Source organism: Mus caroli, unplaced genomic scaffold, assembly GCF_978045245.1.
Source record: "Mus caroli unplaced genomic scaffold, Mus_caroli_1 scaffold_10, whole genome shotgun sequence".
NCBI classification, from domain to species: Eukaryota; Metazoa; Chordata; class Mammalia; order Rodentia; family Muridae; genus Mus; species Mus caroli.
This window is the reverse complement of record NW_028227265.1, coordinates 18,125,439-18,196,510: the sequence shown is the minus strand read 5'-3', so window position 1 is coordinate 18,196,510 and position 71,072 is coordinate 18,125,439. Positions and strand designations below refer to the sequence as shown.

The 71,072-nt window shown below is 43.9% G+C and overlaps 2 protein-coding genes and 1 long non-coding RNA gene across 3 annotated transcripts in view; 1 reads left to right on the top strand and 2 right to left on the bottom strand.

Moving 5' to 3' along the window:
* The window catches only part of LOC147002339 (uncharacterized), a 4,113-nt gene extending 3,886 nt beyond the window's left edge, over positions 1 to 227 (top strand). Inside the window, exon 3 of the long non-coding RNA XR_015048596.1 lies at positions 178 to 227. This is a non-coding gene — a long non-coding RNA (uncharacterized LOC147002339). The remainder of the gene's footprint in view (positions 1 to 177) is intronic.
* The window catches only part of Rfwd3 (ring finger and WD repeat domain 3), a 30,085-nt gene extending 3,206 nt beyond the window's left edge, over positions 1 to 26,879 (bottom strand). Inside the window, exons 1-12 of the mRNA XM_021171128.2 lie at positions 26,755 to 26,879; positions 23,724 to 24,279; positions 20,677 to 20,861; positions 18,773 to 18,840; positions 16,153 to 16,335; positions 15,981 to 16,072; positions 9,954 to 10,068; positions 9,148 to 9,376; positions 6,903 to 7,053; positions 5,217 to 5,393; positions 3,258 to 3,472; positions 669 to 880 (exon numbers count right to left, since the gene is read on the bottom strand). Of these exons, the coding sequence (XP_021026787.2) occupies positions 669 to 880; positions 3,258 to 3,472; positions 5,217 to 5,393; positions 6,903 to 7,053; positions 9,148 to 9,376; positions 9,954 to 10,068; positions 15,981 to 16,072; positions 16,153 to 16,335; positions 18,773 to 18,840; positions 20,677 to 20,861; positions 23,724 to 24,277 (2,181 nt within the window). The 5' untranslated portion in view covers positions 24,278 to 24,279; positions 26,755 to 26,879. The remainder of the gene's footprint in view (positions 1 to 668; positions 881 to 3,257; positions 3,473 to 5,216; positions 5,394 to 6,902; positions 7,054 to 9,147; positions 9,377 to 9,953; positions 10,069 to 15,980; positions 16,073 to 16,152; positions 16,336 to 18,772; positions 18,841 to 20,676; positions 20,862 to 23,723; positions 24,280 to 26,754) is intronic.
* Positions 26,880 to 37,894: 11,015 nt separating this feature from the next.
* Mlkl (mixed lineage kinase domain like pseudokinase) lies at positions 37,895 to 66,129 on the bottom strand. The gene is made up of 11 exons (XM_085844262.1): positions 65,757 to 66,129; positions 61,142 to 61,574; positions 58,067 to 58,140; positions 54,023 to 54,206; positions 49,074 to 49,171; positions 46,339 to 46,474; positions 46,001 to 46,076; positions 42,566 to 42,717; positions 41,594 to 41,643; positions 41,011 to 41,151; positions 37,895 to 38,169 (listed from the first exon to the last, which is right to left on the bottom strand). Exons 2-11 carry the CDS (start codon positions 61,570 to 61,572, stop codon positions 38,117 to 38,119), a joined length of 1,395 nt encoding a protein of 464 aa, XP_085700388.1. The 5' UTR covers positions 61,573 to 61,574; positions 65,757 to 66,129; the 3' UTR covers positions 37,895 to 38,116.
* Between the last annotated feature and the right edge of the window lie 4,943 nt (positions 66,130 to 71,072).

Genomic DNA, 71,072 nt, shown 5'->3' with positions numbered 1-71,072 from the left:
ATATTTTCAAAGAGCAAAAAGGGCATGGATGAGGGAGGGGGCAAGAGGGAGGGACTGGGAGGAGACGGGAAGCTGCAATTGGGATGTAAAGTAAACAAATAGTTAAAAAGAAGAAACAGCAAAAATAAGCCATCACCAGACTCTCTTGTTTTTTGTTTTGTTTTGTTTTTGAGACAGGATCCAGAATGGAGCCCTGGATGAACTGAAACTCTGTAAACCAGGCTGGCTTTGAATTTAGAGATCTGTCTGACTCTGCCTCACCTCCCAAGTGCCGGGACTACAGGTAATGCGCTGCCATGATTGGATTTTATACATGCATACAAGGGATCTGAACTCAGGCCTTCACGCTAACTTGGCAAATACTTTGAGTCATATTCCCAGCCTCCATAAGTAAACTCTGATATATTGTAGTGATCCTGTTTTCTTCCCTTTACTTGCATTATTATTTCATATGTTTAACATCTATGGTGTAATAACTATATACCAGAGATAGTGATTGTGCGTACACATGTGTGTGTGTGTGTATAGTGTACTTTAGTCCAGTGTGGTGGAGCCTGTAACTGACTCCCTCATATATGCCATTATGCCTCATAGAGGCAAGTACCTTACAACTGGGCTAGGTCCTCAAACTCCAAACTATTTTAAAATATAAACAAAAACAGGCTCACCAGCGTAGACTGTGATGCTTCATCCCCAGTACATACTAGGACATTGCCATCATTCTCTGGGCTTTGGAAGATGGCACTTTTGGTCAACAGTTTGCAAGTGGGTCCCCCAAGGAATGTTTGTACAGGAAGACAGGAACAGACCGGCTCTCCAGCATCATCCAGTTTGTAAGACATCTCCAATAGCACAGTTCGTACAGTGTTATGGCTTTTATCTATGAGGCAGAGAATCAGTGTTACCTCATGGAGGTGAAGCAAAAGAAATTAAGTATCTGAACCTCAGATATTTTCAACCTACTTGGCTAGAAAAGCTAAATACATTAAACCCCAAGCTCTTTAAAGCAAATACAGCAATGCAGCACACACGAGACCCTAAAGCCTGGGCTAGGATGAAGGAATTACCTGCAGTAGGTTTTTCCTACTTGAGTAACAACTCCAAGAATGCACTGGTTTTATAAAATCACTGCACCCTCTGAGACCTGGGGAATTTATTGTTCAAGTGTCCTAATGGTATTTTCCCTTCTTCCATTGAGGACTCCATTAGCTAGTTATCAGAAAAGTAGAGTTATATCTGAGGTACATCTGAGAGACAGACAAGGACAGGAAAACAAAACGGGACCCCAAGCTTTCTATGTAAGTCACAGCATGATTTGGTGAGAGCCAAAAGGCCAGAAGCAGCAATTCAAACAGTTTCCCAGACAAAACAAACACACAATGGTAAGTCTGTCTACAAATGGGCACTCTGATGATCTGACCAACAAACTTGACAAATCTACCTGACTGTCATACATTTGATTACCAGAGTCGATTCCTTAGAACCCATTTTTAGGCCAGGTGTGGTGGCACACACCTTTAATCCCAGCACTCGGGAGGCAGAGGCAGGTGAATTTCTGAGTTCGAGGCCAGCCTGGTCTACAGAGTGAGTTCCAGGACAGCTAGGGCTACACAGAGAAACCCTGTCTCGAAAAAAAAAAAAAAAAAAAAAATCCCAACCCCCCCCCCCCCAAAACCCATTTTTAGTGCTGACTTAAATCAGTGGACACAGATGCTGCTCCACTAGCCAGGCATGGTGACACGCTATCAGGCTATCAGGCTGTTTCTAATCCCTTTTCTTAGGTGAAGTGAGGGGCAGACAAAAGAAGTCAGAAGTTGAAGAGATGGATTCTTTTCCCTGGAGCTTTAAACTTGCTTTTGTTATTTGTGAGTTGTTATGCTGCCTGTTACTCACCTGAACCTATCTTCTAATCTGGTTGGGGCTCTCTCAGACAATAACTGTCTAGGTACGAAAAAAACTGGACTCAGACCAGGTAAGAGTCACAAGGGGGTCTGCCAGAATAAACAAATGTCCTGGAAGAGAGGCACCTATCTACAGGTCAGAACTTAAGGGACAAGGTGCTTGATAAGACAAAGACATTTCTTGTGAACAGTCTACCAAAGCAACCATCACTAAATACCCAGGCAGGGCTACAGTTCATGCCATTTCGAAGACCTCAAGACCAAGTTAAAGGGGCAAACCCTCACCAAACTGACCACCAGGGATAGTTTCTTTTCTTTTTTTGTTTTTTCGAGACAGGGTTTCTCTGTGTAGCCCTGGCTGTCCTGGAACTCAATAATTAGACCAGGCTGGCCTCGAACTCAGAAATCTGCCTGCCAGCCGGGCGTGGTGGCGCACGCCTTTAATCCCAGCACTCGGGAGGCAGAGGCAGGTGGATTTCTGAGTTCGAGGCCAGCCTGGTCTACAAAGTGAGTGCCAGGATAGCCAGGGCTACACAGAGAAACCCTGTCTCGAAAAACCAAAAAAAAAAAAAAAAAGAAATCTGCCTGCCTCTGCCTCCCGAGTGCTGGGATTAAAGGTGTGCGCCACCACACCCAGCTTTTTTTTTTTTTAAAGATTTATTTATTTTATTTATATAAGTACACTGTAGCTGTCTTCAGACACACCAGAAAAAGGTGTCAGAACTCATTACGGCTGGTTGTGAGCCACCATGTGGTTGCTGGGAATTGAACTCGGGACTGGAAGAGCAGTCAGTCCTCTTATCCGCTGAGCCATCTCTCCAGCCCCGATTCTTTTCTTTAAGTGGGAACAAAACAAACCTGTAAATCAATAGCTGCTTGAGTTCTATCCACGGATCTGGAGACAGTAGAGTTGAGCTGCCTAGATAGTTCCACAAAACCATGCTGTCCATCTTAACTTTGTTGGACTCAAATATGGAGCAACTAAAACACTGATCTGGTATCAGGCTGTTTCCAGCTGGGGACTTTTCTCAGGTGAAGTGGACTGAGGTGATGAGAGGACTCAAGGGTAGACCACCTCATCCTATCACTGTTGTTAGAAACACCAGATTCTGGAGGGGTTAATTCACTTCCAGAAACACACGGCAGGAAAGCTTCCAAATATACAGGGTAGGGAGGCACTCTCTGTGAAAGAAATGGGAGCCACCATCTTCACTGTAGTACCAGGAATTGCAGCACAGCCTGTCAGCCTTATAGAGGCTGACCAAAGCCACCTGGTTTCTTCTTACCTGTACCTCTTCCCCACTCCCCACCCCCAACCACCAAAATAGCAGGCCCATAAGAACTTTCAGAACTCACCAGGTCTGTAAGTCACAAGACAGTGTCGGGTGCTACTCTCTGTCTGAAAGTCTACAAAGCCCCCTGGCTCCAAGGACAGCACATGAGGCTTATGAGAAAAGTCTGTTTTTAGTTCCCAGAAGGAGGCATTCTCCAATGTTCCAGCCAGCACCCCACCATAAGGAAATGCAGCCACTGCAGCTTTGGGTAAATATGACAGGGATACCAGAGGACATCTGAAGGCAAAAAAGGAAATCATGACATACATTCCAAATACAACACTTGGGCTGCTCCAGACCTCATGACCAGAGGACCTGGGCCACATTCCCAACTCAACAGAAGTCAAACAGAAGGATAAGTATCCTCCTGCACCCTCTAAAAAGCAATGAGCCAGGTCTGTAAGAGAAATAAAAAGGAAATACATATAATATTCTGCACCTACTTTCAACAGAGCTGGGATTCAAACCCAGGACACGTGGCTGAGTTGCACATTTAACACATCAAAGTAGACCTGGCCCCCAGGTTCTCCCAGCATCTGTCCCCACCCTCCACTCTGAACTTGCATCCCAGGGGCTTGCCTTCCCCTCTCCCAGAGGCTTTTTCCCACATAACATAGACGCTGTGGTCTCTTCCCAAGTCACTTCTCCCTTCTTTGTGTGTGTGCTTTCTTTCTTCCCACTTCCCTGTCTTTCCCCATGGTGACTTCACTGGCTTCGTTCCTTTGTTAACAGTGAACTCACCCAAAAGTGGTTTCCCAACAAATATGTCTTTATATATATTCTAATCTGGCTTGAACTGGCTCATTTCACTGAAATAACTTGTCCAATAGAATACATCAGATGGTCCCAAAGAAAAATCCTGTAACAGGCTGGAGAGGTGGCTCAGTGGTTAAGAGCAGTGGCTGTTCTTCCCAAGGACCAAGGACTCAATTCCCAATATCCACATGGCACACCTACAACTGTAAGTCCATCTAGTTCCAGAGGATCCAATACCCTCACAGACATACATATAGGCAAAAATACCAACGTATTTAAAATTAAAAAACAAAACCCTTTAACAAAAACATAGCCTAAAAGCAAACCATGCTTTAACAACAAAAAAAAGAATGATTTTTCTTTTTTTGTTCTTTTCTCTTTCTCTTTCTCTCTCTCTCTTTCCCTCCCTTCCTTCCTTGAGACAGGGTTTCTCTGTGTAGCCAGAATGATTTTTCTGGTTCTGTTGTTTTTTGAAATATAATTTCTCTATGTAGTTTTGGCTGTCCTGGAACTGGCTCTGTATACCAGATTGACCTCAAATTCAGAGATCTGCCTGCCTCTGCCTCCCTGGGATTAAAAGTGTGTGCTTCCATCATTGGCAGGCCAAAAAACAAACAAACAAAAAAAACCAAACCAAACCAACCTCTTTTTCTCCCCTTCAAGACGGGGCGCTTTCTCTGTGTAGCCCTGACCTGGCTATCCTGGACTTGCTAGCCTCCAATATTAGCTTGTCTCTGCCTCCTGAGCTTTGTGTGGGATTACAAGTGTACACCACAATGCCTAGCTTTGATTAGTTTTTACATTTCCTTAGTCTCTACCAGTTTATGATCACCACTATATGCTGACACTTTTCACAAACACCATCCTACAGACCACGTCCTATGAATTTGATTATGCACAGTTATCCAAGCAAAACCATTCTCTTCTTTTTTTCTTTTTCTTGTCTTTTTTTAATCTTATTTTTTTAGTGAGACAAGGTTTCTCTGTACAGCCCTGACTGTCCCAGAACTCACAGAGATCAGTGTGCCTCCCCACTGCTGGGAATAAAGGTCTGCACCACCATACCCAGCCTCAAAATTCTACTGACTCTGAAGTGAGAAAGTACCAGACTTGGTACTGTATCCACAGTTGCTGGTCAACTGTGGATAAGCTTTAAGGAAAGAACTAATACAGTAGAAATCTATTAAGAACGCTGTGACCTACATAAAGATAGAGTTCTACCTACCTGGCTTTCTGAGGAACTAATTCCTGAATATAGGTGTTTGTGTTCCGTAAGTCATAGATCAGAATTGAACCACTGGCTAGTCCAGCATAGACATAATTGTTTTCGTCAAGACACCAGCAGCAGCTCCAGACAGGACGCCCAGTGTTGTAAGTCTGCACCACAGTATTTGTTTCTAGGCTGTGAAGAGATCATTACCACTATACATTAAGAAAATCATGTACATAACGGTGATAATATTTAATAATAAAACATCTCACAAAGCTGTATTTACTTTCTCTGTAGTTAAATGTAGTTAATTGTCACAGAGAGCAATGCAAGATAGTAAAAACTGTAAGGAAAACCAAAACTCTAATCCAATCACCCAGATGTATCCATTAACAATGCATCCCCCACCCCACCCCAGACCTTCTAAGATGCTAGGCAGTGAACCTAGGGCTAATGGTGGGCAAGCATTTCATCACTGAGCAGCATCTCTAGCTTCTCCTTACCCCTACTGTTGTTTTGAGACAGGGTCTCACTGCTTAGCCCTGGCTGGCCTAGAACTCAATAAGTAGACCCGACTAGCTTTGATCTCCCCACTCTGCCATCCTAACATCTATACAACACTGCTCTCATTCAAATAGTTTAATATGTACTTTAAAATGAAGAGATGGGTTAGAGGTCAACAGCGCCTGTTGTTCTCGGAGAGGATGGGATTCAATTCCTAGCACTCACATGGGGACTATCAACTATCTGGAACTCCAGTTCAGTTCCGGAGGACCTGATGCCCCCTTCTTGCCTCTACAAGTACTGCCTGCAGGTGGTATGTACGCACGCACACACTCACTCAAGCACGCATGAACATGCACGCACATGCACACACACACACACACACACACACACACAATTCTAAATGGAATTTTAAAAAATTAGGATAGCCCAGCCTTTGTTGCAGGCCTACAATACCAGCTATTCAAAAGGAAGGACAATTACAAGGTCAAGGCCAGTCTAGGTAAATAAATTACTATGAGCCTCAGAGTAAAAAATGAAAATGACATGGACAGAGCTATGATAGAATGCTGATCATTTCAGAAGTACTATAAAAACCAACAAATACAATTCAGGTTACTTCACATTTACTTAGTGACCTGCTAAGTCGCCTTTTTAAATTTTTTTTTTCCTTTTTTTGTCCAGTTTCATGCATCTTGGGTTGACCTTAGTCCCAATCTTCATGTCTCTACCTTTCAGGGGCTGGAATTACAGGTACCTGCTACCACAACCCCCCAATTTATGTCTACTTTTCTGTCTTTGTTTTTAGACAGGGTCTAATTCTGTAGTTCAGGTTGTCCTGTAATTCAACAAGTAGCTCAGGCTAACCTCAAACACATGGCAACCCTCATGTCCGTCAGGATCCTGAGTGCTAGTCACTACACAGGGCTTAAAGACCTTGATTTTATTCATTTACTTACTTTGAGATGGTCTAGTTACATAGCTCTGATTGTTCTAGAACTCACTATAGGTCAGCCTAACATTTGTAACAGCTCTACCTGCCTATTGAGGCTGGGTTTAAAGGTATGTGTCTGGCTGCTTACGTACTTATAAAAGAAGACAATGCCTCAGTTCAATAAGAGAACTAAGTGCATCCTAACACTAAGACTAATTTGATGCACGGTGGCCCAGGCACCATCTTTCCCTTGACCCCCTTACCTGGTCAGTTTAATAGTGCAGTCAAGGGAGGCAGACAGGAGCAAGCCTTTGGACTGACTGCTGAAAGATAGTCCACGAATCTGCTTGTTGTGCATAGGAATATACTGACTGCTCTTCATGTTGGCAGTACTCAACATCTTAACACCAAAGCCTACCAAAGAAGAAAGTTAAAACAAGGACATAAAAGTAAATCACAGCAAATAGAATTGTCTTCAAAAGTAATTAGCACCTTTCAAAAGAAATTTGCTTACCTTTCTTGGAATCCAAGTCCCTAGGAAACAGCTCGTCATACAATCAATGAAAATGAGTATTTCCCTGTTATACTTTTTTTTTTTTTTTTTTTGGTTTTTAGAGACAGGATTTCTCTGTGTAGCTCTGGCTGTCCTGGAACTCACTCTGTAGATCAGGCTGTCCTCGAACTCAGAGGTCTGCCTGCCTCTGTCTCGAGTGCTGAGATCAAAGGCATGTGCCACCATGATAACAAGCACCTTAGGGCTAACTTTATACACCCAGCATAAACTTATCAGTTTACATAAAAATATGGATCGTAAAAACAAAATGAAGGCATAAGCTGTATGTCACCATTTATATAAGGTTCTAGAAGGTGCACTGACAAAAGGCAGATCAGGGGCTGCCTGTGAGTGAGTAAAAGGAGAAAAGATAGACAAGACATTACAAATTTATACGATTTAATTTTATGACACTTGTAATTTAGTAAAGCTATTGAGACAGGTGGGCATGGTAGGATATAACTACAGTTCAAGCATTACTAAAAGTTTGAGGCCAGCGAGGTCTATATAGTAAGACCTAGTCTCAAAGAGTCATTTGGACAAATATCAAGCATACTATCAACAAAAAGAGGTAATTCAAGATTCAAGGACAACAGCAATAAAGAACTGAGAGATAAGGGGGTGGAGAAATTCAGATGTCAAGTTTTACTTAAGATTCATTTATAGTTGCCAGGTGTAGTGGCGCATGCCTTTAATCCCAGCACTCGGGAGGCAGAGGCAGGCTTTTAACCATCTCTCCAGCCCTAGTTTTGGGGCGGGGGGGGGGGGGGGGATGCACATGAATGTGGGTGCCCATGGAAGCCAGAAGAGAGCATTGGATTCCCTGGAGCTAGAAGTGGCGTTATAGGTGGTTGTGAGCCACCTAACACGGGTGCTCAGCTTTAAACTATCAAACTTCAAAAGAGTACCACTTTCCTGTTTGAAAGAGCTCCGAACCACCAGGTTATCTCTTTAGCTCCCCATTAATAAAATGACTACTACAGTCTATAAATTCTCTTATTCACAATTAAAAATATTAAATTTTATTTAAATTTGAATTAATTCTTTGGGCAGCTTTTTTTAAACAAACAAACAAAAATCCCAGTGCAAATGAATCTGTTTGCTTTTTTGTTTTTTGGGTTTTTTTTGTTTGTTTGTTTGTTTTCGAGACAGGGTTTCTCTGTATAGCCCTAGCTGTCCTGGAACTCCCTGAACTCAGAAATTCGCCTGCCTCTGCCTCCAGAGTGCTGGGATTAAAGGCGTGCGCCACCAAGCCTGGCTTGCAAATCAATCTGTAATGCAAATGACACACAGGGTATATTTTTCTCCTTGGACTGCAACAGTGACAAAGGACACTTCCACCTACCTCCTCTCTCATGCTAACACTGCTACTGACTGGTATTGGTAATTTGCAAAATAAAAGCAATATTTATGGAAGAGTTATTTTTTAAAGAATGGTAGAGGGCTATGCAATGATTAAAGAACTACTTGTAGCTGAAAGAGATGTTTTTCTATTTGTTCGAAATAGGAACAGGATTCACTGTGTAGACCACAGTGGCCTAACTTATGCCTCACCTTCCTGAATGCTGCCGCTACAGATGTGACAGCAGACCCAGCTATTAAAGATATGGTCTTTTGTTTTGAGTCAGGGTCTCTTTATGTAGCCCAACTTTCTTGGAACTTGCTACATAGAACAGGCTGGCTTGGCCTGGAACTCATAGAGATCGGTCTATGCCTGCCTCTTAGGTGCTGGGATTAAAGGCATGTGCCAACATGCCAAGCTATGAAAGGCATCTTTGTAGCATCTGAAGCACTTGCATTAAACTAACAGACAGACAGCAAACCGACAGAGAGACAAACAAAAGTGAGTTGGTAGCCTATTACCAGTATTTAATCACCACTGAGTCCAAGATCCTTCAGAAAGGGAAGAGAGTGAAGCAGTATGTAAGGATGATCTCAGACAGTGAGATGTTTACCTGGAAGAAAGGAGGCCTGAGGGGAGGGCTGGGAGGCCACCAGGCAGCTCAGACCATCACAATAGGCCAAGATTCTGCATTTTCCCGTCTGAGATATGGTGAAGGTCTTTTCTGAGCTGTATTTGCCTGGGCTCTGGCTGGAGGATAGGCATTTCCCACAAAGTGCTTTCGAGCGACTGCACTGCTGCATAGCTGAGTTCTGATGCCGCACAACAAACTTTTCCAAGTCCTACAACATAAAAGATGTTATAAGTGAATGCTTCCCCTCTTCTTTGGGTTTCTTTCTTCTTTTTTTTTTTTTGTTTTTGTCCCTCTCCCCACCCCTACCCCCTCAGCCCCACACCCCACCCCCGGCGCCCCCAAAACAGTTTCTCTGTGTAGCCCTGGCTATACTGGAATTTACTCCATTGACCAAGCTGGCCTCAAACTCAGAGCTCTGCCTACCTCTGCCTCCCAATTGCTATGATTAAAGGTGAGTGCCACCACCACCCAGCTATAGAATGATTTCTTGATAGGATAAAAGATTTCTTGCCAATCATGAAAACGACTCCACGACTCTCAACTGAATTTCAGAGTAACTGAAACTCAGTATCAAGTAACTGAACTAAAGAAAGTAAATATTAGGGTAAAGAAATCTTTAATGGTTGCTATGTGTCTGAAGCCCTCACAGAACGTATATAAGCATGGGTTGAGGGTAAATGTCCTATCATTGAGATAAACCTAAGTAATATTTAGGTTCTTCTTAAACTGCCCTTCTTTTGAATTCTGATTCCAGAAGTTTTCTGAATTAGGAAGGACAAACTCACCTGGACACGGCTATTGAGTTTAGTGCATTTATCAATAAGGACCTGAAGCTGGAGCCGGCACTGTGCAGACTCTAACTCAGCCTGCTTCCTGAGCATCTGCTCATTCAGTAAGTCACTAGAAGGGAAAAGCCAGGGACAGAGGAGGATTAGGAGAGCTACAGAAGATCCCAGCAAGCCAACACAGTAAGTTCATATTGTGATATACACACTTTACTGTAAGTATGTCATTGCAGTTTAATAAGGCACACCGGTTAAAAGCAAGCAATGGAAGCCAGAAATAGGACTTCTACTACAGAATGGAGACTAAAATAGCATAGGAAAATGAGGGAGAGAACCAATTCACTGCTTTGAGCTAAGACAAATTACAAAAGATTAAACTTGAAAGATAAAAAAAAACCAAGATTATCTATTGGAGTAAGAGAAAAATCAACTAATGTTGATTATCACAAAGTATGCAAACTAAACAGCAATCAAGTTAACAGCACTAAAAAGGCTAAAGCTTTCAAAGACAAGAAAGTTTACACTGAGCAAATGCTAACAAAAGGCCAATTAGAATAAACGCAAAATGCATGAATAGGTACAAAAAATAACATTACACAACCATAAATTTGCATACACTTAAAGATAATTTCAAAATAAGAAACACAAAAACAAGAACAATATTCCACTTGACTGAAACAGCAGAGAAAACGATATGAAAGCGGCAATGACAAGTCTCTCCTCATTTATTTATGAGAAATTCAAATGAGCCAGAAAATGGTGGCATATGCTTGTAATACTACTAACTAAGGAGAGCCTGAGGGAGGGGGAATCACATAAGCTTAGAAATTAAGAGTCATTCCTGGGCTACAGAGACTTTAGTTCAAAGCAAAGACAACAAAAGAAATACTATATTAAGAGGGCTGGCTGGAGAGATGGTTCAGCGGTTAAGAGCACCAACTGCTCTTCCAGAGGTTCTGAGTTCAATTCCCGGCAAACAACTGGGGGCTCACAACCATCTGTAATGGGATCTGATGCCCTCTTCTTGTGTGTCTAAAGACACCGATGTACTCACATAAAAATAAATACATGAGTAACTTTTTAAAAATAAAAAAAAAATAAGGCTGGAGAGATGGTTCAGCAATGAAAAGCATTTATTACTCTTACACAGGACCAGGGTTTAGTTTCCAGGACCTACATGGCAGCTCACACTTGTCTGAACTCCAGTTCCAGGGGTTCTGCTGCCCTCTCCTGTTCTTTGAGAATACCAGGCATACACTAGTACACACATACTCATGCTGACCAAATAGCCATCCTATGTATATTACATAAAAAATCGGGCTGGTGAGCTGGCTCAGTGGGTAAGAGCACCTGACTGCTCTTCCAAAGGTCCTGAGTTCAAATCCCAGCAACCACATGGTGGCTCACAACCATCCGTAATGAGATCTGACTCCCTCTTCTGGTGTGTCTGAAGACAGCTACAGTGTACTTTACATATAATAAAAATAAATAAATAAATAAATAAATAAAAAAGCCGGGCATGGTGGCGCACGCCTTTAATCCCAGCACTCGGGAGGCAGAGGCAGGCGGATTTCTGAGTTCGAGGCCAGCCTGGTCTACAAAGTGAGCTCCAGGACAGCCAGAGCTATAAAGAGAAACCCTGTCTCGAAAAACCAAAAAAAAAAAAAAAAAAAAATCATTAAGAGAGACAAGGTTGGGGGGGGGGGGATTTCAGAATTATCCTTGTCTACCAAGAGCAAGGCCAGCTGGACTCAGTAAGACCATGTCTCCAAACAACAAAGGAAAACAAAAAGCCAGGCCATGGAACAAAATGCTTGAGTTAGCATTAAAAAATTTGTGCAAAAAGAACACTGAGCCGGGCGTGGTGGTGCACACCTTTAATCCCAGCACTCAGGAGGCAGAGGCAGGCGAATTTCTGAGTTCGAGGCCAGCCTGTTCTACAAAGTGAGTTCCAGGACAGCCAGGGCTATACAGAGAAACCCTGTCTCGGAAAAACAAAACAAAACAAAACAACAACAACAACAACAACAAAAAAAAAAAAACCCAAACCAAACAAACAAAAAACCCCACCACAGTGTCTAGTAAATCACAGTATAGCAGTTGATAATCCATGATATTAAACCTCAGAGTTAAAAGCCACTTTGACAAATACAAATATAAGAGATCATTCAAGGCTACATCTTGATCATGGAAGCCAACTCAGGCTGAGCCTAATGGAGGCATGAGGGTCACCAATGAGTGGCTTCTTTCGTCTACAATGTGAGTTCAAGACCAGCCTAGACAATGCAGAGACCATCCCAAACAACAACAAAATGCCCCCAACAATACTTAAAAAGCAGACTTCTTGGCAGATTGCCCGAGTTGCTCTCCAAGAGAACACATGGGCTCTAGTCAGTGATCTAACCATCTTCAGAGCAGCTGTGACTTCAGAAAAGCACAACAATGCCTCTTTGCATGGACTGACTTTTTAGAAAGGCCTAAAACAAAAATGGCAAAAAGTTAGGATTCAATAGTACAAAGGTGCAGTGTGGGGTTCCAGGACAGCCAAGGAGGGCTACAGGGAGAAAACCTGACTTACAAAAATGTAGTCACAATGTTTTTATTGACATGTGTGCACTTTAACCACTTTTGCAATGTCTAATATTATGCTACAAAGGTATCAGTTTACTCAACTAGTTAATCTACTTGAGCTAGATTATTAGCAACATAAATCATTTTTAACTAAACCTTTGCAAATATACTTTTTAAAAGAACTGCTTTCGGGGAGCAGGATAACTACGTATTTGCACTCGACAGCTATAAACTAACCTTTTTCATTGCAGTGACCAGATCTCAACAAGGAACACCTTGAGGAAAGATTTGTTTTGGCTCACAGCATATGGCGACAGCATGAGGTGACACTGAGAGGGAAGGCAACAGGTGGCTCCCTGACAGCTCACTTACATCTCTGCCATTAGGAAGTAGAGGGGTCAAGCTAGGTTAACTTTTTAAAAAAATACTTCATTCAAACTTTACCAGTAAAATGTGAATAATCATATCCAAAACTTTCTCAATGGTGGATATTTTAAACTTTAGTCTTCCTTTTTTTTCCCTATATTTTTTTTATTGGGTATTTATTTCAATTACATTTCCAGTGCTATCCCAAAAGTCCCCCACATGCTCCCCCGAGTCTTCCTTTTCTTTAGAGGGCTGTGTGTGTGCTAGCCAAGTGCCACTGAGCTGGGTCTCCAGTGTTGGCCTCAAACTTGTGCTTCACCTGCTTCGTTGCCTATGAACATGTCACCATTTGGGAAAAAAAAATTGTATTATATGAGAATGTGGGTGATTGTGTGCCACACCACATACGTGTGGAAATCTTAGGGTAACTTTGCAAGTGGGTTTTCTCTCTACTAGGGGTTCTAGGGTTCTAACAATCAAATTCAGGTCATTATGCTTGTACAGCAAGGGCTTGGATCCACTGAGCCATGTCTCAGAAGACAGGGTTTTTCTTTATAGCCCTGGCTGTCTCCTTGCTCTGTAGACCAGGCTGGCCTTGAACTTAAGAGCTATATCTGCCTCTGCCTTACTTCCTGGCTATTAGCAACTATTCAGAGTAGAGTCTACAGTGGTTTTGTTCTTTTTTTTCCCCATGCACTCTATGTGCAAACTTCACTTAACAGATCTTCTGAAAGAAAGCTATTTTAAGGGGAAGAGTGACACACAATCAAAAGCAGAAACACAGAGAAACATGCCAAGCCGGACATAGTGGTGTACACTGGTAATTCTAGCCCTAGGGAGACGAAGGCAAGAGGATCACTGGCAGTTCCAGGTCAACCCCGGCTAAGTCTGACCGTCTCAAAATACAAACAAAACATGAAATACGGTGAATTTTTTTTCCCTTTGAGCTTCAGTCTCATGAATCTGACCATGAAGCTGACCTTGAACTCTTTATTCTCTGTGTAGCCCTGGCTGTCCTGGAACTCACTCTGTAGACCAGGCTGGCCTCGAACTCAGAAATCAGCATGCCTCTGCTTCCCAAGTGATGGGATTAAAGGCTCGTGCCACCACACCCTGCTTTAAAAAAAAAAAAAAAATCCCGGGCTCCTTAAATGTCAGGCAAGCACTCCACCAACTGAGCTACACGCTCAGCTTAGTTCATATTTGAGATAGGATTTTTTTTTTTTAAAGATTCACTTATTTTCCTTAGATGTTTCCTGAGTGTTTTGCCTAACTGAATCTACATGCACTGTGCTGACCTGAAGCCAGACGAGGGCATTGGACCCCTGGAACCAGAGTTACAGATGGTTCTAAGCCATCACAATCACCATGTATGTGCTGGGAGCTGAATCCAGGTCTTCTCTTTTTTTTTTTTTTTTTTTTAAAGATTTATTTATTATATGTAAGTACACTATAGCTGTCTTCAGACACTCCAGAAGAGGGCGCCAGATCTCGTTACGGATGGTTGTGAGCCACCATGTGGTTGCTGGGATTTGAACTCTGGACCTTTGGAAGAGCAGTCGGGTGCTCTTACCCACTGAGCCATCTCACCAGCCCCAGGTCTTCTCTAAAAGCAGTAAACGCTCGTAAGCACTGAGGTGAGCTCCTTTACAAAAGCCTGTATTTTTGTTTGTTTTTTTTGTTTTGTTTTTCGAGACAGGGTTTCTCTGTATAGCCCTAGCTTTCCTGGAACTCACTTTGTAGACCAGGCTGGCCTCGAACTCAGAAATCCGCCTGCCTCTGCCTCCCGAGTGCTGGGATTAAAGGTGTGCGCCACCACGCCCGGCATAAGCCTGTATTTTTAAATGTGCGAGCACGTGTGTGTACCCTCGTGTATCTGTATGCACCGTGCGTTTGCAGGGCTCATGCACGACAGGGAAGAGCATCACATCCCCTGGAACTGGAGGTAAAGAGGGTTGGGAGTTGTTCGGTTTGGGAGTTTGGGATGAACTTGTGTCCTCTGCAAGAGCAGCTAGTACTCTTAACCACAGTCAGAAATGAGGATCAGCCTATACAGTAGAGGCTGGCCCTCAACAGCTAGACTGCAGCAATTCTCTTGTCCGAGTTTATCCTCCCAAGTGGTGTAATTACAATACAGACAACCATGCCAGATCATCATTCAAAACTCTTTTATTCTTCAGTGTGAAGAAAAAACCCCGGAGGCCTTGCAAAGCAAAGCACGTGTTTTCCCACCAAGCTGCTATACTTCCAACCCTAGCCTCACATTTAAATTTTATTTTTGGAAACAGGGTCTATGTAGCTATGACTATCCTAGAACTCTATACAGACCAGACTGGCCTCAAACCCACAGAGATCTGCCTGGCTCTGCCTCCTGAGTGCTGGGATTAAAAGCATGAGACACCAGGCCTACCTCCTAGTTTTTTTGGGTTTTGCTTGCTTTGCTGTCTTAGAAATCACTGTAGACCAGGCTGGCCTCAAACTCAGAGATCCGCCTGCCTCTGCCTCCCAACTGCTGGGATTAAAGGCGTGTTCCACCCCACCACCCGGCTCTAGCCTCACATGTTTAATGTTGTATAAACAACAAATAATGCAGAATGTGATTATATAAGTAACTGTCTGAGACTTAATGTCACTGATTCTCACAGATCCCAAGCCAGAGGTAGGTAAAACCCCAGAGTCATAACAAAAGTAGACTGATAATTTCCTTATCAAACATGCTTAAAAAGAAGCAAAAGGAGTTGGGCAATGGTGGTACACATTTCTAACAGCACTCAGGAGGCTGAGGCAGAGGCAGTGGGCAGATCTCTGAGTTTGAGGCATCAGTCTGGTCTACATAATGAGTTCTAGGACAGCCAGGGCTACACAGTGAAACCCTGTCTAGGAAAAAAAAAAAAAAAGAAAAAAAGAAAAAAAGAAAAACCAAACAACAAAAGCAGCAGGAAAAAGACTCTAGCCAGGCAGCTTTTCATCTATTTGTAAGACTTTCTGTTCTGTCCTTCCACCATACAGGGCCTTTGGGTCTTTGATCTCCTCAGGAAGGCTTGGGAGTGCGTGCCTTCATCCACTGAGCTGTCACCAGCCCACACTTACCTTTTCATGCGCTCCTGTTCACTAGTGTCCAAAGCTCGCAGGGATCGGGCATAAAGGACAACGATGTCACTGTGCTTGGCTTTCTTGTTGCACTAAAAGAGTCCAATGAGACACAATCAATATGGTTCTAGGAATTCTGACTTAAGACACAGTCCTCCTTTAGGGTCCTTACCTGAGGACATTTTCGTGTTTGTCCTTTGAGCCATTTAGAAATGCATCTAAATCCAAAGAGGTGCCCACAGCGTAGTGCTGAGATCCGGTGGTCCCCAGCATTGGTCCACTGTTCCAAACATATTGTGCAAGTTTCACCTTCCTCATCTTCCACAGCAGATAGCATGCTGGGCTTCTGGGGAGACTGCCAGATGGAAGGTGAAATGAGTTCAAATAAGTACATAAGTATATAAACCTGAACAAAAAGCTGCACAAAGAATGTACAACACTTACCAAATACATGTCATTCTTATAAAATATAATCTGATAAAATTCACATTGTATACTATAGGTAACATCTGCTTCTAGGGGGTGGGGGTGGGATGGGGATGTTTGAGGTGGAGCCTTAAACATTCTCAGCATGTCTTCTACCACCAAGCTGCATGCCAGCAATACTGATTTTTCTTTGCTGTTGTTGAGAAAGGGCCTGAATACAGAACCACACCGGCTTCAAATCAGACTCTCTCACCTTGTGCACCCCACACCTGGCACACCTTCTGTTTTCTTTCTTTCTTCCTTTCTCCTCATTCATTCATTCAATGTGGAGTTAAAAAGACACCTTTTAGGGGTTGGTTCTCTGTTTACCAAGTACCCCCAAAGTGCCTTTACCAGTAGAAGGCTAAAGAAATCTACTAATTTTGACTTTACCAGTCTTTGATTTTCTTTTTTCCCCCAAAGCTATAGAAAGTGAAGCAAGCCGGGCAGTGGTGGCACACTCCTTTAATCCTAGCACTCGGGAGGCAGAGGTAGGAGGATTTCTGAGTTCAAGGCCAGCCTGGTCTACAGAAGAGTTCCAGGACAGCCAGGGCTATACAGAGAAACCCTGTCTCAAAAAACCAAGTTAAAAAAAAAGAAAAAAAAAAGAAAGAAAGTGAAGCAAAACCACTGTGGTAGGTACCGTGACAACCAATAACAGGTAGTAGGTGGGCTCTTTTTACTTTTTGGAAACAGGGTCTTGCTATACAGCCTAGTCTAGCACTGAACCATGTGCACCACCATGCCCCTCTTCAAACGTATGGCTTCTTTGTTGCCTGCCTGTGTGTCTGTGTGATGGTGTCAGATCCCCTGGAACTGGAGTTACAGATAACTGTGAGCTGCCATGTGGGTGCTGGAAAATGAACCCAGGTCCTCTGGAAGAACATCTCTCCAACCCACTTATTGCTCTTTGTCTAGGGTTGAAGCCTCATTCACTAGCATTCCCTCTTCCACATTAGCATGTCTATTAATGTCATCCTTGTTCAAGAGGTTCTTTATACGTGCAAAAACAAACTGATCACCAATTCATACAGCCATAAAATATTCAGCCCATTCCAGTCAAAGGAAGCTAAGAGACCATAAAAAACTTACAAAATATAAACACTGATCAATAAGCAATCATTTACAGATACTAATTGCAACTCAAGAAACTACTTTTTATTTATTGGACTGGCATAAATTGCTGATGTCCCTGATGATACCAAGTACTACTGGGAGGTAGGCGTGTTTACTATCCCTGGATGTATCAGCATTTGGGAGGCATCGCTACAAACTCAGAGACACCCGAGCTACTTCCTGAACCAGCCGGGAATCAAGAGGGAGACCTTGTCTCAAAGGGAAAAGAAAACCGGACATGCTTATTGGTGCTTCAATAGCTTGCATAAATTTCCAAAGGCACGTTCGTTGGTCACATCAATCAAAAGTAAAACATCTTTCCTTTTATATGGCAACCTCTGCTAGAAATAAATCTCATGACTATACTCACTACAATTTGTTAAGGTAACTATATCAAGTCTTGACTTATACCAGAAAATGTTTAAAAGGCGGGGAGGGGGACCCAACAGGAGTAGACTAAAATGTCCTGTGACAGGGAACAACAGACAGTAAAGCAAGGCCTGTCTGGGCTGCCTAGCAAAACTGTCTGAAAAAAATAACAGTGCAAGGTTGGGTGGTGCATGCCTTCAATGGGAGGCAAAGGCAGGGGGATTTCTGTGAATTCCAGACCAGCCAGGTCTATACAGTGAGGATCCAGGTAAAGCCAGGAACTCATAGTGAAACCGTGACTCCAACAACAGGCTTTTTTCTTTTTTTAAAATCACACTGTAATCACATTCTGCCTGAATATTAAAAACTTCGTTTATCTCACTTTTTAACTGGTATTTAACACCTAATTAGGTTACTCTCAACTATCCCTAATGTTTTTTTTTTTTTTTTCCCAAGACAGGGAGGAAACAATCATGGCTGGGCAGTGGTGGCCTTTAATCCCAGCAGTTGGGAGGCAGAGGGGGGCAGATCTCTGAGTCTGAAGGCAGCCTGGTCTACAGAGTGATTTCCAGGACAGCAGGGGAGCAATCACATGGTAAATGACTGAAATTGAAACCGTGTCTGCATCTTATCCACAGAGCCTGGAAAGCTTTCCAACTTTACCTGAAGCCTCCTGTAACATTGAAATCTTAACCTACATTTAAAAGGATGTTCACATTGGATGTGATGGCACATGCTTGCAACCCTTGCGCTTAGTAGGTCAAGAACAGAGGATCCCCAGTTAAAAGCCAAACTAACTTCAGGCAAGATCTTTTATCAGGACAACAGTGGTGTTAGGTTACCTCTTTAGGGCCTGCATCATCTCCTGTGACAGATGTAGCTTCTTGGTCTGTTGAGATAACTCCTTGTTCTATCAAGGTGTATGTATCCAGACACAGGAGCAGAGACCATATATAAAAGACACAAGTTAGCTATGAGAGACTAGCAGGAGAGAGAGCCTCACTGCAGCTATCCATCTGAAGACATAGTATTTATAGCATTCTTGAAAAATTTAACATTTGTTATTTATTATTACTATCTACTTATTTTGCATATTCCATAAGTAAACAAAATTCACAAATATCCAGCCCTCAATTTAAAAAGCAACTCAGGTGTTAAGAGAGACAGCTTAGTAGTTAGAGCCCTGGTTGCTTTTGCTCACAGCCATCCTAAATTCAGTTCCAGGGAACATGATACCCTCTTGGGTAGCAGGCATACACGTAATACACTCATATATAGATAACCCATTTATACAAATAAAATTAATCTAAAGAATATAAAAGCCTCACAAAGTTTAGCCCTGCCCCACTGTTTTTGTGTAGATTCAAATGCCAGACAAACCTTAAACTGTGAATACACTTGTAAAATTCTTTACAATACCACTAAGGACTTTTCCCCCCAATGTAAACAACTGTATTATTAACACTCCTTGAAAAATTAATAGTAATTTGTTACTTTCACCTAACAATAGGTAAGCTAGTTTATATTACAGTTGTTCTGTACAGCTTTAATTCTTGTCCTCTTCACTGTAGTCTTACATGTCTTCCAAGCTTCCCTCTTTGCTACGGACGTGGAGAGACCTGGCCTCTCACTTCCTGCAACGCCTGCTTCTTGGGTCTGGCAGATAATCTACTGCTTTACTTTCACATTAGTTTGACATAAAGAGCAACATGGCCACCATCACATTCTAGCTCAACACAGTTCTAGGACCTAGGCAGAGTGCCAAACATTTTTAATGCCCTGCCACTTAGGAAAACATGCAGGGTCACTTCAGCCCAAATCTGAAGCTGGCCTTGTCAACTGAGAAATAACTCATCTACAAATAAAACCTTCGTATTACTTCAGGAAGATTGCGTGCATTCACTCACTGTCATTTCCATTTTGACTTGCAGGCCTACCCAGCCTCTAAACAACTCTAAACAATCCTTTCTGGATACTTTATATAATGAATGGAATCACAGAAATTATTTATGCTAGCAATACACTGTTCTATTTTTAAGACACTGACATTTTTGTGTTTTGCTGTTTCTAGATGCCAAGGTTTCCTTACTTGAGCCTTGGTTTCATTAACTACGTTTTGCTCTAACAGCAGAATGGCTTCATCCTTTTTGGTATGCCTTTGTGTGCATACACGCCCAGCCTTGACACTGCTCCTAGAAGCCACCCACCTCCTTGTCTCTTCTGTCTGCCTTCTCTGGAGATAAGGTCTAACTATGAGACTGGTCTTGAACTTGAGCCTCCTGCCCATCCTCTTCAGCAAGTGACTACCAGCATGTGTGAACTACAACTAGTCCATTCAATATACTAATCTGATTCACTTGTAAACTATTCTCTTTCATTGTGTAAATAACAAATCCAACCAATTTCAATGTTTTTCAGCTCACTATCCAGTTGTAACCACAATATTACACAGGGACTGACTTGTTGGAACATAAAGCACAAAAAATTAAGTTTTTTTTTTTTTTTTTTTTTGGTTTTTCGAGACAGGGTTTCTCTGTGTAGCCCTGGCTGTCCTGGAACTCACTTTGTAGACCAGGCTGGCCTCGAACTCAGAAATCCGCCTGCCTCTGCCTCCCGAGTGCTGGGATTAAAGGCGTGCGCCACCACGCCCGGCAAAATTAAGTTTTTTTAACATCATCATAGCCAGTGAAATTTATCTATGCTTTATGGATTTTAGTTTTGTCAATACAAATCTAGAAAAACAGACCTGGAATGTTGGCTTCAGGTTCTTCTGCCTGGACAACAGCCTCTTCATCCTCTGCAGAGCCAACACTGTCAGAGTCAGTACCTGATGGTGGATTCCTGGTCTCTGAATCATGAGCAGCGGGTGGTGGGTAAGGCTGAGACCTGCTTACCTGAAAGTAGGCATATAGTGGTGTATGTGGCACATACCTGTATGTATATAGACACAAAAGAATCATGGCACAATGGGTCATCCATGCAAGAACAATCGATGACAGTGTCAAAGAAAATCCTAGTTACTTCAGTCTATTTCCAAGCCGTTAAATGCTTCCACTGAAAGCTGAGTGAATCCTAACAGATCACAGGACAGGAGAGACGGCTCAACAGGTAACAGCGCTTGTGCTTACAGAGGACCTGGGGTGGTTCCCAGCACCCACATAACAGCTCACAACTATCTGTAACTCCAGTTTAGATCTGATGTCCCTCCTGACTTTGATGGGAACTAGGCATACATGTAGTATATATACACACTCACAGGCAAACACTTGGGCACTCAGAAACAAATATAACTGGGCTAGAAAGATGGCTTAGTGGCTAAGAGTATTTAACTGGTCTTCCAGACCAGAGAAGAAGGGCTCAGTTCCCTGCCACCACGTGGGGGCTCACAATCATCTATAACTAGTTCTAGGGGATCCAATACCTCTGGCTTCCTTGGGTACCTGGACTCTCGTGTGCACACCTCCACACAGCCCTCCACATAGACACACAATTTAAAATAATAAAAATAAATTAAAATATATGTGTGCGTGTATATTATATATATATATTTTTTTTTTTTTTAAAAAAAGAAAAAGACCAGATTAGGCAAATAATGGTTATATATACTCCTTTTTCCACTCAATTACAGGGTCTTTAGGAGCCCAACCACCAAACAGATCACATAGAGAGGATTCTCTCAGAACAGGCTTTGTATTCCAACAGCACTGAGTTCCCCATGGTGGCTGTCCAACAGACTGTTTTTAAGGATACCATGGGCCTGGCCAAACGATCGAGAATAGGGAACACTACAAAAAGCACGGAGAATCACTTGCTATTCTTTACTAGTCACTCCCTATGTTACTATAGGCATTTGGCTAATTCTCAGTTATGAAAACTTGATTCGAATTTAATAACTCCTTTACTATTCTAAGGAGAAAATTTCCCACAGTCCTATTCTGCCTTTTGTTTTGTTTTGTACAATCCTGGCTGTCCTGGAACTTGCTAAACTGGCCTTGAATTCACAGAAGGATCCTTCAGGCCCTGCCTCCCAAGTGCTGCAAGTGCTGGGTGGCATGCGCCCCCCACAGCCTGGCATATTCTGCTATTTTTTGGTACAGTGTTAGCATGTGTAAGGTCCAGAGGTCCTAAGGTGGATCTCTGGCTCCAACCCTAAAGAATCTCATAAGAACATTTTGTGTCCTTCCATCCCCTTTCCTTTGAAAAAACTAAAAAACAAAACAGGGTCTCACTAAGCAGCCCCAAATAGGTTGGCCTTGAACTCTGAGGTCCACCTGCCTCTGCCTCCCAAGTGCTGGTATTAAAAGCAAGTATCACCATATCCAGGTTTTTTTTTCTTTCTTTTTTACATTGGCTAACATGCTATATAGCCAAGGATGACCTTGAATTTCTGACCCTCCTGATCTACTTTCCCAGAGTGAAGATTAAATGGTATGCACCACCATTCCTAATTCAGTGTTGCTGGAAATCAAATCCAGGACTTAGTGTGTAGCAGGCAAACTCTACCAAGTTGGCTACAGTTCCTTAGCTAGGGGTTTCTTAAAACTAAAGAAATCCTTTATATCTGTTCTTAGCTAAGCATAGTTCTTTTTGTTTATTTTTTGTTTTAAGACAAGGTAACCTCATTATGTAGACCAGGATGGCCTCCAACTCAGAGATCCTCCTGACTCCACCTTCCACGTGCTGGGATTAAAAGAATGCACCACACCTGGCTGACCCCTTCATTTTTTTTTTTTTTTTTTTTTTTTTAAAAAACTCGTGTGGCATTTTGCCTACATGTATATTTGTGCACCACCTGAATGCAGTACAAAGGCCAGAAGAGAGGCATCTGATCCTTTGGAACTGAGGATAGAGACAGTAGTTATCTGTCACGTGAGTACTAGGAATTATACCCTGGTTCTCTGGAAGAGCAGCCACTGGTCTTTTTTTGTTGTTTTTTCGAGACAGGGTTTCTCTGTATTGCCCTGGCTGTCCTGGAACTCACTTTGTAGACCAGGCTGGCCTTGAACTCAGAAATCCGCCTGCCTCTACCTCCCGAGTGCTGGGATTAAAGGCTTTCACCACCACTGCCCAGCTCAGAATCCACATTCTTTCAACATCGTACAACATTTATTCTATGGTCCACCAACCCAAGATTTAACTTAATTATTTGATTTTGATTTTTTGAGACAGGATTTATGTAGATCATGCTAACTTCAAACCCAGAGTTCTGCCTGCCAAGTGCTAGGATTAAAGGCATGCACCACCATGCATTTAAAAAAAAAAAAAAAAAAAAATCTTAAAAGCTGAGGGCGTACACCATGGCTGGGAAGCTCAGGGGTAAGTCACCTGCCATCCAAACTCAGGGACCAGAATTCAGATACTCAGAACATGTGTAAACACAAGGATGGCCACTTGTAACTCAGGAAGACAAGAGATTCCCTGAGCAAGCTAGCTAGCTAAACTAGCCATATGGGAGAGTTCTAGGTTCAACTGAGACCCTGCCTCAACACCCGTGCATACACAGGCGTGCACACAGCTCATATACACATTTGAAAACATCTTTAATTGAAAACTAAAAGAGGCCAGCTATTAATAGATACTGTTGCTGACAAACTTGCCTCTAATGTTCAAAGCACGCCATTGAGACCCAACTCAATACTAAATGAAATAAACAAAGCAAGCACTAATTTTATCTGACCTACCAGGATGTGGGAATTCTGAAAAGTTAACCTTGGTGGCACTGGGGATATGACCAGAATCTGAGCCTGAGAGTGGTACCTCAGAGTGGCATCAATCCCTTAACTCATATTTTACCTGCCATGGTCTTGCCTCTGAGACTCTCCAGCTCTGGCCCTCAAAATGGGTGCCATCCTCCTCCTTGTTCTTATTGGCCCCACACTGTGGTCTGCAGGTGGAGGTCTCAGCAACTCCAGCATGTTATGAAGCCTCTGCAGCCCACTGATGAAGTTGTTCATTGAAACGGATCTAGCAGCTCCGTCGGTACGGTTAGCACCAGATCCCTGACTAGGCTCCTCTGAAGTTCCAGGATCGACAACCTCCATATTTTCTTCTGAGGGCTGTACTTCCTCCGTCAAATCAATGGATGCTGGTGGCACAGGCTGTAGAGTGGGCAGTCCATCTTGGCTGCTGACCACTTCAGCAGGGGCAGGCTGAACATGTGCTTCACCTTGGCTATTGGCCAGTTCAGCAGGGGCAGGCTGAACATGTGCTCCACCTTGGCTATTGGCCAGTTCAGCAGGGGCAGGCTGGAGAGGTGCCCCATTGCTGACGACTTCAGTTGGAGTAGCTGGTTCTACAGTACCCTCTAACGGTACCTGAAGATCACAGTCCATCACTTCATGAGCCATCACTGGGGATACAGTATTTATAAAACATATTAGTAAAATAGGTTTAAAAAATGTTATGGAGTTGATATAAGTCTTTCAGAATTTCTGTTTAAGATCTTTTATTAGCAAAACAAGGGTTAAAAAAATCCCAATAGTAAGAAATGTTTTGGCAACCAACTGAACCGTAGAGGATCACCATGAACTCAGGGCCAGCCTGGGCTAAAGAATAAGCCTTTATACCCAAAACCAAACCAAACCATTTACGACCATTTTCCTATAAGCACATTTCCAAAATAAAAAGGCCAAAATAATAATGAGGCTTAATTATTGGATCCAAAAGTAATCCCCCAGAAACCTAGCAACAGTGTCTCCAACTGCATATAGACATTTACCAAAAACAAATATAACACTATATGTAATGGGTAATAGTTAACCTTTCATAGCATCGAAAGTGACAAAGGACAAACAGAAATGCCACTTTTTGGTCATGTGGTGCTGGGAGACCGAATGCAGGGCCCTGCACACACTAAGCATATGGCCTACCACCTGGCACCTATCTGCTCTCAGCCAGGCCACAGAAGACATTCTCACAAGCAGACATGTTTGTACTTATAAGATAACATTTAAATGTGAGGAAAAACCCAAAAGTGAGACTAGGGGTTGCAGCTTAGCACTAACCTAGCATACACAAGGCCTTTGGATTTATCCCAGCACATATGCAATTGCAGCAAAGCCTAGATGGCTGGACTTGGTGACATATTGTAATCCTAGCCCCTAGAGGGTGAAGTCAGAGGCAGGAGAATGGCAAACTGTACTCGCCCGAACTACAACACAGGTTTCCAAACAGCCTGAGCTATTTAGCAGGGTCTCATTTTAAGAAATAATTTTTAAAAAGATTTATTTATTTATTTTATGAACACTATTGCTGTCTTCAGACATACCAGAAGAAGGGCATCAGATCTCATTATGGATGGTTGTGAGCCACCATGTGGTTGCTGGGATTTGAACTCAGGACCTTTGGAAGAGCAGTTAGTGCTCTTAACCACTGAGCCATCTCTCCAGCCCTTAAGAAATAAATTTAACTAACTAAAAAATAAAGTCTAAGATTCATTAGACCTGAGTAATAAATGCAGGTTTTTTCTTATTCTAATTTTTAGCACTGTTCAGTATTTTAATATAAAACTTCCTCCCATGGCATGTCTAGAGAGCAACCAGTTCTGATTTCAACGGGAAGGTAACAGTAGTGAAGTCCACACAGCATCCATCGACTGTCACTGCTGGTGCTAAATAATACTGATCGTGTCTTCCATTTCTCAAAAACACAAGGAAAAAAGTCCAAAATGATAAACCAAAAGCTACAATCAAGAACATACCAGGAGCTGTTCACTACTAAAACTCTAGCAGACTTCTAGAAAAGAATCTTATCAATTTAAAATTTTTATGCAAAAAAGGTGATAGGCGTTAAAAATTTAGCTCTTCACTACTCAAAAATATGTGAACTGATGCTTTTAATATGGCTCTAAAGTTTAACGACATCCTCACAAGAATTATCTTTTAAAAATAGCTCCCCCCCCACACACACTCATTGCATATTTCCTCAAAACTGTAATTCCATCATTAGAGAGAGACAGGAGGATTGCCTCAAGTTTGAGAGCAGTCCGGATTCCAGAGGGGAACTGTCACAAATAAGCATGTCTAAGTTAGGTCTAGATGCACTTAACTGTCCACTCTGAACACTGCTTCTTACAGGCTGCTATTTAAAGTTTACAATTTAGTTCCTCAATCACACACACACACACAAACCCAAAAACCAAACACGTTCCCCAAATCCTCGTAAGAGCCCCTTCTTTAAGTGACAAACGCTAGTCCGATGGCCCCGAAAAGTCGGCAGCCCTCAGACTTCACTGAACTCCACCTCTGCCCCCCACCCTTGCTAAGCTTTGGTTTCGATAAACACAGAAGGCGGGAGCGACGGCTGCCCCAATAAACAGGTCGCCGGGAGCCCGCGGGGCTTCAGTCAGACCGGGGTTCGTATCCAGGCTCTCCCTGTTAGTAGCTGCGGAACCAAAGTTAAGTTTCCTAACCTGTCTGCCCACGCCCGCCTCCCCGCAGGAAGAGGAGAACGAAAATATCCTTCGGTCGCAGTTCCGCTGCTGTGGAAAAGTTAAAACAGCGAGCGACGAGAGTCAAAGAGTCAGTCACCGAGGCTCGACCCGCGCGGGGAGCACCCGGAGAACGACTCCGTGGAGGGTCCGCAATCGGGGCGAGCCGGGCCCCGTCTCAGCTCCTCCCGAGCTCTCCCCCAGCCACCATTCCTCAGGAAAGAAGGAGGAAGAAGGTAGAAGGTCGAGGTCCTCAGGCCGGACCGAAGGAGACCGCCGAGCTCCCAGCGCGCCCTCCGCCCACCTCGCCGGGCCCCGTGAGCAGCCGCAGAGCAAGGGACGACCACCCGCATCCAGAGGCCCCCAGGGCGGAGGAGAAGCAGGGAGCAGCCTCACCTGAGGGGACCAAGTCGGACGCCTGGCCGACCGCGACTTCGGCCGTCGTTACCGCGCATCCCCAACTGCGCACCCGCTCCGCCCGCGCCCAGCAGCTCTTCTGGCCCCTGAGGCGCCCCCGCTGGAGCCGCGGCTCGGCGAGCTCCTATTGGCCAGCCACTGCGGGCGGCGACCAATCGCTTCTCTTCTTCTTCCGTCGGTCGCCGCCAGCTGAAATAGTGGCGCCCTCATTGGTCAGCCTTTGATACATTTCTGGGCGAGAACCTCGGGCCAAGGCGCCTCCTGCAATTGGTAGACGTGCGGAGTCCGCCATCTCGCGCCCCTTCCTTTGAACTGTTCGGCGGGAAGAAGCCCTGAGAAGAGAGTTGGGTTTTTTTGTTTTTTTTTTTTGTTGTTTTTTCTTTTTTTTTCTTCCTCTTCTACTGAGAGTGAAAAATGTTAAAAGTGGCCGGGCGGTGGTGGTGCACGCCTTTAATCCCAGCACTCGGGAGGCAGAGGCAGGCGGTTTTCTGAGTTTGAGGCCAGCCTGGTCTACAGAGTGAGTTCCAGGACAGCCAGGGCTACACAGAGAAACCCTGTCTCGAAAAACCAAAAAAAGAAAGAAAATGTTAAAAGTGACTTCCCGGGATCTGGGGAGATGGCTCAGTGGTTAAGAGTACTGACTGCTCTTCCAGAGGTCCTGAGTTCAAATCCCAGCAACCACATGGTGGCTCACAACCATCTGTAATGGGATCAGATGCCCTCTTCTGGTGTGTCTGAAGACAGCAACAGTGTACTCATATACAGAAAATAAATAAATAAATCTTTAAAAGTGACTTCCCCTGCTTCTTCCTAAGGTTTTATTAAAGAGTTTATCGATGATTTTAAAAGTTTGTCCCCAGAGTTCCAGAGCCTGTAGAGTGATATATAGTCTCTCATTGGGTTCAGCAACTTGTCCGCAATGATCGAAAAAAAATTTTTTTTAAATCTTGCACAATGTCTTCAACTTGAAAACTATTATGATAAATGGCTTGGAAATATAAATTGTCACGTAAGATTTTCCAAACATGTTTCTGAAGAAGGAAATCTTACTTATAGGTCTTTAAACAAACAAACAACCCAAAAGCCCTCTGCACAGTGCTGGGGGAATGGCTCAGCGGTTAACATCACTGTAATGCTCTTCCAAAAGTCCTGAGTTCAATTCCCAGCAACATGGTGGCTCACAAACATCAGTGGGATCTGGTGCCCTCTACTGGTGTGTGTGAGGACAGCAACAGTGTACTCATATACAGAAAATAAATAAATGCTGGGAACGGAGCCTGGGTACTAGCGGCCAGTTTTTTACCTGTGAGCCACTTCTCCAATTCCCCGTGTACCAACAGTTATCCTTTCCCTTTTTTTTTTTTTTTTTTTTTTTTGCTATCAGAACAAGCTGCTGCTGGTGTCCGGAGTGGCTAAGATAAGGAGAAAGGATTTTTTATTTTTGTACATACACGGTTTTGAACGGTTCTCAATTTGGCTAATTACACAATGAAAGGAAGCAAACAGAAAAATTGACTCTAGCCATCAAAGTCTTTATTAGCTTTATGTAAAATATTCAAATATAGGACTGGAGAGATGGCTTAGCGGGTAAGAGCACTGACTGATCTTCCGAAGGTCCTGAGTTCAAATCCCAGCAACCACATGATGCCTCACAACTACCCGTAATGAGGTCTGCCCTCTTCTGGTGTGTCTGAAGTCAGTTACAGTGTACCTATGTATAATAAATAAATCTTTAAAAATATTTAAATATAGATAAGAAACTTAACTATATCTTGAATTCCTTTTCTTTTCTGAGACAGTCTCTTATAGCCCAGGTGGACCCAGCTGTCCTTGAACTCCCGATCTTCCTGAGTTTCTTCCTTGGTGCTGGGATTTATGAGTATCCTCTAGACTTTGGATTTTTATCATGTCTTTTAAATGTGCATTGGTGTTTTGTTTGCATGTATGCCTGTGTGAGGTCTTCGGATCTCTTGGAATTGGAGTTACAGACAGTTGTGAGCTGCCATTTGGATGTGTACAATTGAACCTGGGTCCTCTGGAAGGGCAGACAGTACTTGCAACTGCTGATCTCTCTAGTTCCGAACTACTTTTCACATGGCAGAATACATAGGCCCATGATCAAATACTGAACAATCTCCTGGAAATTATTTATTTATTTATTTATTTTTGCCCCACCCCCCAAAAATTTTTAATTAAGAAATTAATAAGTGTAGCACAATGGTAAAGCATTTGCCTAGCATCTCTGAGGCCCTGGGTTCAAGATCCAGTACTTCAACAACAACAATAATTGTAAGTACATTGGTACCATATCACATGGTAAAAGAAATTTGAACCATGCAAATTTCCAGCATTTAAGAGACTGAAGCAGTAGAATTGTTGTAAGTTTGAGCAAGCCTGGGCTAATAGGAAGTTCCAGGCCAGCCTGGGCTACAGAGTAAGATCCTGTCCTTAAAACAAGGGGTCGGAGAGAAGGTTCAATGGATAAGAACACTTGCGGCTCTTCAGTTTGTTTCCCAGAATCCACATAAGGCAGCTTCTAACCCTTTGTAACTCCAGCTCCAGGCGATCTGACACATCTAGTTTCTGAAGGCATCTGTAGTCTTATGTATGTATGTATGAATGTATGTATACTTTAAAATGCAATTTGGAGGCAGGGGATGTACTTCTATTGGTAGATTGCTTTCACAAGGCCATACATTCAATAACCAGCACTGTATTTTATTTTATTTTATTTCTCTAGATAGGGTTTCTCTGTATAGCCCTGGCTTCCTGGAACTCACTCTGTAGATCAAGCTAACCTCAGACTCAGAGATCTGCCTGCCTCTGCCTCCCGAGTGCTGGGATTAAAGGAACATGCTACTATTCATGGCTTGTATTTTAAGATGCAAAACCTAAAGAATTATTCAGGTAACTTTGTGAAAGATGCTGAAGAAAGTTTATGGTTGATTAGATTTTAAGACCCCTGAAGCTGGGCCTCCACTCAAGTCTGGGGATGAGCTGGCCAGCACCCCAGTGACCTGAGAGAAAACCACACCTGATGTAAACTGCAAGAGGTTTTATTATCAGCTAGCTGAGGACGAAGACCCTCTGCCGCGCAGGGCAGGGGAGTTTGACCCTGAGCGGTGAGAGTAGGGGGCTTTTAACAGCTAGCTGAGGAATTGGGAGGAGTTGGGAAGAGAGTTCTTCTCTTCCGGGTGTCCTTGGTGAAATTTACAAGGCAGGAGTGGGGAGTGAGTTCTTTCTGAATTTTTATCTCTGTGTCCTCGGCACAGGAAGGTTAGGCATCTCTGGTTGTAAAGTATAGAAACAAAAAGGCTTTTTGCTGGCTATAGAGAACAAAGAGCTTCTTTCTGGCTGTATTTTTAGAGATCATGGAAAACAAGCTTGGGGAACATCCAGGGGCTTTACCTTCCAGGGAGAAACACTCTAAGTCGGGGTCTCACAGATCACAGCTTTAGGCTTCAAGAAAGCCACTCATTTTGCCAACCGAAGACAATGGAAAGGAGTTACTGGCAGGCCCCAACTAGAGGGAGGGTTTGTAATGGAGAAAAAGGCATGACAGAAGAGAAGTAACCCGTGTTCTGTGGCATTTGTAACTGATAGTGAGTCCCACACAGCATCATCTGCGTGGCTAACCCTTGGAGAAAAACTTAGAATTTGATTGGAAGTCAGAGAGAAAAGAAAGAAAAAGGAAAACCAGAAGACAGAGCTTGGAATAGTTTGAGTACTTGGAATAGCAGCTGTAAGTATAGTGTGTGTGTGTGTGTGTGTGTGTGTGTGTGTGTGTGTGTTGGAGGAGGGTTGGGGTAAGAGGGACAATCCAGCAGAGGTCCCAGAGAATGCACTCTGTAGACTTAGGCACAATCTCTACTCAGGTCTTCACTTCTGAAACGGGTGTGCGGAAAGCAGGCTTCAAGTAGAGGAACACATTTCAAGAGAGAAAACAAGCGAGCTGGATACGTTATTATACGGCTGTCGTCCCAGTGCTCAGGAGGTAGAGGCAGGAGGGCCCGAAGCAGTGAAGGAACATCAACAATGGAAAGCTGTTGTTAATGTAATTGAGTAAAGGGGTCAAGTTCCAACCCCATTGTTGAGGCCTGCTCCTTTTAAAATAACTGCAGCCATTTTGTATTCGGTCTCCATTTTTGCTCATAATGTGAAATTAAGTTCAAGTTCTCAGACTCTGCTTCCCAGAAGTAATTATCCATAGCTGACACTGAAAAACTCTCCTAAAAGGTCATAACGCTATGGTTGTACCACCCAGGCTCTGGCATCTCAATGCTCTGAAACTCCCTTTCAACCACCCATCCACCACCCCGCCTACCTCCCTCAGGACCAATCAGCTTAAAGGTCAGCTAATGATACTTTGTCTAGTTAGCCAAAATGTAGTACTGCCTCTACTCTTGGCTTCTAACTTCTGAACTTGGTTTTTCCTATAAAAAGCCTGCCCTAAGCCGGGCGTGGTGGCGCACGCCTTTAATCCCAGCACTTGGGAGGCAGAGGCAGGCGGATTTCTGAGTTCGAGGCCAGCCTGGTCTACAAAGTGAGTGCCAGGACAGCCAGGGCTACACAGAGAAACCCTGTCTCGAAAAACCAAAAAAAAAAAAAAAAAAAAAAAAAAAGCCTGCCCTAGCCAGGCAGTAGTGGCGCATGCCTTTAATCCCAGCACTTGGGAAGCAGAGGCAGGCGGATTTCTGAGTTCGAGGCCAGCCTGGTCTACTACAGAGTGAGTTCCAGGACAGCCAGGGCTATACAGAGAAACCCTGTCTCGAAAAACCAAAAAAAAAAAAAAAAAAACCAAAAAAAGAAAGAAAGAAAGAAAGAACAAACAGAAAAAAAATCAAAACCGGTAACTCAGGGTTAAAGCCATTCTGGTAAACAACACAGGGCATGGGCCGAACAAAGAAACAGGTCTAAAGATTCTCTTAAATTGGGATATTATTTTTATGTAATTCTTGTCCTAAAAACCAGACTCATAAAAGATAGGATTTTAAAAATGTTTCTTGTGCTGAAGAGATTCCTTAGAGGTTAAGAGCACTGACTGCTCTTCCAGAGGTTATGAGTTCAATTCTCAGCAACCACATGGTGGCTCACAACCATCTGTAATGGGATCTGATGCCCTCTTCTGGTGTGTCTGAAGACAGTGACAGTGTACTCATATGTATAAAATACATCTTTAAAAATAATGTTTCTGGGCCGGGCGTGGTGGCGCACGCCTTTAATCCCAGCACTCGGGAGGCAGAGGCAGGCGGATTTCTGAGTTCGAGGCCAGCCTGGTCTACAAAGTGAGCTCCAGGACAGCCAGAGCTATAAAGAGAAACCCTGTCTCGAAAAATAATAATAATAATAATAATGTTTCTTTACTGAGGTATTAAAGCTGAACTTCCATGCATTCATATACAAGAATTCTTCTTGATGACAGCCAAACTTTGTAACATAAAAATAATGCTCTTGGTATTGATTTTAGAGACACTGGATTGTTGAAACTGTTAAAAAAAAAAACCCAAAAACCTTTGGTTTTGTCTTCTAAAAATTATGGTTACAACTCTATGACTTCACTCTTTTTTTTTTTTTTGATTTATTTATTTATTATATGTAAGTACACTGTAGCTGTCTTCAGACACTCCAGAAGAGGGGGCCAGATCTTGTTACGGATGGTTGTGAGCCACCATGTGGTTGCTGGGATTTGAACTCTGGACCTTCGGAAGAGCAGTCGGGTGCTCTTACCCACTGAGCCATCTCACCAGCCCCCGACTTCACTCTTTAAAAAGATACTTTGCTTTGATACTGCAAAAGCAACTTTTAAAAATATTTAAATATATAAAGTGATGAGACATTTTACAATTTATTCAATATTTTATGAGATGTCTATTAATATACGATGGTTACAATAAGGGAAGAAATTTTAATAAAACTAACTATAATGAGGCTGGTGAAAGACCCCCGGAGGGCAGACACTCACTCAAGCCTCGGGACAGCCGCGCACCCAAGAAGACACTGAGACCGAACTTAAGATGTAGAGAGTAAGATTTAATAAAGCGACAACAAGAAAGCACATAAAAAGCACATAAACCAGAGCTCTGGGGTCGAAACTCATACACCCAGCATGGTGTAGAGGAGAATCGACGACCGGCCCAAATTTTTCACAGGCTTTTATAGGAAAAAGCCAGGGGAAAAGTACAAGTTTTACGTCACCAAGGGGTCGTGTCCTATATTTTGGCAATGTACCCGATCTATTGGAACATTCTGGGGTAGTACCAGGAGGCCCTTGTCTCAAAAATGTTCTTGGAACAGTCTTCAGTTAGGAGGGGTAGGACTAGGTTTGTTCCAGGAGACCCTTATCTAAAAAATGTTCCTGGAGCAGTTTTCAATTGGGAGGGGGTCGGACTCTGGGGTGAAGAGTTCAGGAATGTACTCTGGGGTAAAAAGCTCAGGTGTGTTCCGGGAACAATCTCTAGATGGGAGGGGTAGGAGGATTCTGAGTTAAAGAGTTCAGGTGTCCAGTAATTTTCCTCTTTCACTGGAGAGATGGCTCAGCAGTTAAGAGCACTGACTGCTCTTCCAGAGGTACTGAGTTCAATTCCCAGCAACCACATGGTGGCTCACAACCATGTGTAATGGAACCTGTTGCCTTCTTCTGGTGTGTTTGAAGGCAGTGACAGTGTACCCACATACATGAAATAAATAAATCTTTTAAAAAGATAACTATAATGATGATGGAAACTACAACAACTTCAGAAATTATAACAGGCAACAGCAATCAAATTATGGACCCACAAAGAGGGGACAATTATGATAAAAAGCTCAGACAATCCCTATTATGAAAGCCATGAATCTGATGATGGAAATAATAAATATGATAACACAAGGTTTTCTTTTTAGAAAATGCAACTATTGATTAATGCAATATGTCAGTTAGATATACATTCCAGAGGGTTTTTTGTTTGTTTGTTCATCTGTTGTAGCTTTGTCTTTTTCATTTCATTACATCAGATAATTTGCTCTGTAAATCGGTGATAATACCAGAAATAAAAATTAAATGATTTTTTTTTTTCTGAGACAGGGTTTCTCTGTATAGCCCTGGCTGTCCTGGAACTCACTTTGTAGACCAGGCTGGCCTTGAACTCCAGAAATCCACCTGCTTCTGCCTCCCAAGTGCTGGGATTAAAGGCATGCACCACCACTGCCCGGCAAATTAAGTGATTTTTTTTAACTTCAAAACTATATTAAAGGATTAAAATGTTAAAAAGGTTAAGAATCACTGGCTTTTGAAATTCACTCCCCCGCCTCTTCCTTTCAATTTGCCTTAGCTCTGGCAAGACTCCAGCAGCTGCAGCTCCCCTCCTTTCAGGCTAATCAGCTCTGAAACTCCCCTGTTCACTTACATTTGAAATAGTGCAATGAGTCTCAGAAGTGTTGTCTTGTTTTCTGAGGCAGGGCTTCTCTGTGTAGCCCTGGCTGTTCTGGTACTCATTCTATAAACCAGGTTGGTGTAGAATTCACAGAGATCTGCCTGCCTCTGGCTCCCAAGTGTGCCACAACTGTGTAGCTGAACTTCTGACTTTTAAACAGGGTTGAGACTGTGGTCATCTATAGAACGTTTGAAGTTGGACTAAATACATTTTGAATGCTGGTATGGCTACAAGTCTTCGGGGGCCATGGAGTGGAGTGTGGTGGTTTGATAAAAATGACCCCTATAGGCTCATATATGTGAATACTTAGTCATCAGGGGGTGACACTACATGAAAGGATTAGAAGGATTAGAAAGTGTGGCCTAGTTGAAGGAAGTGCGTCATTGGTGGTGGGCTTTGAGGCCGATGCCAAGCCCACAGTCTCTCTAGGCCTGCCAATCAGGATGTAGCTCTTAGCTACTGCTCTAGCATCATGCCTGCTTGCCACCATACGCCCTGCCATGATGATAAAGGACTGACCTGTGAAAGTATAAGCAAGCGCCCTCAATTACATGTTTTCCTTTTATAAGAGTTGCTTTGATTGTCCAATAGAACACTACCTAAGACAATAACCTGTCCTTGTGAATTCTTCAACATTGTTTACTTACAGAAACATGGCCCAAATGTGCTCCAGATTGTATCATCTAGGGTTAAGTTATGGAGAATAAAAGCAACATGTAGAGGCAGCAGAAAAACTCAAATGTCACTTTGTTGTTGTTGTTTAGAGTTCATGGCAAAAACAACTGATCTTTGAGGTAGAACAGTACAGCTGAGCAATCTGCCTTTAGTTTCCCAATAGCTCTGCTGTAGCTAACAGCTCTGACCTGACCAGTTGGCTTATGCTAACAGCTGCTGAGGTTTTGTCTCATGAACCTGAAGGCCTCAGAGCCTTCAGATGTCAGATGGGAAATTCACACATGATGAGAGAGTCTGGCAGCTCTGCTGACATATCTTGTTGTGTTTTTTTTTAAAAAGAATTATTTGTTTATTTTATGTATTGTTCATTATAGCTGTCTTCAGACACACCAGTAGAGGGCATCCTATCCCATTACAGATGGTTGTGAGCCACCATGTGGTTGCTGGGAATTGAACTCAGGACCTCTGGAAGAGCAGTCAGTGCTCTTAACTGCTGAGCCATCTCTCCACTCCCACATATCTTGTCTTATTTGCTACCTTAACCCTCAGGTCCGATGTCTACTCAGTTCTGTATTGTACAGAATGGACGGCATCTGAAAATGTTCTACCTGGAATTATAAGGATGATTCCATATAAGCATATCTGATCTCTTCCTCTTCATGTCTAAAGACACAAAGGTAAAAGCAGCTAAAACAGCATCCAGCTTCACTGAGCGATACCTAGAGCTCTCTAATTCTCTCTGTCTCTCTGTCTCTGTCTCTCTCTCTTCTCTTCTCTTCTCTCTCTCTTCTCTCTCTCTCTTCCTGATCAGAACCCCTCTTCTCCTCCTTTCCTTCCATGAAAGGCCTTTTCACACAGTGCAGTCTCCTAAGAATACCTTTCTTGGTGAGAGCCTCCTATCTTCCGTGATTGCCTAGATTTCCAAATAATGTCCTTTCCTTTCCATCATAACTTGTTCTCAGGTCACTAGCCTTTTCCAGTGACAAGAAAATAAACTTCGGGTCAACATAATATCACCAATTCGTTTGGTTTGTCTTTTGAGACATGTAGCCCAGCACGACCTCAAACACACTGTGTAGCTGAGGACGACTGTACTTGGAATCTTTCTGCTTCTACCTATTTCCCACTAAGTGGATTGTCGAGTATCAAACACAGGGCTTTGTACAAGTACTCTTCCAACTACATCACTGGTCTCTGGATCACAGCAATTTAGAGATTTCTGGGACCTTTTGTCTGGGACCAAAGTCAGACATGGCCCTGAGCATATAAACAGCAAGTTTTGTACTTAGTTCCCTGGGCAAAGAGAAGGACTACAGTATTTTTACTATTACAACTGTTATTTAACTCAGTGGCTTAAAACAGGAATATATCTACTCAGTTCATGTTTTTGTGAATTGGCAGTGGGGTCATTTTTTTGGTCTTACGGGGGCTCATTCATGAAGCTGGATCAATTGCCAGCCTGGCTGGTCTAGTGTGAACTCAGATGAGTCGGAACGCCTCTGCTCTGTGTAGGTCCTCATCTTCCCCCACGCTGACAGACCCTGCTCATGGATGGATACTTTTTTGAGAGAGGGAGAGAACATTTTAAAGCCTCTGGAAACCTAGACTTGGAAGTGGTCCACTGTTATTTCTTTCACACTCTCTTGACCTAATCAAGCCATTATGCCAGCTCGGATCCAAATGCTGGGGCAATAGAAGGCCATTTCTTGATAGAAGCCATCAAAGCACAAATAGAGGTGCGGGCACAAAACCATTTGTCAACTTTTCCAATAATCTGCAGCTAGTATTAGAAATATATTTTTTAGAAATATTGGTAGTTCTTATGCCAGGCATGGTGGCACAGGCCTTTAATCCCAGCACTTGGGAGGCAGAGGCAGGCAGATCTCTATGAGTTCAAGGCCAGCCTGGTCTACAAATTGAGTTTCAGGACAGCCAGTACTGTTATGCAGAGAAACCCTGTCTTGAATGCCTACCCCCCCAAATTAATTAATTAAAAAAAGAAATATTAGTGGGCTGGTGAGATGGCTCAGTGAGTAAGAGCACCCGACTGCTCTTCCAGAGGTCCAGAGTTCAAATCCCAGCAACCACATGGTGGCTTACAACCATCCGTAACGAGATCTGGCGCCCTCTTCTGGAGTGTCTGAGGACAGCTACAGTGTACTTACATATAATAAATAAATAAATCTTTTAAAAAAAAAGAAATATTAGGAGTTTTTTATGGCTGTCAATTTTGTTTTGTTTTATTTTTTGTCTTGTTTTTTAGACAGGTCTCTATATAGTACAGAACTTGATCTGTAGACCTGGATAGCCTCAAACAGAAATCCACCTGCTTCTGTCTCCCAAGTGCTAGAATCAAAAGTGTGCACTGCCACACTGGGATGAAATTATTTAGTTTAAAAAAAAAAAACTTGGGGCTGGCGAGATGGCTCAACGGGTAAGAGCACTGACTGCTCTTCCAAAGGTCCTGAGTTCAAATCGCAGCAACCACATGGTGGCTCACAGCCATCTGTAATGAGATCTGATACCCTCTTCTGGAGTGTCTGAAGACAGCTACAGTGTACTTACATATAATAAAAAAAAACAAAACAAACAAACAAACAAAAAACTTGGGCCGGGCGTGGTGGCACACGCCTTTACTCCCAGCACTCAGGAGGCAGAGGCAGGCAGATTTCTGAGTTCGAGGCCAGCCTGGTCTACAAAGTGAGCTCCAGGACAGCCAGGGCTATACAGAGAAACCCTGTCTCGAAAAACAAAAAAAACAAAACAAAACAAAACAAAACAAAAAAAACTTGGGGGGAACAATTTATTTATTTTTATTTTATGTACATTGGCATTTTGCCTGCATGTAATGTCTGTATACAAGTGTTGAGTTCCCTGGAACAGGAGCTACAGGTGGTTGTAAGCTGCCATGTGGCTGCTGGGAATTGAACCAAGGTTCTCTGGAAGAGCAGCCAGTGTTCTTAACTTCTGAGCCATCTCTCCAGCCCCCATGGAATTGTTTTCTATTTGTAACTAATAAGAACTTTGACAAGTTTGGTGGTCTATGCCTTTAATTCCAGCATTCAGGAGGCAGAACTGGAAGATTTCTTTGAGCCAGCCTGTTCTACATAGTTTGCAGGGGCTACATGGTAAGATCCCATCTCAAGAAAAAGAAAGAAAAAAAGCAAGCAAGCAAGGGAGAAAGAAGCTATTTGCTCCCAGCAATAAGTTGATGCTGCTAACAGATATGAAGGACAAATGTCCAGTTTGTCCTCTTACACCTTCTTGTCCGTGGATTCTTCAACCGCAGACAGTCTCTCCAAGATTCCTATGAATGAATGAAAAGAAGGTGAGACAAGAGCGGGTTCCCAACAGCCAAGCTGGGAACACGAAGAAGCCTGCAGTAGATGAGGCACAGGAACAGTGTTTGCCAGGTCTGCCTGCTTCCTAAACCATCCTCACACATGACTCTAACTTGCCAATCTTTGAAAACCCAAATCTCAAATGAGGCATGGTGGTGCATGCCTATAACCCTGGCACACGTGTAAACCCAATTCTGAGGGGGTTCTGAGACAAAGGGGCTACCAGTCTAGCTGAGAAAATGAAGCCCTCAGGTTCAAGAACAGACCCTGCCTCAAAAAGAACAAGTGGATGACCTGGATCAGCAGCTTGTTCTTCAGTGACAGGGTCCTGAGAGAGAAGGACCAGGAGATCAGACAATAAAGAGATTAGAAAATAGAGAAGATATGAAAGTTTGGGGATGTGGGTGATCTTGCATAAGCTGTTTGTTTGTTTGTTTGTTTGTTTGTTTTTCGAAACAGGGTTTCTCTGTGTAGCCCTAGCTGTCCTGGAACTCACTCTGTAGACCAGGCTGGCCTCGGACTCAGAAATCCGCCTGCCTCTGCCTCCCAAGTGCTGGGATTAAAGGCATGCACCACCGCTGCCTGGCCCATAAGCTATTTCTTATGCCAAGTAAGCTTATTGAGTAACACAGCACCTTATTACTTCTGGGTGAGACATGGGGCAGAGTCAGCAGAAACTGTCACACAACGGGACAAAGTCAACAAGAAGCTAATTAATGTTGCACAGGGAAGCACAAGATATCTCAAAAACATTACAGACGAAGCACACAGCAGCTTGGGACTGATAACCAAAGCCCAGTGCAGTGGGGGAGGAGTTGGCTTTCAGTATCTGGAACTTGTCCCCCACAAGGCCTGGAACACAGGCCTTGCCCCACTCTACCAAACATATGCCTCGTTTTAGAGAAGTAACCTTGGCCACGGGCAAAGCCTGAAATCAGGAATCAGCCGAGGCCTCAACAAATGTCGAAAAACAGAGGAGGATGGCTGCCCCCTTCTGGACATAACACAGGCATGTACACATGGGAATACAAATACGTAAGTCAGGTATGGTAGTACACATCTTAATCCCAGCACTTGGGAGGCAGAGGCAGGTGGATCTCTATGAATTCAAGGATAGCCTTGTCTACAGAGGGAGTTCCATACCTGCTAGGACTGTACAACGAGATGCTGTCTCAAAAACAAACAAACAAACAAACAAACAACCCCAAACTTTAAAAAAGTCTAAGTCAAGGAAATAATCCCAAGGATGAAACAAGAAGGAATGAGAGAGAGGGAGGAAATCGGCATGGGATGGATAAAGGGGAGGGGAGGGGAGGGGGAGGGAGACATAGGCTGGAGAAAGTAACCCGTCTCTGAACTCCTGCACTCCTGACTTTTAGGCTTCCTCATTCTTAGTTAGGAGGGTGCCATGTGCATCGGGGGGCTCTGTGTTAAATTAGTTTGTAGTGCTAGGGGCTGAACCCAGGGGCTCTCTTATGCTAGGGAAGTGCTATACCCCTAAGCTACACCTCTAGCCCTGTCTTACAAACGGAATAGCACCCGACCTCTATCTACTCTGCCTTCCTGTCTCCTGAACTGCAACAACCAAAACTGTTTTGAGACATTGTCAAATGTTCCCTGTGGGACAGAGCTGCTGAGTTCACACTGCCCAGGGTGTGAACTACTTTACTGGAGATAGAAAAGAGAAGAGAAGAGGAGGGGAGGGGGGGAGGGGAGGGGAGGGGAGGGGAGGGGAGGGGAGGGGAGGACAGGAGAGGAGAGGAGAGGACAGGAGAAGAGAAGAGAAGAGAAGAGAAGAGAAGAGAAGAGAAGAGAAGAGAAGAGAAGAGAAGAGAAGAGAAGAGAAGAGAAGAGAAGAGAAGAGAGGAGAAGAGACCTTGAGAGCTTGTTTGGAGGTTCTAGCAGGGGAACACAGCTACTCCTGTACCCTTGTGTAAGGACAAGATGTGGCTGCTAGTGTCCCCGGGTTTCAATGGCGGATCTTCCAAGATTTGTCACTGGAGGATTTAGATTTAATGTGGTTTACAAGACTAGGATTCTAGTTGTTGCGCCCAGTGATTGAGTTACCATTGTTTCTGAACTAAGTTGGTGTGGTGGTCTCCTTCACACGGCGGTTCGACTGGGTTCCAGAGAGACAGGTACAGTAGCAAAGTGTGGGTTTGCCAGATGAGCACCACAAAAGGCTATGGGGTTTTGCAGCCTGGGGCTGGTGTGGTAGCGACCCCACCAGTGTAAACTTAGTGAGCTGGGTGGAGAGATTTGGAACTTTGAGTCAGAGAGTCTCCATGAGATAATGGCTGGCTGGCAAGACCATCGGGGCTGGGAGTAGATGGGTGTTGTGCGGGAACTTGCTGTGTTTTTGTTGTTGTTGTTTTTGTTTTGTTTGTTTGTTTGCTTGTGAGACAGGGTTTCTCTGTACAGCCCTGGCCATCCTGGAACTCACTCTGTAGACCAGGCTGGCCTCGAACTCAGAAATCTGCCTGCCTCTGCCTCCCAAGTGCTGGGATTAAAGGTGTGTGCCACCTCTGCCCGGTTTTTGTTTGTTTGTTTGTTTGTTTGTTTTGTTTTGTTTTGTTTTTGTAACACTTCCCACAACACCCTTGACTGAACAGCACTCTGGAAGCAGAGGCAGGAGGATCTCTGTGAGTTTGGTCTACAAAGCAAGTCCAGGATAGCCACAGCTATGACACAGAGAAACCCTGTCTCGAAAAACAAACCAAAGCCGAAACCAAAAATCAAACAAAAGAAACCTTTCACAATCGTGAAATCAACACGCGGCTTGCATTCTCTGTCAGAAAGACTCCTACCGTCCACAGAGGGCCGTTGGGAGGGCTCGTGGGCACGACACTCATTAATGATTTCCTGCAACAACTCAGGGCAATCCTGACCCACTGGTTCCTGCTTCTTGTCCTCAGCCACCAGCTCCCGGATCTTCTTAGAATCACAGCCTGGCATGGAAAAAATAGGATATGAGACTTAAATTTTTCATTTACGTACTTCTCTCTGGATATTGATAGCTAGGATTAGAATGAGGGACTTAGTATGGAAAAAAAGTAAGAGAGAAGCAAAAGACAGACAGCCTGGAAGAAAAAGAAAGAAAAGAAAAAAGGAAGGAAGGAAGGAAGGAAGGAAGGAAGGAAGGGAGGGAGGGAGGGAGGGAGGGAAGAGAGGGAGGGAGGGAGAGAGGGAGGGAGGAAGAGAGAGAGAGAGAGAGAGAGAGAGAGAGAGAGACAGACAGACAGACAGACCAGCTCTACTGACCAGTTCAAGTATATCCTACATTAGAGAACCAAGTGTCCAGGACAGCACAGATAGGAAATTCCTGTCCTCTCAGAAGAGGGCCTAACCCCAACCCCAGCAGAGCCAGCCGCCAGCCGTCATGTTCTTCACCTTCAAATGGGATCTTTCCAGTGGCAATTTCCCAGAGTACAATTCCAAAGCTAAAAGAAAACCAAGGGCTTGTCAGGTGGGTGACTTGGCAGGCAAAGAGCTTGCACTGTGCCACACTCTTTTAAATTTAATCTCCAGAATCACATAAAGGTGGAAGGAGAGAAATGGCCCTAAAAGGTTGATCTCTGGCATCCACACACATTCTGTGTTATGCACACCCCCCTCCCTCTCCCTCTCTCTCCTCTCCTCTCCTCTCCTCTCCTCTCCTCTCCTCTCCTCTCCTCTCCTCTCCTCTCCTCTCCTCTCCTCTCCTCTCCTCTCCTCTCCCTTTCCCTCCCCCCCTCCTCTCCCTTTCCCTCCCCCCTCTCTCACATACTCTCTCTCTCTCTCTCTCTCTCTCTCTCTCTCTCTCTCTCTCTCTCTCCCACACACACACACACACACACACACAGATACATTAAAAATTAAAAAAAAATGGGCTGGAGAGATGGCTCAATGGTTAAGAGCATTTGCTAACCTGGGTTCAGTTCCTAGCACCCACATGGCAATTCACAGCCATCTGTAATTCCAGTTCCAAGCAGATCAGATGCCCTCTTTTGGCCTCTGTTGACACCGCACATGGTGTATATACATGTTGACATAACACTCATACACATAAAATAAAAAATAAGTATATCTTTAAGGTTTCAAAATAAAACCAAGAAACCAGGCACTCAGCACATTTCTTTTCCCATGTCCCTGCAATGGTTTCAGGGAACTCTGAATCTCTGGTTTCTGCCCTACTCAAGTCAATACCCCACCACACCCAGTGCTAGGGAATGAAGCCTGAACCTACACACATCAGGCAAGTACTTCACCACCCACCTGAGCTCCTGTCCCTGTTCAGTAGAATCAAGATGGTCCTCAGAGGAGGGGTTTGCCCGGGACTGCCCTGTCCTTTCCACCCAAGTTAGAATCTGTACAGGAACATACCTATATATTTCAGCTTTTATGTCATAAATGCAAAATGGGTTTTTCAGTCTCTCAGGGGAGACATATATCGTCGAACTGGATCTCTCTGCTTTAGTGCTCTTTGCTGTCCGGCTGATGGAAGTCTGTGTTTTGCTTAACTCAAATCCTGTGAGCTAGACAGACAGATGCATTAGATGCAGACGTTGAAACGGCAAACTCTTGGGTGGAGGGGTAGAAGGGAGAGTTGGGGGAGGATGATACGCCCTTGGGGAGATATTTTCTTCTTTTCTTTTCTTTTCTTTTCTTTTCTTTTCTTTTCTTTTCTTTTCTTTTCTTTTCTTTCTTTCTTTCTTTCTTTCTTTCAAAAAAGATCTATTTATTTATTTTATGTGTGTGAGTGCATAATAGTTGTCTTCAGATGCACCAGAAGAGGGCATCAGATTCCATCACAGATGGTTGCTGGGAATTGAACTTGGGAACCTCTGGAAGAGCAGCCAGTGCTCTTAACCACTGAGCCACCTCTCCAGCCCTATTGGTGCCTGCAGACTTTGCTTTTGTTGACACTAGAGGTTCACTTCATCATATTGTACCAATCAGGAGAAACGGTAAGACAGCTCTTCTCAATAGAATGGGGATGGTGGAAGAAAAGAACATTTGAAGCATTGGTTCTAAGGGCCCTGTATGGTTGGGCAAGTTTACTTACTAAACTTACTTATTACTAATGCTAGTAACACACTATTAGTAATTTTACATTTGGATTTTAAATTCTTATATATATATTTTGTTGATTGAACAATTGAAATATTATACTACAACATGCTCAAACATTTGAGTTATTATGTAGATCACAAAACTGTTCAATTTTCAGTCGGGCGTGGTGGCGCACGCCTTTAATCCCAGCACTCGGGAGGCAGAGGCAGGTGGATTTCTGAGTTCGAGGCCAGCCTGGTCTACAAAGTGAGTTCCAGGACAGCCAGGGCTATACAGAGAAACCCTGTCTCGAAAAACCAAAAAAAAAAAAAAAAAAAAAAAAACTGTTCAATTTTTCATTGGGGAATTCATTACCACCCAAGAGAAAAGAGAAATATTTCACAAGCAGTATATCTGTGAGGCTTACTAGCAATAAAAAGGAGGAGCTAGGAATAATACAATTTCTCGGTTGTAAATAAATGTATAAATTTCACTGCAAAATCCACAGCTTTTATCATTTATAAAAACCAGAATTTCTTCTTCAGTATTTCAGGGTTTGCTGCTGTGAAGGGTGGGGTGGTAGATCCAGTATTCTGACTCTCAACATTTGACTGAAATTGCCATTTCTCTTGCCTCAGAGAAATTATTGTAAATGGTCTCCTTTGCCAATGGAGTCATGGTAACATCCCAGTGTTAGACATGGGAAACTTGCCTCAACTTACTCCCATGTGACTTGTGTTTCAACAGAATCCCTTAGTTAGTTCTCCCATTAACAGAGTTTATTTTATACTGTCAACCAGATGCAGGCATTGTGTTTTCCCAGGATGCCTAAGGAATGTCTTGCAAGAAGAGATGGGCTCACTTAGGCCATTTTGCTTTTTGTCTGTGTAACTGTGATTAGGTAGATTTTGTGTTTTCAAAAATTTACAATTAAGAACAATGGTGACAATGACTAAATAACTAACAGAGCCAATAACTAACTTGACAATGACCAAATAAACTAACATTAGGATTTACTTTCATGGTGAAAGACTCAGCTCCAATCAGTGAGGCTGGAGAAGGGTCATAGAGCTGCACCATGGCTTGATTTTGTCCAGACACAACAGTGACATGGGGGAAGACACTTAGAAGACACTTAGGCCAGGGAAAAGCTCCGTCTACATGAAACTTCTCCATGAAAGAACAGCATCTGTGCATCTGTCTGCTGGAAGCCTGTTAGTTGCTGTTGAAATGGGCAAGCTCAGAAAACTCAGCAAAGTGGTACTGCTGGCTGGATGCTAATCTGGATATAAAGCTGTCATAGCAAAGAATGCCAATGGTGGGACCTCAGCTCCGTGCACCCCTACCACCCCAACCCCCCACCTGCCCTCTACTCCTCCCTCCACCCCCCAGCCGTGGTGGCTGAGATTGACAGCTATCCCCGGCAGTGACAGTAGCCATGGGCAAGAAGAAAACCGCCAGGAGGTTAGATTGAGTGTGTTGTGATTACAATCATCATAAGTACTCTATGGATATCCCCTTGGACAACAGGGTCACCAACAAGGATGTCTTCCAGGACTCAGCTTTGACACTCAGAGCTACTTAAGATCCAAGGTCAAGCCTATGGAGCGATGTAAGAAAGGCAAGATCTTACGGTTCTTTCAAAAGCTTCAGTTTTAGGTGTGTTTTTTGTTCCCATCACCAAAAAGAAGAAAGAAAGAAGAAAAGAAAGTATCTATGGACAACAAAAACATTCTTTTATAGTTTTGGAAAGTTTTGGACAATGAGTTAAAAACTTCTTCCTCTGAGTGAATGAAACAAATTATGGTAGATTCTCAGCTAAACTTTGGCACTGTTCCCCTGAAAAATTGAGAAAGGTAGACTGCCAACCTATGCTCCTTAGTAACCTAATGATAAAAATGATCAATGATATATGAATTGCTTTAGGGTAGGGGTTAGAGGACCCTAAATACCCAACAGGATTGCTGTACAACTATTTTTTTATGGGAACTGGCTCATCCGTTTCAGAGTCATTGAGAGGTATGTCTGTAGAGTTCGAAGAGATGTTGACTCTTTTAAGTCATGAGACTTCAAAGTCTGGGTGGCCTCATACCAACCTAATGGGAGCCCCTATCTTTTTTTTTTTTTTTGGTTTTTTCGAGACAGGGTTTCTCTGTGTAGCCCTGGCTGTCCTGGCACTCACTTTGTAGACCAGGCTGGCCTCGAACTCAGAAATCTGCCTGCCTCTGCCTCCCGAGTGCTGGGACTAAAGGCGTGCGCCACCACGCCCGGCGGGAGCCCCTATCTTTAATAGCAACTGCTATGTGCAAAGCCACTATCTCCTGGATGAATGTGAGGACTTCCACTGGAGAGGACAGATTGATGCTGCTTGCAAGCTGTGCTCCCTGTGAGATCCTTGTAAGTGGCCCTGAATGAGAAGTGTGGCCGCACAAGAACCTTCTGAATCTGATTAACACAAGCAGGTCCCCTAGTAGGAATTGCAGTGATATAGAAGTGGAGTCTAGCGTCTAAGAGAAATAAATGGTTCTTAGTTCATCCCTGCTCTGGGGGTGTGTGGGTGGGTTGGGAGGCAGGTAGGTACATCAGAGTCGGGAGCAAAGGGTGGAATCTGTCCTGTGGTGGGCATCCAGAAAGCTGTACAAGCAGGAGAAGAGATGGACCCAGTTCTAAAACCTAGGTGAGAACTAAGAAGACACAGCAGTACTCTCTCCCAGCATCTCTGTAAAGCTCCGACCAACCCAGGGAGGTCCTGGAGGACGCGCTCACCTTTACTTGGTAGCCTCCGGCTACGAGGAAACTGGAGCTGCTGATGTTTCTGTGGAGTGTTTCCGATTGGTGTAGCCTGATTGCAATCAAAAGTAGGGTGTATTAATGACCTTTAATGGGATCGTGAGACATTCTAGTACCCTACCTTTTGCGTGGGTGGCAATCTGTGGACAACCTAGAAAACTGCACCTGCCCCGAATCAGTGTCAGCAGTGAAAGAGTGTAGGGAAGGGAAACCACTCGGGGGCTTCTGGCCTGACGTCCCATCATCTCTGAGATCATCAGTAGCACAGACAGACTCCTCCAGTTCTGTGTGGTGTCCGTTTGACCCTCCGATACCTGTACAAGCCTCTGGCTGCCCTCAGGACTAGGAGGCTGCGCACGCTCATTGTGAGGTCTTTTTCTCTATCCAGCAGTTCCCTCAGGGTTCCAAGTTCACAGTACTCCATGACAATGGAGAACTCAGGGGGGTTCACTAGCAGAAAAGAAGCAAGATATTGTAAAGATCCCAGCCCCACTCAGGATTCCCACAACCACAAATCACCCCTTAGCTTCTGGTGACTTGCTCACTTTGGACATGTGCGTTCTTTTGTTTCTAGCCTTGACTTCTAGTCAACTCTCTTCACCAGTCCCTTCCACCTAGACACAGATTATGTGGAACTTAGGCTGTGGAATGATTTCCAGAAGGGGAGATGGGAGACGTTGCTTCCTCTTTCTAGGCAACAGCAGCAATCATGAACACCAGGGAAAGCGTAGCCACATCAACACCGATTTAAGTAATTAAAGCTGCATTCTAAAAATAAAGGAGACTGGATGTGGAGTCCCACTGTATTGATCACAACACCTAGGAGGCAGAGCCAGAGCTACAGAGTGAGATTCTGTCTTAAGACAAAGCAAAATACCTAATAGCTGGTGGCAGTGGGAAACTCCTTTAATCCCAGCACTCAGGAGACAGAGGCAGGTGGATCTCGGAGTTTGAGGACAGCATAGTCTACAGAGTGAGTTCCAGGACAGCCAGGGCTACACAGAGAAACCCTGTCTCGAAAGGGTAGGTATGTCAGACAAATTCCCTGACAGGCAGACAGACAGAGAGAGCAAGGTATAACTAGGTAAAAGGTGACAAGTTTCTAAGATGGTGGCTTCTTCCTTACTCTCCTGACCTGACACAAAATTCTAGCTTAAAACAAAAGCTTGGCAGGGTTGGATTGGTTTTGGTTTTTTCTTTTTGTTTTCCCATCAGTAGGACACATGCACTAGCTCTATGCCACCCAAACCCTGGTTTATAGAACAGTTGTGGGCCAATCCTGTCTTTGTTCAAACTGACCAACCCAAAATTAGGGAACCTAATTCAGAGTCTTAAAAGACTTAAACCCCAGCCCTGGAGAAGGAGCTGGACTTCCAGATTCCCAAGTCTCTCTCTGTTCTCAGTCTCTCTCTCTCTCTCTCTCTCTCTCTCTCTCTCTCTCTCTCTCTCTCTCTCTCTCTCTCTCTCTCCCTCCCTCCCTCCCTCCCTCCCTCCGAGTGTGTGTGTGTGTGTGTGTGTGTGTGTGTGTGTTGCAAGGAAATAAAAGGAAAATCAGAAGTTCCAGGAGATCAGGCTGGAAAGGTGGCTCAGTGGTTGCTCTTCCAGAAGACCAGGGTTCAATCCCCAGCACCTACATGACACAACTTCTGTAACTCCAGTTCCAGAGACTCTGATAACCTCTTATGACCTCCTTGAACACCAGACATGCATGTGGTGCGAGCAGGCAGAAACTCATACACAAGTAAAAACCGGAGAGGAGGAAGAAGAGGAAGAGGAGGAGGAAGAGGAAGGGAAGGAGGAGGAGGAAGAGGAGGAGGAGGAGGTTCAAGAAGCAACCTGAGTTACATGAGACCTGATTTCAAAAAAATAAAATTACAAAACTCCCTAACCCAAACAAATAACCTACCCTTTCAAGACAGGGTTTCTCTGTATAGCCCTGGCTGTCCTGGAACTCACTCTGTAGACCCGGCTGGCCTCGAACTCAGAAATCTGCCTGCCTCTGCCTCCCAAGTGCTGGAATTAAAGGCGTGTGCCACCACACCTGGCTTATTTATTTATTTATTTATTTATTTATTTATTTATTTATTTTAGAGTGCGGCTTTAATTACTTAAATCGGCGTTGATGTGGCTACGCTCTCCCTGATGTTCATGATTGCTGTTGTTGCCTAGAAAGAGGAAGCAACGTCTCCCATCTCCCCTTTTTAGTTCCTCACCATTGCCCTGGGAATTACTCTTAAAAATTTAGCACATGGGCCATGCGTGGGCATGGTGTGTACAACTCTAAGCCCAGTATTTGGGAGCTAGAGGTAGGCAGTTCTCTGTGAGTTCAAGACCAGCTTGGTCTACATAATGAGTTCTAGGACAACCAGGACTACTTGATAGAGAAATCCTGTCTCAAAAAAGTGGGGGGAGGGAGGTTGGAGAGATGGCTCAGCAGTTAAGAGCACTGACTGCTCTTCCAGAGGTCCTGAGTTCAATTCCCAGCAACCACATGGTGACTCACAACCATCTGTAATGAGATCTGATGCCATCTTCTGCTGTGTCTGAAGATAGCTACAGTGTACTCACATACATAAAATAAATAAATAAATAAATAAATAAATAAATAAATAAATCTGAGAGAGAGAGAGAGAAATGCTATGTGCTACACAAGGCTCCATGACCTTTCTAAGGCCTGACTCATAGAGACATTATTTTTTCCTTCTCTTTTGTTTTTTTCTTCAAGATGCTGTCAAGAGCTTAAGTATGCTTCCTCTAGTAATTTAAGCTTTTCTACTTTCTTTAAAGTTCTCCTCCCCATCATGTGTCTGTTTGCACACCATGAGGCTATTTGTCCACCATGTGGCTGTTTGTCCTGTGGCTGTTTGTCCATCATGTGGCTGACTTCCATGCTTAAATCGAAAAGCACAGCTCTCTAACCTCTTAAGCTCTCACCTGCAGATCTAAAATAAACTTTTCTTTAAAACTCAGAAAAAGCAATGCATTAAAACTCGGACAGCATACTCTACACAAGCAGTCAAAGCTTGACCAATCCCAGGAGTGCCCTTACCTGTTTGATCGATGCAAATCCCAAATATACGCAAGATGTTGGGAGAATCAAATTTCTTCATGGTTTTGATCTCGTCATTGAAAGTGAGCCTCACTATTCTAGGTGGGTGAAAGGAAAAATTAGCATTTGGAATTTGATGATCCCTTAAAGAATATACTATACATTCAGCGTGCATATAAGCAGGTACTTGAGGCACCATCAGAGACTCTTGGTATAGGGAAAACCAGAGTGACAGGCTTGGCTGTAAATTTAACTTCCCAGATGAACTTGGAGGCAGAAGGAGTCCCTAAGAGTCTATGACAAGAATAATCGGATTTGTTCATCTCTTTCGGGTACTTGATAGAATTGTATTTTTGTGACTTATATGGCTGTACTGGCTAGTTTTGTGTCAACTTGACACAGCCGGAGTTATCACAGAGAAAGGAGCTTCAGTTGAGGAAATGCCTCCATGAGATACAACTGTAAGGCATTTTCTCAATTAGTGATCAAGGGGGAAAGGCCCCTTGTGGGTGGGACCATGTCTGGGCTGGTAGTCTTGGTTCTATAAGAGAGCAGGCTGAGCAAGCCAGTAAAGAACATCCCTCCATGGCCTCTGCATCAGCTCCTGCTTTCTGACCTGCTTGAGTTCTAGTCCTGACTTCCTTTGGTGATGAACAGCAGTATGGAAGTGTAAGCCAAATAAACCCTTTCCTCCCCAACTTGCTTCTTGGTCATGATATTTGTGCAGGAATAGAAACCCTGACTAAGACAATGGCAAACTAAGATGACAAACTTTTATTTCATACTAATATGTCATATTTTATTTTAGTAAATGTCCTGAAAAACTGTGGTATGTGTTCTTGATTAACAAAAATAAGATTAGAGATTATATACTAGGTGAAAATTTATAAACAAAATCCCTTCTATTGAATGGCCTTAGGAATATGGGTGTCACTTATTAGAGAGGGTCACAGCCCCCATCTATTCAGTCCAATTTGTTCATTCACATGAGTGTGGGGCTGAAAGAAAAAGTAATATTTGTGCGCAGTCTGTCGGGGAGGCAGATTGGGACCAAAGTATACAGAAATCAACTGTGTTTCAATATGCCAGCTATGAGAAATCTGAAAGTGAAATTAGATAATTTCATTATGATAGTATAAACAAGAACAAAAACTTACAAATAAACTTAACAGAGCCAGGCATGATGGTGCAGGCCACCAATCTAAGTACTCTGAAGGCAGAGGCAGGAGAATCTCTGTGAGTTCCAGGTAGGTCAGGACTATATAATGAGACACCGTCTCAAACAAACAAACAACAAACAAACAATAACAACAACAACAGATATCATCACCCCCCTAAAATCTCAATCAGTATGTTCCCTGATGCAAAGACTGATAAATTGACCCACAGGCCAGATCAGAGATACAGGAACTAGACTGATATTTATACAAAAACTTATATAGTGTGTGGTGCTGCTTCCCAGTGGAGGAAAGAATGGGCTATTTAATAAATAATAGAGAGAAGACTGACTTACTCTGTGGAAAGAAATAAAACTAGACCCTGCATAATATCACATATAAAGACCGACCCCAAGAGAATTAAAGCCTGAACTTAAAAAATAAAACTGGGGCTGGTGAGATGGCTCAGCGGTTAAGAACACTGACTGCTCTTCCAAAGGTCCTGAGTTCAATTCCCGACAACCACATGGTGACTCACAACCATCCATAACAAGATCTGACTCCCTCTTCTGGAGTGTCAGAAGACAGCTACAGTGTACTTACATATAATAAATAAATAAATAAATAAATAAATAAATACATCTTTAAAAAAATTAAAACTGGGGGGCTGGAGAGATGGGTCAGACAGAGGTCAAGAGCACCGACTGCTCTTCCAGAGACCCTGAGTTCAATTCTCAGCAACCACATGGTGGCTCACAACCATCCATAACTCTAGTTCCAGGGGATTCAATACCCTCTTCTGGCCTTTGCAATCACCAGGCATGCAAGTGGTGCAGACATACATGCAGGAAAATCAGCCATGCATATAAATAATAAAAATTTATTAAAATTTAAGTGTATTAAAGTTTAAAATAACAACAATAATAAGCAAGAATATGTTATTATCTAATCCTTTTAATCGAAGTACTGTTTAGGCCAAGGCAAGTGGAGGTCAATGAGAGTGAGGCCAGAGTTCCAGGTCTGCCAGAACTACATAGTGAGATCCTATCTAATAGAGAGAGAGAAAGAAAGAAAGAAAAAAAGAAAGGAAGGAAGAAAGAAAGAGAAAGAAATCTAGGCATAGGGAAGTGTATATTTTGAGAGCACAAATACTGAGGTGAAGTTTGGGTGTACCTAAATTAAAATTAAAGATGCATGTTTGATGATGGACATCAAAGCCAATGCTGATCATGTGATAATCGAAGATTTTTGCAATATCTACAGTTGACAAATAATTGATGTCCATATACAAGGTTCTTCTGCAAATGGGGAAAAAAATAGAAATTGCAAATGTGACAGAAGAGCAGGCAGAAGATAGGAAGAGGTCGGTCACAGAAAAGGAAAGCCGAATAGCTATCGTGAGCAGTGCAACTTTAACCATGGGTGTGCGCTCACCACTGTGGGAGAAGCAGGAAGACAAGAAAGTTAACATGTCCGTTATCTCGTGCAGATCCTAACTTCTAATGTTTGTGTCTGGCAAGGAAGGGGTTGTGAGGATGGATGTAGACTGTGAAACCAGAGAGGAGATCACAAGAAATGTTGAGAGAAGGAGGAGGGGCAAAAGGTCACATGTCACACAAAAATGGAAAGGGAAGTTACTGAGGGTTCAGGACAGGGGGTGAAGATAGGAAAAAACAAATTGTATTTGATGGCATAATGAACCGATGGAGAGGTCAGTTGCAAGCACAGGCATGCGACCCTTGCCAGGTGGGTTGAATAGTATGGCCCCCATAGACACATGTTTGAATGCTTGTCCCATGAGGAGTGCCATTATGAGGAGGTGTGGTCTTGGAGTAGGTGTGACCTTGTTGGAGGAAGGGTTTCCCTGTGTGAGTGGGCTTGGATGTATCTTCCTATGCACAGTGTGGAAGAGAGCCTCCTCCTAGCTGCCTACAGAAGATAGTCTCCTTCTGGCTGCCTTCAGTTCAGGATCTAGAACTCTCAGCTCCTCCAGCACCATGTCTACCTGCATGCTGACATGTTTCCCACCATGATGATAAATGATAATGGACTGAATTTCTGAAACTGTAAGCCAACCCCAATGAAATGTTTGTCTTGATAAGAGTTGCCTTGGTCATGGTATTTCTTCACAGCCATAGAAACCCTAAGACAGGACCCGAGTTTGATTCCCAGCACCCACCCAGTGGGTGGCTCACAACCACCAGTGACTACAGCATCAGGGAGATCTGATGCCTCTGGGCTTCATGGGCACCTTCACTCACACACACTCACTCACACATGTACATGTAATTTTTAAACATGTCACAATGAAACCTAATTCTTTGTAAGCAAATAAAAATTTAAAAGCAGAAATGGCCAAGCACATAAGATTAAATGTTCAAGCTGGGAGGTGACGGCTCTTATCTTTAATCCCAGCACTTGGGAGGTAGAGGCAAGTGGATCTCTTGTGAGTTCGAGACCCAGCCTGGTCTCCAGAGGAGCAAGTTCTAGGACATCCAAAGCTACACAAAGAAAACCTGTTTCGAAAAACAAAAAAGAAAAAAAAAGAAAGAAAATGATCAAATTTATTAGTAAATGAAATGCCTTCAGATCTGATAGCACTTTATAAGGATAAAACAAATTTAGAAACACCAAGGATCAGTGAGTATATGAAATATAAGTGTTCTCAGGCACTGCAGGGGGTATACAATATACTGTGGCTACACCTGCTCCACTCTAAGAGCTTCCTGGTAGTACTTAGCCAATTTAATATATGTGAAACCTGTGATTCAACATTTCCAATGGTGGAGTTACAGCCCAAAGAAATTCTTGTACACGTGTTGGGGGTATAGCTTAGTGGCAGTGTTTGCCTCCCTGTGTAAAGTCCAAGAGTGAATTCTCAGTACCTCAGAATTGTCATACAGATTCTGTAAGGGCTACATATAGTGGCATCACTGTTGGTGAGAGAGTTGGAAGCAGATGCTTTACATCCTGGGAAATAGTCAAAATGCACAGTGATACCGAATGGGTCACCAGATTTACTTAAAATGACTCAGCACATACCCGATGCTGAGTCAGGAAAGTGAGGAATGTAGCGGGTGGACAGACCACTCTCTCTCACCTATGAAAAACTAATGAAAGAGCATATATTACAAGAAAATACAGCGATACAACACAGAATTCCCAGCACCACACCAAAAAGAGGACAAATTGAGAAACAGGATTATAAGGTAAAAATTTGGTTGTTGTTTTGAGACAAGGTCTCTAGGTAGCCCTGGCCAGCCTGGAACTCTCTATATAGACTAGGCTGACCTTGAACTCAGAGAGAGCCTGTCTCTGCCTCATGGGTGCTGTGATTAAAAACACGCACTGCTGTGTCTGGAAAAGACTATAAAATTTGAAAGATACATGAAGCCATGAGTAAGAGAGACTTGGGGTAGAAAGAGAGTTGCCCAAGACTGGCCTATTTCTTTTTCTTTTGTGTGCATGAGTATTTTGCCTGCATGTTTGTCTGTGTACCATGTGTGTGCTTGGCACCGGTGAGCCAGAAAAGGGCGTCAGATTCTCTGGAACTGGAGTTCCAGGTGTGAACTTGATGCTTGTGCCAAAAATCGAACCTGGATCCTCTGTAAGAGCAAGAAGTGCCTCCCCACCCCAACTTCTCTGGTTCTGTAGGCTCTGTTTCTTAATAATACAGACTGAGTCATTTAACCCTTTAGAGCCTGACACCCTCACCCCCATTTAATAAAGGAGAAAATATACCTTTCTCTTTGGGAAGTTGGTATGTATGAAGAGTCATATCCTATAGCTTACCCAACACTTTCGGCCTGGGGGTTGTTGAATACTTTGATGGTAACTGGAGATCTGTGGTACTCTCCTCTATAAATGGTGCTCATTTTACTTGTCTTCAGTTTGGTCCACGGAGGTCCAAGATGTTCCTTTGGGATCTCCTTGATTTGGAGATCTTGTGGGATCTCCTGTGTGGGTTTTAGTGAGCCTGAGACAGAAGGAGATTTAAAAAGTCAGTGTGCTAGGAAAGTGTTGAAAGGGAGTGACCTCTTTGTGATGTGGGAGGGAAGTGCCACTCCGTGAACCAGACCTGGTCCTGGCTACAGCTTCTCAGGGGAGAAGGTCATCTGCTTCTAAGTTACAGCTAAAGTTGGCAGTGAAGCTTTGCGTACTTTCTTGTCCCCTTCTCCCAACCTATTTTTTTTTCCTTACAATGCATGGGATTGAATCAAGGAATTTGTTATGCTCTACTATTTAGAGAGTGTTTACTATTGAATTATGTCCCTAGCCTCCTTTTCCAATCTTGCCTATCTTTCCAGTCTTAACGCCAGCCTCTCTCATCTCAGAGCCAACTCTATTCCTGTTGCCACATGGCTTGGCACTAGATACCTGGCATCATATCTAGTTATTTCAGATAAAAAAGTTGTACATGGTACAAGTTCAGCAACTATACAGCTATCAGCTGTATGGATGTTTCCTCATGGATTGAAACATTTTCTTCCTCAGAATGCCACAAAGCTCATAGGAAACTTACAAGACTAAGGAAGTTCAAGAAAAATACAGGACTTACTCATAGAAATAGCTCCATAGTGAATGTTGCTAGGTGAGAGGAGACTCTTGTGTAGGAGACCAGTGATCCAGCTTTCCTAAGTTCTTGATCATGCTACTGTGGGAGGTTTTTAAGTAATTCAAGTGTCCAAGATCATCTAAATGCCCATAAAGAACTCTCACCCATGCTCCTGAAAGTAATGGTAATATTTGTGCCCTTCCTCCAGCCTTGAGTAGGTTAAACAAACCCCCTATGTTTTACAACCTAGTTGGAGTTGCCTGGCCTCACCACATTTGCAATTTCCTATGGGAGCTTTGAGGAGTTGACAGCCTGCTGAGTTTTCTTTGCAACTTAATCCAGCTGAAACAAAGGATGGGTCTGTGTGGGCTTTCCCACACAGTGGGAACATAAACACAGTGTTGAAAATTAAACTTTGAGCTTTGATCAAAAACTTTGTCTTGGCTTCATCCTTCTCTGCCCCCCTAAACCTTTTTCATTTCCAGCCCCCCTTTCAGGTATACCCAATTCTTCCATGGCTGTTGGACAGCTACAAATATTCACCAAGATGGATTTGGACAGAATGAATTGTGTGCCTGATAGTTTTATGCCAACTTGACACAGGCTATAGTCATTTTGGAAGAAGGAACCTCAATTGAGAAAATGCCCCCACCAGATTGTATGAGCATTTTCTTGATTGATTATTGATTATTGATTATTGTCCAGCTCACTGTGTGTAGTGCCACTCCCATTTTGAGTTCCTGCCTTGACTTCCCGTAGTGATGGAGTGTGACCTGAGAGTAGTAAGCTGAAATAAGTCACTTCCCCCAACCGATTTGTTTCTGGTCATGGCATTTTAGCACAGCAAGAGAAATTAAGACAGTCTATCTTTTCCATTTCTGTCTAGGGTATAGACAGAAATATATTTCCAAGAAGTCAGGGAGGATAGCTCAGCTGTAAAGTGTTGCCAAGTTTGGTGCTTTGAATGAAAATGGCCCTCAGAGACACATAGGCACTATTAGGAGGTGTGGCCTTGTCAGAGTAGAAAAGTTTGTTGTTGTTTTTTAAATGGTTTTTCGAGACAGGGTTTCTCTGTGTAGCCCTGGCTGTCCTGGAACTCACTCTGTAGACCAGGCTGGCCTTGAACTCGGAAATCCACCTGCCTCTGCCTCCCAAGTGCTGGGATTGAAGGCATGTGCCACCACTGCCTGGCTAGATATGGCTTTGTTGAGGAAGTGTGTCACTGAGGGTGAGCTTCAAGGTCTCTGATGCTCCAGCCAGGCCTAGGGTCTCAAAATCTTCCTGCTGCTTGCCAATCCAGATACAGAAGAATTCTCAGATACCTCTTCAGCTGCTTGCCAATCCAGATACAGAAGAATTCTCAGCTACCTCTTCTTCAGCTACCTCTTCATCGATGCCTGCATCCTGCCGTGCTTCCTGTCATGACAACAATGGACTAAACCTCTGAAGTGTAAACCGGTTTCAATGAAATCTTTTCCTTTATAAGAGTTGACTGTGATCGAAGGGCAGTGGTGGTGCACACCTTTAATCCCAGCACTTGGGAGGCAGAGGCAGGTGGATTTCTGAGTTCGAGGCCAGTCTGGTCTACAGAGTTAGTTCCAGGATAGCCAGAGCTACACAGAGAAACTCTGTCTTGAAAAATTCAAAAGAAAAAAAAAAAAAAAGAGTTGCCTGTGATCATGGCATCTCAGCAATAGTAACTTTAACTAAGATACTTTGGAAGTATGACAACCTGGGTCTGATCTCTAGAATCCACATGAGAAACTGGACTTGGTGGTATGTGCATCCGTAACCCCAGAACTAGGGAAGCGGATATAGGTGAATCGCTGGGGTTTGTTTGTGCACACAGTATGTGCACATGTGCAGGTATTCATGCCTGTGCATGCACATATGGAGGGCAGGGGTTGACATCAAGTATCTTTCTCTATTGTTTGCCATCTTATTTATTTCCTAAAAATATTTATTTATTTTTATTTTATATGCATGAGTGTGTGTCTGCATGTTCGTATGTGTACCACATGTGTATATGACCCAAAAAGTCAGAAGGCGGCATTGGATCCCCTCGAACTTGAGTTACAGGTGAGTGCTGGAATTGAATCTGGGTCCTCTGCAGGACTAGTGGACATTTGTAACCACTGAGCCGTCTCTCTAGCCCCTGTCCACCTTATTTTCGAGACAAGATCTCTCACTGAAATCTATAGCTTGCCGACTGGCTAGGCTTGCTGGCCAGTGAGCGCCAGAGATTTTCTTGTCTTCACCTTCCAAGTTTGAAGTCCCCTGCCTGGGATTCAAACATAGGTCCCCATGCTGTGCAGCAAGCAAGTTGCCCACCTAGCCATCTCCAAAGCCCTTGGTTTGCATCTGTTATGGACAGTCAGTAAATTAACTGGAACTTTGGTGCTGCCCGAGTTTGCATGTCAGATGGCTCTAGAGGCCCCTGTGCTCAGAGCTTGCTTTCCAGGATGGTGCTGATGGGAGGTGGTGGAGACAAGTGGTGGGCCCAAGGTATCTGGAGGCTTCTAAAGGGGATTGTGGGACCCCAGGCTCTTCCTCCTCCTCTCTTTTTTACTTCTTGACTATCAAAGAGTGTTTATGCTTCATTACATGTGTCTACCCGATAAGCTGCTTTGTGACAGACTCAAAAACAATGGGACTAATAAACTAATCATGGACCGAGCATCTTCAAAACTGTGAGCCCAAGTAAACTATCTCTTTCTAATCTACTACCTTGGGTATTTGCTACTGTAACAAAAATTTGACTGGTATAGATGCTATTCATGGAAGAACTTATTATAACTATTTTAGCATTCTTTCTTAAAAAAAATACTTTTGGTAGTGAGCCAGACCTTTAATGGCTGAGTCATATCTCTAGCCCTTAAATTATTAATTAATTAATTTATTTATTTATTCACTTATTTATTGAGGCAGGGTTTCTCTGGGTAGCCCTCGCTATCCTGAAACTCACTCTGTAGACCAGGCTAGCCTTGAAGTCAGAGGTTTGCTTGCCTACCCTTACCTCTCGAGTGCTGGGATTAAAAGCATGTACCACTATGCCTGGCCTATTTTAGTATTCTGACAAGTACTGTGGATTTCTTGCTGGTCAAGAGGCCACTTTCAAATGCTACTTCATGGACAGAAGCCTGGATTAACTGTGACCATCTCCCCAAACCTGTGAGCTGTTTCCAGTACTATCCAGGAAAGGAAATGCAGGGCAGGAGCTCCAGCTGACAGATGAGTTCTAATTTGGGAACATTCGCTGCCACAGGGCACTGGCCACTTACATTGCTTCAGGGTTTTGTTGATTTCTTCCACACTAATTTGCAACTGCATCAGGATAACTTTCATATTTTCATTTCTGCGGGAAAAGGTGGGGGGAGTGGGTACACAAGTTTAAAAATACAAGTGCTAAACTGAAACCCGTGCATCAAAACCAAAATGTTAATTAAAACCACCAAGGTGACAGTTTTTAAACTCTAAATAATCACCTGGTGGGAAATACTACTGTTAATATCCACCTCTGCATGAGTATTCATGCCTGCATGCCACCATGCTTCCCTCCACGATGATAACGAACGAAGCCTCTGAACTATAAACCAGCCCCAATCAGATGTTCTCCGTGAATTGCCATGGTCATAGTGTCTATTCACAGCAATAAAACCCAAACTAAGACAGAAGCCAATCCTGCCCTCCACTTGAGGCCACATCTCCGAGCTACCGTAACATGCCCACCTTCCCTAATCCTGGATTCTCTCTTTTCTTTGATGGTATTTGGTACGATTACAGATGTCTTGGTTTCTCTTATTACAAAAAAGTTCTCATTTGCTTAAAAGTCTCCTCATTTGTCCCATTTAGATGTCTTCTGCCAATCTGGCAGAGCACTGAATCACCGCCCTCCATATCAAGTCGACATCACAGTTACTCCTCTGGGCTCAGGCATCTAAAAGACATATCTATCTATGTGTTCTCCTGTCCTTGTTTGTTCTCTGGTACTGTGATAAACGCCATGACCATATGAAACTTGAGCAGGAAAGGGTTTCTTTATTTATTTAGCTTACATTTTATAGTCTGTCATTCAGGGAAGCCGGGGCAAGGAGCTTAATTCAGGAACCTGGCGGCTGAACTGCAGCAAAGACCATAGGGGAACACAGCTTATTGACTGGTGTGCTTTCTGTGACTTGCTCCACCTGCTTTCTTATACAACTCGGGATCACCAACGCAGGGGTGGAACTGCCCACGGTGGGTTGGGCCCTCACACATCAATCATTAATGGAAAAAAAAATCCTCACAGACTCGCCTACAAGCCAAGGTGTTGGAACATTTTCTCAGTTGAGGTTCTTTCTTCTCAGATGACAGGAATGTGTATGCTTGCTTGTATGTCTGTATGAAGGTATCAGATCTTGGAGTTACAGACTCTGGTAGTTTGAATGGAATGGTCTCCATAGACTCATGTGTTTGAATACCAGGCCAAATGGAGTGGTGCTATTAGGCGCTAATAGGTGGCATGGACTTGTTGGAGTGGGTGTGGCCTCGTTGGAGTGGGTGTGGCCTTGCTGGAGGAAGTGCATCACTGTGTGGGCTGACTATGAGTTCTCATATATATGCTCAAGCACCCTTCCTTGCTCCTGTCTGCTACCCAAACTCTTACTATTAGCTTTCAGACCCCTTACTTCTGTGCTATCTCTATCAAAGAATTCAGGTCACTCCCCTGGAGTATCTTTTTCTCAGACAGAGTTCACAAGGCCTCCATCTTCTTTGCAGCTATAGGATAAGTCCTGCCTAGTTCCTGCTTCCAGGCCCCTTGGCACATTGGCTAGGCTAGGGTATGTCACATGATACTATTATGGAACCTCTCCAGGCGCTCTCTCATTAAAAGGCCTCACCATTATGGCTGTCTATGGAACTTGGGTTCCCTAGAAAAGCAGTCAGTGCTCTTAATGGCTGACTCATCTCTCCAGCATCCCCTTCTATCTTTTAGATAACAGTGTTAAAGTTCATATTGCTGGGTCATCATAAATCTAAGGAGGTCGTATTTGCCCATGTTTCCTTTGTCTTCCTTTGCTGGGTGACCTAGGCTCATCTCTTACCCTTTACCTCCAGCTTAGCCCATGCCTCATTTCTTTAGAATCTGGGCCCCCTTTATGTTCAGTTAGAGGGCCATTCTAGTTTAGGCTTTTGTTACCTCACCCTCTAAAATGCTCTCCTCAGTTCGCACTTCCATTCTGACTCTCAGGTAGGTTCAATTATTGGGTCTAGCTGTCGACTTCCAGGTAGTGACCGTATACAGCCACACTCTTGCCACAACAATACAGAGGGCAAACTGCATGCCTTCATCGTTTCATGTTGAGCTTGGCCAGGTGGCTTGTTTCAGAGGATGTGGCGCAAGTAGATGCTTGAAACACAGTAGTTCAATTAGGGTTTCTGCTCTGCAGTTCTACCACAAGAGCGATCATGTCTCTGGCTAGTTCCTTCTTTGTCCAGTTAAATGCTACTCTGCCTGTCCTTGCTGAAGCTTTGTGTACCATTACCCTACTTTGTGGCTTTCACTGGCTTTAGAGAAACTTAGCTTTCTATCAGCAGGCTCTTCATGAGGTAAGAGATTTTGTCTATTTTGTTCTGTTCTGTATCTCTAAGGTTTAAAACAGTGTTGTGCACGCTGAACCCAATCCCCGCTTCCTTGGTTTGCTTAACTTGATTCTTTTTACCGAACAATTTTCTTTTTTTTTTTTTTTCTTTTTTTCTTTTTGGTTTTTCGAGACAGGGTTTCTCTGTATAGCCCTGGCTGTCCTGGAACTCACTTTGTAGACCAGGCTGGCCTCGAACTCAGAAATCCGCCTGCCTCTGCCTCCCGAGTGCTGGGATTAAAGGCGTGTGCCACCACGCCCGGTGACAATTTTCATCTTAAGTGAGAGTCCATATCTCAGATGATAAGAATGTGTATGCCTGCTTGTATGTCTGTGTGAAGGTATCAGATCTTGGAGTTACAGACTCTGGTGGTTTGAATGGAATGGTCTCCATAGACTCATGTGTTTGAATGCCAGGCCCAAATGGAGTGACGCTATTAGGAGGCATGGAAATCTAAGACCTTAAGAATTGGAATTCCAGATATTTTTAAGAGCGAGTAGAGAAGCTGAGGGGACCCATGAGCAGGTAGCAACATGTCCCCTATTCCATAAAGACTTCTCCAGATTTCACCAGCCTCCCCACAGAGCAGGATTTCTGAATCACAAGCATACACAATTGTTCAAACTCCTCTCCTTTGGCAAACCAAAGTGAAGCTAGGATGCTCCCCAGTCCATCTGCTCTCCCACCCTACCCCCAACCCCGGCCTACTCTTTCCCAGTCTTTGGGAGACTCACCCGTCTTCCTCTGCATCCTGTCGATCTTCCTGCTGCCAGGATGCTGGCTGGCTGACGTCTGAAACGGTATTCCATTGATAAGCCTGAAGCAGCAGCAACAGCTCCTCCCAGACATCTCTCAGCTTCTCATTCACTTCATGGAAGAGGATCTTATCATTGCCCACACTCACAAACTTCCGAATATGGGACTTCTTGCTGAACTTTTCTATCTGCTGGTTAGCCTCCTTCAGGACTTCATCAAAACGGCCCAGGGCAGCAGTCATGTCATCCGGCAGGTTCTTCTTTCCTTGGGCCTGGAGTCTCTGGAGAGGCTGAAGCAGGCCGTGCACACGGTTTCCTAGACGCTGGCATTGTTTCCGGCAGTATTTCATCTTTTCACACTGTTCATAGATGAGCTGGCCTAACCTGATGATCTGTCCCAATTTATCCATAGCTGAAAGAGATGCATAGACTGGTTGAAATACCACAATCCCCTGTGTATCTGTTATTCAGTCAATGGAGATCCGTGATCTCAACGCCAGAAACGAGATACCTCCACCATGCAAGACAGAGACCGTTTGCGGTGTGCCACATCTGTTCTAGCATTGTAATAAGGTTTGAACTGGAAGTGTTGGTCACCAAGCACTTTATCTTCAGCTTCCATTGCAACACCTGAGGTCATGTGACTAGGACCTGACTATGGGTTGTGAGTGGATGGGATTTGTGCGGCTACTTTGGGCTGAGACAGGTTTGCAAGGAGAGGATCTCAGGGATACTGGTATCCAAAAGAACGAGTCCCAGATTCCTGAATCAATTGCTTGGAGGAAAGTTGCCGTGTTGCCACTACTTCTGCTATGGACTGTGATTGAAGATGCAGTTTCAGTTGTATGAAAGCCATTATATTTTGGGGGGGGGCATCTTGGTCTTATTATTTAGCCTATTCTAACACAGATGTCCTGTTGAGGTATGAGAAATACCTCCAGGGACTAAACAAGTGACTTAAACCAGTAGAGTGAGCTGACTTGAGCATTAGCCTCACGTCCAGCATTGGCTAAGTCTTTGAGTGAGTGATCTTCAGCGCAGCTTAGAGAGAAGCTCCTGGAGCCAGAAAGATAGATGGTTTAGTGGTTAAGAGCATGAGCTGCTCTTGCAGAGGAGACTCACTGTGCTCTTCTGACTTCTGCAGGCACCCAGGCACACATATGGTGCAATACATGCATGCTTGCATGCATGCATACATACATACATGCTTGCATGCATGCATGCATACATACATACATATGCACAGGCAAAACACTCACACATAAGAAATAAGATCATACATCTAAACTTGAAAAGCATCCTTTCGGTTTCTGGGACTCTGAGTGCAATTCAAACTTCTCCAGTGTTTGCTTTGTTTCAAGACAGGCTCCCGCCACATATCTCAGAACGACCTTGGTCTCCCTGTCCTTTTGCTTCAGTCTCTTGGTACTCCTCTGTTCTTGATAGAAGGAAGAGTCCAGTGATTCACACACTCTCTTCAGATCCTATAGGAAAAAGCCATAAACTGGCCCTTGGGCCCACAGTCCGTCTGAAAACGTGTGGAGGTTATTGAGCAAGCTTACGGCCACTGTTCTGCAAGGATAATGGATCTCTCCTTTTCTCAGGAGCAGCCAGCAGTCTGGACTGTCATGTCAGACCTCTTGATTTTAAATCTTGCAAGCAAGCCGAAGAGTGTTCTTAAAATGTTGCTGCCTGGGACTGGGGGATATTTCAGTCCTCAAAGCGTTTGCTGAATAAGCATGAGTTTGGATCCCCAGCACCAATTAAAACAAACAAACAAACTGGGGCTGGAGAGATGGCTCAGCAGTTAAGAGCACCCACTGCCCTTCCAGAGGTCCTGAGTTTAATTCTCCGCAACTACATGGTGGCTCACAACCATCTGTAATGAGACATGATGCCCTCTTCTGGTGTGTCTGAAGACAGCTACTGGTTGTGAGCCTTCATGTGGGATTTGAGTTCTAGGACCTCTGCTTGCTCCTGTCAACCCCACTCGATAAGTCCCTGCTCGCTCCAGCCCAAAGATTTATTTATTATTACAAATAAATAAATAGCTGTAGCTGTCTTTAGTTTATCTGTTTTTGAGACAGGGTTTCTCTGTGTAGTCCTGGCTGTCCTGGAACTCACTCTGTAGAGTAGGCTGGCCTCAAACTCAGAGATCCGACTACCTCTGCCTCCCAAGTTCTGGGATTAAAGGTGTGCACCACTGTTGGGAATTGGTTTTAATGCTGTCATATTTTGGCTCCCAAAAGCTGCGCTTCCAGACCTGAGGGTTCCTGCCCCCAGCTGGCTTTGATTTGTAGTAAAGAGTTGCCATATAGCCAATGGCTGGGCAAGGAAACAGGGCGGGACTTTTAGATTGTGCGGGGGGTGGGGGGGTGGGGGGGGTGGGGGGGGGCAGGCAAGAGACCAGGGATAGAGAGAGGGGAGAGGGGAGAGGGGGAGAGGGGAAGAGGGGACGGGGGGGGGGGGGGAGGAGAGAGGGGAGAGGGGAGACTAGAGACAGGAGACGGGAGAAGCAGGGGGAGAGGAAAGAAGAGAACAATCGCTTGCACTTGGAGGGAGAAGGATCAGATTTAAAAGCTGCAGGAGAGAAAGCATCCTACAAAGTAGGCGTAAAGGGAATGCAGCCCTACAGGGGTTGGGGTGAGGCTGCGCAGAAGGTAACAGGGCGGCAAAGATAAAATAGATTTAGAAGGTATTAAGCCAGGAATACCAGAGGGAAGGGTGTGCTAGCCACGAGGGGAAGTTTAAAAATGCCTAGCCTGTGAATTAGTCAAGGCATATCAAAATTAGCTGTTGCGCGTGTGTGTGTGTGTGTGTGTGTGTGTGTGTGTGTATCTCCCAAATCCAGAGAGCTCTTGGGCTCATCATGTGTGCGTCCTCCAAGAGCCAAAGCGGTTTAACTAATTCACCGCTACACACCACCACTGCCTAGCTAGATTTGCTAATTTTTATTTTATGTGTACGAGTGTTCTGCCTACATGTGTATCTGTGCATCGCATGCATGTAGAGCCAGGGCGTCAGATCTTCCGGAAGTACAGTTGTCATGTGCATACTGGGAATCAAGCCTGGATCCTCTGGAAGAGCAACCAGTTTTCTTAACTGCTGAGCCATGTCCCCAACCCTCAAAATACTCAAAGCCATAGCAAACTTCTCAATGGCCAGTGAAACAGCTAGGTTAAGAATTATCTTGGAAAAATATTAAAGCAACAGAGAAAGAGTTATCTTGGGGGCTAGATGAGATATCTCAGTAGTTAAGAGCACTTGCCGCTCATAAGACTTGAATCAGTGTCTAGCACCTATGCTGGTCAGCTCACAACTGCCTGTAACTTAAGACTCCAGGGGCTCTGAGCCTTACTCTACACTCCATAAGTACCCATACACATGTGGCACACACACACACACACACACACACACACACACACTCACGAAAGAAAGGAATAAATCCATTTACAGATCAGATCACAACATGGAGAAAATAACTCCCTGGAATCCCAATCTGCCTTTAAAACATAAGTAAAAAAGTAAAACCAAGGACTGGAGAGATGTCTCAGCTGTTAAGAGCACTGATTGCCCTTCTGGAGGGCCCGAGTTCAATTCCCAGAAATCACATGGTGGCTCACATCCATCTGTAATGGGATCTGATGTCCTCTTCTGGTGTGTCTGAGGATAGCAACAGTGTACTCACATAAAACAAATTAAATAAATCTTACAAAAAAAAAAAAAAGTGAAAAAGCAGCCAAACTGAAATCAAGCATGTGAGTAATTAGTTTTCCTTGTCCCCAGGATTCCTGGGCAGGAGGCACAGGCATTAATGTCAGGGTACTTTTTAATGGCTGAGCCATCTCTCTAGCCTGTCAGGATGCTCTTAGAGAAAATCAATGGATCTCAGGGCCCAGCCATTCCCAGATGGTGAGCCCAAGTCGTCAAGGCTCTTTCTTGGATGTCTGAGAGCAAAGGAGAAAAATCTGGAAGTACTACTAAATATATTAATTTACTCATATCCCCCCCCCCCCCCCAGCCTGGACTATACAGTGAGTTCCAGGCCAGCCAGAGCTACACAGTGAGATCCTGTTTCGATAAACAAATAAATAAATAGTCTAAAAAAAATCAGATGCCCTTAAAAAAAAAACTTTATGTTAGATTATTCGTGAAATGGGCCCCAGAAAAGGAAGAGGGCATTCATAGTTAAGAACTGGAATCCCGTTGAGTAATGGTGGAGCATACATGGCCTTAGTCTCAGCACTTGGCAATCAAGAGGCAGGCAGATCTCTGAGTTCATGTCTGGCCTGGTCTACGGAACAAGTTCCAAGTTCCGGGGCAGCCTGAGCCACCCAGAGAAACCCTGTCCTGAGTCCCCGCTTCCCCCACCCCTCCCCCAAACCCCTGTAATCGTCTGTGCTGGAAATTAATTGTCCTACTGACTAACCATCTACTCTACGACTTGGGCACCTCAGGGCGGGTCCCCAGTCCCCACCCTTTGCCTTTCCTCGAATGCCATTCCTCGATCTCCATCCTACTTGGGCAAAAAAGGTCAGCAGAGATCTCAGCAGAATAACAGCCCAATTTAGTTAGGGAATCGAAACCAACTCACCCTAAGTTCCAGGAAGTCCAATCTGTGTTTCTGGGATTCTCGTGCTTCCTCCTGCCGCGCTACGGCTCACTGGATTCTACGTGATTCTCCGAGGGGCGCTCGTCCGGTCTATCCTGTGCTCAGTTCCTGTAGGATCATCAGTCTCCCGCCGCTCCCGGACCACGGTCTTCTGCCTCCTTGACAATGCACGCCAGGTCGGAGCAGGTCCCCGGTGTCCTGAGTCCCCTCCCTTGGTGCAACCTTAAAGCTCTCGCCTCTCGGAGGAACTCCGCACCAGCCGCGGTTCCCGCCTAAAGTCAAATTTGGGCCAACGCAGCAATGCTCCAGCAGAGTCCTCAAAACCAACCTGTCCGACAGCTATTTCTGTCCAGAGTTCTGCTCCGGAAGCCGCGGCCAGCTTGACACGCCTTCCCCTGGCTTTCTACTCCTGCTGGAGATATGCCAGCTTCCCACACCCGCTCTCTGGACAGCTCCCAGTTGAAGCCCCTCGTTAGCTGATTCTTTCCCCAAATCCATTAAATAGTTACTCCGAGTCTTCCCAGGTTCTCTGTTTGAGGTCTTGAATTTGGGGGTTGAGAAAATAAGGTTGCAGGGAGCCCTGATAGCCAGTGTATGGGATAGCCTGGAACTTCAGCAAAATTAAAAAAAAAAAAAAAAAAAAAAAAAAGAAAAAAAGAAAAAGAAAACGAAAGTGAGGCGGGTGTCCTGAGTCATTTTCCTCTCTCGAGGCTTGTCCTCTGACATCAACATGTGCACTGACCCTGGCACGCAAACGCATGCATACCACACCGGTAAATACATAAAAATGGAGGTAACCCATAGAAGTGCTGAGGCGGTTCCTTTAGCTGCTTTGTGTTGAATAATCCTGGGGCAGGGGATGGAGAGTAATGGAGGAAGTTTAAGGGAGTGTGAGGTTACCTAAGTAGGGGTCAGTTCCTTTTTTCCCCCTCTAAGGTCATCTCCAAACTTTGTTATTTTTCAAGGTGAGTTTATTATTTGTCAGTTATACCCCCAGTTAGCTAGTATAAGAAATAACCTTTCATTAGCTAGGTGGTGGTGGCACAGACCTTGAGTCCCAGCGCTCAGGATCTCTGTGAGTTCGAGACCAACCTGGTTTACAAATCCAGTTCCAAGAGCGCTAAAGCTCTACACACACACACACACACACACACACACACACACACTCAGATATATGTTGAGATATATCTCAAAAATAAAACTAAAACTAAATTTAAAAAGAGGAAGGAAAGAAAGAAGAAAACGCCATTGGCTGACTCATGCTATATAGCTGGGAAAGAATAGAAATAAATTGTATGGGAAGACATTTTACTTTGAGGCAACATAGTTCAGGGATGTCTGGGGGTCTTAGTTTACCTGTTTTCTCTCTTCTTTTCTTTATTACAGATTTATTTATGTTATGTTATGTGAGTACACTGCCATTGTCTTCAGACACACCAGAAGAGGGCATCAGAACCCATCACGGATGGTTGTGAGCCACCATGTGGTTGCTGGGACTTGAACTCAACCTCTGGAAGAGCAGTCAGTGCTCTTAACAGCTGAGCCATTGCACCAGCTCCATTTTCTCGTTTTTTTTTTTTTTTTTTTTTTTTTTGCCCTTTCTCCCCACAGACATTCCCTACAAGGTCTCATGTAGCCCAGGCTGGCATGGAACTCACTGTGTAGCCAAGGGTGTTCTTAGACTGTTGGTCCTCCAGCCTCCCCTCCTGGATCCCGGGATAACAGAAGTGCACCACCACACTCCTTTTCTGTGATGCTGTGGATTGAACCCAGGATTCTGTGTTTGCTGGGCAAGTTCCCTATCACTGAGCCAGCCCCCTCTTTGTTTTGTGACAATGTGTCTCTAAGTTACTTAAGGAGGTCTTGAACTTTTGTGATCCCTGCTTTCTTAGCCTCCCATGTGGCTGGAATAACAGACTCAGGCCATCAGGCCCACTTTGTAATTGCTCTCCCTTGTCAGTTGTCTTAGGTCTAGAGGTTTATGTATGTGCCTGCCTTAGTTAGAGTTTTACTGCTGTGAACAGGCACCATGACCAAGGCAACTCTTTTTTTTTTTTTTTTTTTTTTTTTTTTTTTTGGTTTTTCGAGACAGGGTTTCTCTGTATAGCCCTGGCTGTCCTGGAACTCACTTTGTAGACCAGGCTGGCCTCGAACTCAGAAATCCGCCTGCCTCTGCCTCCTGAGTGCTGGGATTAAAGGTGTGCGCCACCACGCCCGGCTCCAAGGCAACTCTTATAAAGACATTTAATTGGGGCTGGCTTACAGGTTCAGAGGTTCAGTCCATTATTATCAAGGCTGGAACATGGCAGCATGCAGGCAGGCATGGTGCAGGAGGAACTGAGAGCTCTACATCTTCATCTGAAGGCTGTTAGCAGAGTACTTTGACTTCCCAGCAGCTAGGACTAGGGTATTATAGCCCACTCCCACTGTGACACACCTACTCCAACGAGGCTACCACTCCTAATAGTGCCACTCCCTGGCCTAAGCATTTACAAACCATCACAGAGATGATATATTGTGAGTCAACTCTCCTGGCAAAGGCAGAGGAGGGAAAATCTGGGAAACGTGTGACCTCAGGGCCAGCGAGATGGCTCAGTAGGTAAAGGTGCATGCCTCTAAGTGGGAGTTCACCTAGGACTCACACAGTGAACAAACGGAGAGAAAAAAAAATGTCCTGCAAGGTGCCCTCTGACCATACTCTCACCATGGACATATGCTTACACACATGCACAAATTAACGACAAAGAAAGATGTGGTCTTCATGGAAACTTACTAGATTCATGGGGTAGTCAGCCAGATTCCATGGGGGAGAGGTCAGCACTTGAAGTTCTAGGTCAGAAGGCAGCCTCCACTCTGCTCAAGGCCATGGTGGAAAGAAGTGGGTAATTGTGTGAACTCTCACCAGTCAACCATAACAGTAGCTGAACTGGGCTCACTGACCTGCTAGAACTGGAAGCATCCGGTGTGAAAGCTTTTGAAGTGGATTTACTAGCATCCCCTCATCAATGTGCGCAATATCCATTTTCTCTGAATCCTCGCCAGAGTCTTGTTCTCTTGCTGTTGTTTTTTAATTATTAAAAGCTATTTAAATAGTGTTGGATATCTCAAAGTGACTTTAATTGGCATTTTCTTGGTGACCAATGATGCTAAATATCTTTCATGGGTTCTTTGCCATAAGTAATCGCTTCTTTGATAAATGTCTGTATCTTCTGGCCCATTTTCACTTGTTATTTTTTATTGACAAATCTTGAGAGTGTATGTATTACAAATTCCTTGTTCAATATTTGGTATCCGAATGGCAATGGAATAACAACTAAGGACAAACCTGCTGCAAACCTTCTATAAAAATTAACCCCAAAGGATTGTAGATCTAAATGTAAAACAGAACTAATAACAGTTTTAGAAAATGGTGTGAAATGAGCAGAATTAAATATAGAAATCTTTTCTTACTGAGAAAATTCTTGAAACATTTTAAGTGAGTATGATGAGATGGGTGTGTTGTGTGTGTATGTGTGTGTGTGTGTGTGTTTTTGTGTGTATATGTGTGTCTATGTGTGTGGTTGTCTTATGTGTGTGTATGTGTGCATTTATGTGTCTGTGTGTATGTGTGTGTTCATGTGTGCTCATGTGTTTGTGTGTGTATGTATGTGTTTATGTGTGTGTATGCATGTATGTTTGTATGTGTGCACGTTCATGTGTCTGTGTGTTTGTGTGTGCACACTCATGTGTCTGTGTGTATGTGTGGGTGTGTGTGCACACTCACCTAAGCAGGTGTATATGGAAGCCATAGGGTGACTCTTCTATTGCATCAACATCTTATTTTATTCTAATACTTAAATTACTTCACAGGTGTTTTGCTTGCATATTCATGTGTATACCATGTATATGCAGGGCCCCTGGAAGCCAGAAGAGGGTGTCTGATCCCTTGGGACTGGAGTTACAGATGGTTGTGAAGGCTATACGGGTGCTAGGCATTGAATCTGGCTCCTCTATAAGAGCAACTGTTTTAGTCAGGGTGTTTATTGCTGTGACAAGACATCATGACGAAAGAGCAAGTTGGGAGGAAAGAAATTATTCAGCTTACACTTCCACTTGGCTGTTCATCACCAAAGGAAGTCAGGACAGGAACTCAAACAGGGCAGGAACCTGGAGGCAGGCACTGATGCAGAGGCCATGGAGGAGTACTGCTTACTGGCTTGCTTCATGTGGCTTGCTCAGCCTGCTTTCTTATGGAACTCAAGACACCAGCTGAGGGATGGCACCACCACCATGGGCTGGGCCCTCCCCCATTGATCACTAATTGAGAAACTGCCCTACAGCTGGATCTCATGGGGGCATTTCCTCAACTGAGGCGCCTTCCTCTCTGATGACTCTAGCTTGTGACAAGTTGATACACAAAACCAGCAAAACTTTTGGAGGCAAACAGCTGGCGTTACTCCCCCATCTGTTGACTCATCCCTTGTCTTGTGTTTTGAGAACAGGGCAAAATAAACACAGGCGTGCACACTGATCTGCCTCCACCGGTGCTGAGTGGGATAGAACATGGATTGGAAGAGCAAGCGGGGCTCAGCACATCTCAAAGCCCAGTGTCTGTTATCTCTCTCTGTGTATCTCTTCTGCACAGTGATTCTTTCAGCCCTTCTCTGCTTTCTACTTTTATGTTAACTTGACACAAGCTAGAGTTATCTGAAAGGAGGGAACATCAGTTGAGAAAATGCCTCCATTAGATCCAGCTGTAAGCCATTGTCTTAATTATGATCAGTGGGGGAGGGCTTAGCCCAAAGTGGGTGGTGCCATCGTGGGCTGGTGTTCTATAGAACCACCGTCTTGGGTTCTATAAGAAAGCCGGCTAAACACGCCATGAAGCCAGTAAGCAGGATTCTTCCATGGTGTCTGCATCAGCTCCTATACAGCAGTGTGGAAGTGTAAGCTCAATAAGCCCTTTCCTCCTCAAGTTTCTTTGGCCATGGTGTTTCATCAGAGCAATAGAAACTCTTAATGAAAACACCTTCCTTATGGTAGTTCTTCTTGGTGTGTTGCACAGAATTTTAATTTCATTAATTTTTTTTTAAATTTTAAAGATTTTATTTTGTATTTGTGTGCGACATAGCCAGAAACCAAACAGATGGGGCCATTCAACCTTGGACTTTCAGCCTCCAAAACAGTTAGTGAAATAAACCTCTTTTCTTAATAAAGTACCGACTCTCAGGCATTTTGTTATAGCTACACAAAATGTAGCTACACAAAATACACTAAGACAGATGGATGGCAGGGGTGGCTATAAATAAAGACAGGTGA

Bases quoted from the DNA above. Each gene is read 5' to 3' on its own strand.
- Mlkl (XM_085844262.1), bottom strand. From the start codon at position 61,572: ATGGATAAATTGGGACAGATCATCAGGTTAGGCCAGCTCATCTATGAA. The intron at 49,172-54,022 runs GTAAGCTATAGG...TCACCCACCTAG, and splicing joins CCCCAGGCCGAAAGTGTTGG to AATAGTGAGGCTCACTTTCA. The intron at 42,718-46,000 runs GTGAGCGCGTCC...CTGTCTGTCTAG, and splicing joins CCGGAGGCTACCAAGTAAAG to CTCACAGGATTTGAGTTAAG.